This window comes from Musa acuminata, chromosome BXJ3-7, assembly GCF_036884655.1.
Source record: "Musa acuminata AAA Group cultivar baxijiao chromosome BXJ3-7, Cavendish_Baxijiao_AAA, whole genome shotgun sequence".
Lineage (NCBI taxonomy): Eukaryota > Viridiplantae > Streptophyta > Magnoliopsida > Zingiberales > Musaceae > Musa > Musa acuminata.
This window is the reverse complement of record NC_088355.1, coordinates 8,905,665-8,967,052: the sequence shown is the minus strand read 5'-3', so window position 1 is coordinate 8,967,052 and position 61,388 is coordinate 8,905,665. Positions and strand designations below refer to the sequence as shown.

At 37.2% G+C, this 61,388-nt stretch overlaps 8 protein-coding genes across 8 annotated transcripts in view; 5 read left to right on the top strand and 3 right to left on the bottom strand.

Annotated features, from left to right (window-relative positions):
• Window positions 1-2,854, bottom strand: part of LOC103991465 (mechanosensitive ion channel protein 10-like) — a 4,880-nt gene extending 2,026 nt beyond the window's left edge. Inside the window, exons 1-2 of the mRNA XM_009410940.3 lie at window positions 1,317-2,854; window positions 1,117-1,240 (exon numbers count right to left, since the gene is read on the bottom strand). Of these exons, the coding sequence (XP_009409215.2) occupies window positions 1,117-1,240; window positions 1,317-2,701 (1,509 nt within the window). The 5' untranslated portion in view covers window positions 2,702-2,854. The remainder of the gene's footprint in view (window positions 1-1,116; window positions 1,241-1,316) is intronic.
• A 3,455-nt stretch (window positions 2,855-6,309) lies between these two features.
• Window positions 6,310-7,554, top strand: LOC103991838 (F-box protein At5g07610-like). Its single transcript, XM_009411379.2, has one exon. The coding sequence runs from the start codon at window positions 6,310-6,312 to the stop codon at window positions 7,552-7,554; it is 1,245 nt and encodes a 414-aa protein (XP_009409654.2).
• An 11,215-nt stretch (window positions 7,555-18,769) lies between these two features.
• Window positions 18,770-20,023, top strand: LOC135643778 (F-box protein At5g07610-like). Its single transcript, XM_065161130.1, has one exon. The coding sequence runs from the start codon at window positions 18,770-18,772 to the stop codon at window positions 20,021-20,023; it is 1,254 nt and encodes a 417-aa protein (XP_065017202.1).
• Window positions 20,024-33,092: 13,069 nt separating this feature from the next.
• LOC135643777 (F-box protein At2g40925-like) lies at window positions 33,093-34,382 on the top strand. The gene has a single exon (XM_065161129.1). The coding sequence runs from the start codon at window positions 33,093-33,095 to the stop codon at window positions 34,380-34,382; it is 1,290 nt and encodes a 429-aa protein (XP_065017201.1).
• Window positions 34,383-37,837: 3,455 nt separating this feature from the next.
• Window positions 37,838-39,091, top strand: LOC135643776 (F-box protein At5g07610-like). The gene has a single exon (XM_065161128.1). The coding sequence runs from the start codon at window positions 37,838-37,840 to the stop codon at window positions 39,089-39,091; it is 1,254 nt and encodes a 417-aa protein (XP_065017200.1).
• Window positions 39,092-41,972: 2,881 nt separating this feature from the next.
• Window positions 41,973-49,688, bottom strand: LOC135642804 (derlin-2.2-like). The gene is made up of 6 exons (XM_065159248.1): window positions 49,412-49,688; window positions 49,071-49,170; window positions 46,580-46,794; window positions 46,374-46,457; window positions 43,705-43,758; window positions 41,973-42,398 (listed from the first exon to the last, which is right to left on the bottom strand). The coding sequence occupies exons 1-6, from the start codon at window positions 49,508-49,510 to the stop codon at window positions 42,219-42,221; spliced, it is 732 nt and encodes a 243-aa protein (XP_065015320.1). The 5' UTR covers window positions 49,511-49,688; the 3' UTR covers window positions 41,973-42,218.
• Window positions 49,689-50,927: 1,239 nt separating this feature from the next.
• Window positions 50,928-52,366, bottom strand: LOC135642803 (histone H1-like). The gene is made up of 2 exons (XM_065159247.1): window positions 51,956-52,366; window positions 50,928-51,854 (listed from the first exon to the last, which is right to left on the bottom strand). The coding sequence occupies exons 1-2, from the start codon at window positions 52,349-52,351 to the stop codon at window positions 51,177-51,179; spliced, it is 1,074 nt and encodes a 357-aa protein (XP_065015319.1). The 5' UTR covers window positions 52,352-52,366; the 3' UTR covers window positions 50,928-51,176.
• Window positions 52,367-55,145: 2,779 nt separating this feature from the next.
• On the top strand, window positions 55,146-57,496 carry LOC103991833 (uncharacterized). The gene is made up of 4 exons (XM_065161127.1): window positions 55,146-55,556; window positions 55,712-56,750; window positions 57,051-57,220; window positions 57,269-57,496. Exons 1-4 carry the CDS (start codon window positions 55,146-55,148, stop codon window positions 57,494-57,496), a joined length of 1,848 nt encoding a protein of 615 aa, XP_065017199.1.
• The last annotated feature ends 3,892 nt before the right edge of the window (window positions 57,497-61,388 follow it).

Below are 61,388 nucleotides of genomic sequence, written 5' to 3'. Positions count from 1 at the left end.
CCATCATATTCTCACTCATAGATAGTACAGTTGAGGAAGTGCACGATCATCATATGTTTGTTGGCAAAAACTATTTATTCATACTAAAATGATGTTTTACAAGTTCAATCTTGTGTTGGGTATTCATATATATGTCAGTTATTTGAATCATTAGATAGGAGAAGAGAACCAAAATATTATCAAAGGACATATTACTCTGTATTATGACTGTTATTTAAATTATTTCTAACGTTCTCAGATATATCAGCAAGTCAGTAGTTTAGTCATTGAAGTTGGAACATCTCAGGCATGTGGGTTAGTTGCTGTTTTGTAATCAAGTTTTATTATTAGTGTGGTAAAGATATTCTACAAATCAACAAAAGAATCAGCATCCTTTAAGATTAATAGTCTCTTAAAGTGAAATTAAAACAAACTAGATGGACACTGAATTAACTATTTATACAAAATTAAGCTTACTTCAGTGATACTCAAGAGATAGCATTGTAAACTAAACAATCATATACTTAATTTGCAAAGTAAGAGTGCATAAGGTTCACTGGACCTATACATGCATCCCTTCTTCCAATTGTGTTGTTCTTCTCCAGGGCAGAGGAGTAGCCCCAAAGACATCATCTATCTAAACTATATTTCTGTCTTTTTTCTCAAATATTGTCTGTAATAGAAAAAACTTTTCTTGAAAAGTATTCAGTGTCCAACTAATGAACCAAGAAATTTTGATATACATGGTGGGCAAATTTTGTTTGTTTTATGTTGTTCGACAAATCTATAATACAAAAGAAAAGAAAATTCTATCCTACTAAAAGCAACTTCCACCAGTAATGCTGCTACAACATTATCCCTATCTAAACTTACTGGTATTGTTACACAAGAAGAATCTGCCAGTAGGAGAACTTTTAGTGGTGGATGCTACTCCACTGTGTACCCAATACCTATGAACTGAGATGCCTGAAACAAATATTTCTGACTAGTGGAGGCTTTTGAAATTGTAAGTGAAGATATGACTGCCCGTAAAGGCCGTTTACATTCTAGTAACGGTATGAAGAATGTGCAGAGGTGAACAACAATTAGTGATCTCTATAAGAAATATTCTAAATGGTATGAGGATTGTGAATTTACCACCCAGTTCCTTAAGGCTGATTTTTTTATCTTTCTAGTCTCCACAGCTCCCTCAAACAATGGAAGCACATAAGTCAGTTCCTCCTTACTCAAAAACCTTAGAAGATCTTCCTCATCAATATACCTGCAATTAAAAAGCACATGATGAAGTGATAAAGAGAATAGAAAATTTGAACTTCAATGCCTCAAATTTTCCTTACTTGTACCCAGGCCTTGCAACATTCTCAAAAATTTGGAAAGCTGCAGCCTTTGCTTCCCATTCACTAGTTATCTCCTTATCTTTCTGCTTACTTTCCTCTTCACCAAAACTCTCTATACCATTGGAAATTGTCGAAAGACCTGTACCCCTGATCACATTGATTAATCCCTTCATAGTCCAAGCTGACACTTTTTTGTGTCCCATCGTTTGAAGCTTTCTCACATCAATCACCCCTATCCCCTCTCCTTCTTTGCCTTTGCCTTTCACCTTTCTGGTGCTCCTAAAACTCAAGTGTGATGTAACTCTTGCATCCCCTACCTTCTCAGCCAACTCCATTAGTGGTGGACCGGAAAGCATTTGTAGCACATATTGATGAAAGATGGACTCTTGGATTCGATCAAAAAATGTATTCATATGAAAGCTGGAAGCTAGTGTCTTCACCAAAAGGATCTTCACCAACCACAACACCGACCCAATAAGTAGTGAAGAGAGTGCACGAGACACATAATTAAGAGCTTTCATGGTCTTGGGTGATCCTGGAATTCCTTGACAGAATATCACGCTCCAAGCAACTAAAATTAGACCAAACCAAATGCAGATCCGAACGCAGTCCTTCAATCCATAGACAAAGTACAATACTTTCTTTCTCAAAAGGAAGTTTCTTTCTATCAAGAACACGACGATGGTGACGAGCCAATATGTCACCAATCGGCCGCAACAGATTACTATGACCATCAAGCACCATTTCCAGATCTCCAATCCCCAAATTACGAATTCCTGCAACCGGCTAATTGTCAAGCTCGTAGCCAGGCAGGCCATTGCGAGGATGAGTATCGCCCACTCAATCAAGACCCTAATTTTCCACTTCCTCCGCGCCGCCCCACCATCTGAGAACTGTTGTTTCTTAAAGTCATCCTCCTCCTCCTCTTCGTCCTCGGCATGTGAAGGAGTCGTAAGCAGGCCAAATGCCTTGGAATTCGGGGAGCCATGGTGCGGCGAGCCCAGCACCCGATCATAGGCCGACGAGCAACCGTCACCGACCGATATGGCAGCTGGAGGAAGGCATTGGTCGACAAATCTGGACTTGGGCTTGGAGATGGAAGACCGGCGAACGAGGGACTGGGTTTGGGGAGCTCGGCGGGGCTTCTTGGGGAGGGAAGAAGACTCGGCGATCTCAGGGGAAACGATTCCAGTTCGAGAGGGGGATTTGCGCTCACCAGCGTTTGCGTCACTGGAGAATTCTTCCGAAGGTTCCACCTTTGGGTCTCTAACAGCTTCTCCAGAAGAAGCTAAAGCTACAGCAGCAGCTGCAGCTGCTCCTTCCCCAGGTATCAACAAGACAAATGCCATTTGCGTATCCTCTGAAGAGCCCTTCTCCGGATCCATCAAAAGCTGAAAATTTTGCTCGAAGATCTCTCTAGACGCCCCAGCTTTCAGCTTCTTATGGTACCAACGATCTTGTCAGCTCAATTATTCGCTCACTCTCACCCTCTGCTCTCTCTGCGCAGAGAAGACCGCAGCGTCGCATCAGGACAGAGTTGGCCGGGAACGGGACGAACCGACGTAGCTGTTCAAAGGTTTAAAGAATATAAAGGTTCAAAGGGAACGGCGTGGGTCCAACAAATTGTTCCGCTTCCAAAGTGGGTCCACCGAGGTAGAAATCCTGCACTGGTGAAGTACTTCCGGAAAATACATTTGTTTGATGAATTTATTATTACCTCAAAATACATTATACTTTTAGGTAATAATAAATTCATCAACATTTTTCTCATCTTGTAAGAAAATTGAGTGGAACATTCGTTTACTTACAGTAGAGTATATACCTTAATTTACGGTCAATCTCCGTAGCATTCGTTGGTTCATACTGTAATACATGCAAAACCAAAGATGTGTGTGCCGAGCACCACATCATGTTGCCAAATCATATGACAATGGCTATGTTAAATGGAATTAGGAACGCATGGCATTGACGATAGTTCGTGACGAAAAATATTACTGTCACATGGGATTTCTCTTTTCGCGGCCATAATGGTACGACCGTAGGAATTGTTATATCGAAGACAATGAGGTATACGCATATCCAGCTCAGTTCATGACTCTTTGGCTAACTGATATATTGGCAATATAAGCATTTCTTATTTAAGCCGAATGAATCTATTTGTTGTCAGCGATAGTTTATTGTCACGTGTTGAGACAATTACAAGACGCTCTTTGGCTATAATTGGTGATTGGAGGCGATCGAAGAGGCAGTTCATATATGAGTTGAGTATACATCGATACCGAAAACTACGTGGAAATTAGTGAACAACTAGAATGACACATCAATGCCTATTAGTCCACCTTCAACCTCTTGCGAGAAATTCAGTATTTACATAGATTAATTGCTTTAAGACAATCTGGATTTAGTTAGCTTTGCCTACGTCATGTGACGTATCCGTCCGTAAAAAAATATTTCATAGCCAATGTAAATTACAAACAGAATTTACAAGTTCTGAACGATTGCATAACAAAGAATCCAAATGGTTCAGACCGAATATCTATCACAAGTAATCACGTGACATAATTTTTATTTATAAGCCTAAAACGATCACCAAATCCAACTAAAATAGGATGTGCAAAGCATGAACATACCAAAAGATACAGACATAATTTTTCATCATGAAAATAATCTTTTATGTGTTATTATATTTCTCCAATGCTAGAGGTATTAGAAGAAGAGTAGATATAATATTCATGAAATGTATCTTTATTTTTAATAAAATGGAGATTCAATTTCTAGGTAACAATAAGCAAATCATTAATACGAAAATAATACCTAATAAAGTAGATCAAATTGGTTTAACACAAAAACCAAAATATAAAAAAAAATATAGTAGTTATAGAGTCACGAGATATGGATCAAGTCAGAAAAAAATCATATAAAATAACACAAAATAAACATAAACAATTCAATATCGTTCTTACATCCACGAGAAAAAAAAAACACAATAAAATTGGATCATATAGTCATATGAAAACTAATTTTCCTTAAAAAACTTGAAAATTTTTGCCTAAATACAACAAAACGGGAAGTAATAATAATATCATAATTTTAAAATTACCCCTGTTGACCAAAAGATGACCGAAGTTGTTGACCACAGTCAACTTCTTCAATCGGAGTCAACGTCCTCTTTCTCTTGGGTTGCTGCAACGAGCACCCTGTGGCCGATGATGGAGATCGACGACCGGAAGTCAAAGAGAAGATGCTTCGACGTCGGAGACAAGGATGAGGCGGTCAACTTGGTCGGATTTGGCGCCGGAGCAATGGGAACTCTCTCACGTCTCACTCTCACTCTGTTCCTCGAAGCTCCATTGATAGGAGCGGGTGAAACCTTGGCCGACGGTGGGCTCGCTAGGCGTTACGCCCGCAAGTGAGGTAAGCTGGCCCGACGGCTCCTTACCTCCCTCGACCGTTCCTCGTCGCCGTGCGTTACGCTCGTGAGAGGGGAAGGGCCGTAGCCGCTCGACACCCAATCAACCGTAGTGAGAATTGGTCGAGGGAGGTGGCGCGTGGTTAGCAGTCAACATTTGGAGCCCCAATTTTGACTTCAACTTGAGTCGCATTCCACACAAATCCAACATCAACTTAGTATAAAATCAATAAAATCATTTAAACACATCAGAGTAACTCCAACGTGAATCAAAAGCATCAGTAATTGGAATAGAGTTACTGCTAAAGGAGCAATTACACTAGTAAAATGTGTGATAAATTGACACATACAACTACTATATTCATAGACAAAGTGACTTCACTTAAACCACATACAAGATTTATTTGAATAAAATTGTGTAGAGACATAACAGTAGTAAGTTAAATGATACCTCATTTGAAGAAAGTTATACGCTATAATATTTCTAAATCGATCATACTGGCATAAGTGCTGGTCTCGATGAAAGCACTGCTAATTTGAAATGAGAAAGATTAAAAAGAAATTGTTAATTTTGCCATTAACCTTACCCGTCAAGCTGCCTCTATTGTAGCTCCTCACATAATTGCTCTTTGTGTTTTGAGATTTAATTATCCATTAAATAAAATATTTATTTTGACTCAAATATAATAATTTGAATATCAGTTTTTCTCTTTTTAAATGTTGCATTTTAAAAAAAAACTATCATATGGTATGTGTTAGGAGAATTATGTAGCTACTCCATTTTCTAACAAAATATTTATCATATCTATTGATATTATATATGTGAGATGAAAAGAGGTGGATGAAAAAAAATATATTATTGATAGAAAAAGTCCGGATGACATATAATGGACTTGGCCTATAATTGAATTATCTTAACTTTTTAAGTTTGTTTGGCATCGAGTCTTATATATACTTGTCTTGATGAGACTAATTACATATTACCTATTATATTTGGACCTTATTAGTATCATGATTTCTATACTTAAAAAATTTACATTAAAATTTTTATAGTTCTAAAATTAAAAAAATAATCTCATTTATCCTAGCATCATCAATTGCATTGACAAAAAAATAACACTTGACACCACGTAATAGATCAGTACGAAAATGATAAACAAAAAAATAATTTTAACATCTCTTCCATTTTTAACATATGGAATATTAAAATTATCATTTTCTCTATTATTTTTGCACCGAACAAGTACGTAGTGTCATGTGTTTTTCGTCAATACAGTTGATGACGTTAAGATATATTAGATTATTTTATTTTATTTTTAGAATTATAAAAAAATTAATATAAATTGTTTTAAATATAAAGATTACAATACTAATATGGTCTAAATACAGGAGGTAGTCTCATAATTAGTCCTCAATCTTACGTTTACCATGGACAACAATAATTAGTTACTAATCATATGGGTTTAATTTTTCCCTTAATACGTAAGTGTTCCTAATCTTTTAACGCATACGTCACATGTCTGTTTTGACAGAATCATCTATATAATACATGCATGCTTCGTGGTTTGTACCAACATGCATGAGATGGAGAAGAAGATGAAGAGAATGGCCGCCAGGACCACCTCGTTGAAGATAGGAAAGAGGCGACTCTGCCACGGCAAGTGTAGCAGATATAGTCTTCCTGATGACCTGCTGGTTCAGATACTCTCCCAACTACCCGTGAAGTCCACCCTCCGGTTCCGCTGCGTTTCCAAAGAGTGGCTTGCCCTCCTCTCCGATCGCGGCCCGTACTCCATCAGATACCTATGTCCGACCATGTGCGGCTTCTTCTATCGACGAAGCCACCTCGCACGGTCCTGGCAGTACGCGGCCATCCACCCTTTTAAAGATCACCGCTTCGATCTCCACAAGCTCATCTCTCATCTACCTGACCATCGCAACTTGAATCTATTGGATAGCTGCCACGGTTTGCTTCTCCTCGGTTGCAGGGAAGACAGGAGTTATAAGTCGATGATCGTTTGCAACCCGTTCCGGAATGACGAGATCAACTGGGTGACCATCCATATGAATGCAGCGGTCAAACAACTACCCTTGCAACGTAAATTTATCTCAGCGAAGTTGGTCTCCCATCGAGCCTCCCGTAGCTTCAAGTGCCTCCTCTTCTTCGAGGATTACCGGTTGAATGAATTGGGTGCCGAGTCGAATTTCTGGTGTACGGTGTTGTACGGTAACAGGGGTCAGTCCCACCACATTTATCAGATACCCCCGCACGTACCACCACCGTTTGATCTTTACGACGTTGCTTCTGACAATAATTACCCAAAAGTGTGCGTCATCCAAGAGAACAAGAAAGATCATTTGATTAGTTCAGCACTGAATGAAAGAAGGAACGGACGGGTTCGGAGTCTCATGGGAGTCTCTCGTGGGCTCGCTCACTTTGCTTTTTGCGATGAGCATGAGCTACACATCTGGATCCTCGAGAGAGAGGATGGTAAAAGAGTGTGGAAGCCGACGCATAATTGCAGTAGCCAACCTCTGATCAAACAGCACAAGGAATCACTCCGACATCATAAGCATGAGGGCAACCAAAGGGTCTATTCCATCTTGCCGCTCGGATTCCACCCTGACCTCGACATTATCTTTCTACAGATTGAGTGGAGGATATACTCTCTCCATCTTGGCAGCGGTTCCATGGACGAGGTGGCTGGTGAAAGAGGTGCAAATCCCGAAAGCGAAATGTTTTTGTTCCATCCCATCACCATGGATCCTTCAACAAGCTTAGGGGAGAGAAGAGAATACCACATGGGACTCCCTGTAATGGATCCCTAAGTAACCCAAGGGGCCCCAGTATCAACTATAATTATTTTCATGTTTTTTTTCATTTATTTTATTTTTAAACTTTGATTTTATCGAATATTTATATTTTCCCTAATTTGAAAAAAAAAATCAAATTTGGTATACCACTCATCGATCATTGTTAACTTTATAATTTTTTTTTTATGAAGGTATATTATCGATCATTATTTATTTCCTACTTTAGAATTGATTAATAAAAAAAATTATTTAGTTATGATTTAAATATGAAACCAACATGGAATACATTTTCTCACATCAATTAAGATTCACCCACATCTCATCTATACACTCCACTGTGTATCTTATCATTGGCTTGAGAGGGAATAGACTCGGGAGGATTGCCAGGGTAGCATAGGCAGAGGTCATTATCACCTTTAATGACGTCGATTATGATATTAAGATTTAAAGTTAGAAACAGGATTTTTAATGTATTAATCAATATCAAATTTTTTTTATGGTTGAAAGCTTATAATTATTTTATCAAAAAATTTACATTGCATGAGTTAAAAATTGTGTATATATATTCTTACTTGTTTATTTAATTTTTATGTAAAAAAAAAAGAGATATGAGTGACATGATTGGGTCTGATGCGACTAGATATGATCAAATGCATGTAGCTCACGGGTGGTCTTATCTAACAGAGCCCAAGTTTAATGCTGGTGCTTTCAGGTTAATCCTGAAAAGTTTAGCATAGATGATCCAATTCACGAGCTAAGATAGGGTCCAATAGATGTTTTAAGGGGTTTTATGTATTTATTTCCATAGATTTTATGTCATTACTTGATATTTTGATTTATTTGAGTTTAGCCAATTATTTGAAATGAAATTGATGTTATAATAAAATGATGCAATATAATAAATAATGTTATTAATGTCATTTTACACATGTCATGTCACGTATGTGTGTTACATTATATCATCGATTGTTACGATGCATCTATTCTAGTTGATGCATGAGATCTTGCATACACACAGACAAAAAAACAATTGATGAAAATAAGTTGAAATGGGTGGTCTACTTATCTTAGTCCGATCCGGAATCTTCATGTGGTTGTACTCACATGAAAGGTGTAATACTCCAAATTTAAAATGAGAATCTATTTCTAAATAAAAGAATTGCAGGGAATAAATTGTAAAGAGGTCAAAAAATATATGATTTTACATGCCACCGCCTCCACTCTCGGAATCGCCTGTCTCACGAGAGGCTCCAAAGGAAGAAAGAGAAGCAGAGAAGGGAGAAACAAGAAGAGGAGGAGAACAGAAGAAGAAGAATAAGAAGAAGAAGAGGGAGAGAGAGAGAAGGAGAAGGAAAGAAAGAGAAAGAGAGAGGAGGAAAGGCCTCGGCTGTGGAGAAAGGAAGGAAAGAAGAGAAAGAATGAGAAGAAAGAGAAAAGGAAAGAAAACAAAAGGAAAAATAAGAGGAAAACTATAGATGACTCGATTTGATACCAAATGAATTTAGATCAAGTTTATGAAAATTATATTAGTTATGATTTTGAAATCTCTTATATTCTTATTAATTAGATTTATGTTTTGAATTATGGATTGATAAATTCTGATGTTTTTAGTTAATTTAATATGTCTATTATGAGAGAAATAAAAAAAAATTGATATTAGAAGAATAAGAAAAGGAGAGATCACAATTATATGTTGTTGAATCTCCTATTTTGATGATGAAACTACTTGATATATGTTTATGATTTAATCTGCGTTTTGAGTGACGCAGGATGAGATAATTAAAGCAGGAAAATCATGTTGTGCCAGAGGAACATGTCAGAAGATTGGACGTCGGGCCGGTGGATAAGTCGACGTATCGATAGAAGGCTTCGGGCCGTGGACTCGGGCATCGGGCCAAGAAGAGCGGGTATTATGCCAAGGATATCGGAGTTGCGGAGTCAACTGGCCGATTGGGCAATAGGCTGCAGGAGAGGACGATGCGCCGAAGAATCGGACGAAGCGTTGAGGGACCAATGACATACCGGACAACTTGGTTAATTGCTTAGGATTAATTGTCTCGATCGAAGTTTTGTTTTAAGTGTGCAGGATTAACTACGATAGAAGAAAGACATGCAGCAGGAGTTGCGCCGGAGTCAAGACAATGATCACGTTGGGAGTTCAAGAGTTCGACGGAAGTTCGGACAGTCGTCGGAGGTTCTGCGGGAACAAATCCGAGAAGTCCATGAGCTTGCCAAAGAAGCTCGTCGGAACTCGCCAAGTGGATCGTCGCAAGTCCAGGAGTTTGCCGGAAGTCCGTAGGAGCATCACCGAGGGTTCATCGGATGATCGACGGAAGTTCGCCGGAAGCTCGCCGGAAGAAGCAATTGACGCACCGGAGCAAGTTGCAGTAAATGTCTTAGGAAATATCGTAGTTAGCACAATGATTAAGTTGGAAATGGGAGGTGATCCCATTAACTTAATCTTGAGGCAATTGGGCCCTTGAAAAACCCAAATTGAGCCGAATGGATCAACCCATTTGGACCCTGATTTCTGCCAGGCGGTTGAACCACCCAAGCCAGGAGGTGGCACCGCCTGGGCTAAGTCTCCGAGCAAGACTGGGCGGTGCAACCGCCCCAGCCAAGAGGTGGCACCGCCTGGGCTCAGTCTCCGAGCGAGACTGGGCGGTGCAACCTCCCCTGACAGGAGGTGGCACCGCTTAGGCTCGGTCTCCGAGCTCTGGCTGAGCGATGCAACCGCCTCAGTCAGGAGGTGGCACCGCCTGAGCTCGGTCTTCGAGCTATGGCAGGAGGTGCAACCGCCCCTGACAGGAGGTGGCACCGCCCAGAGGCTTAGTCTTCGAGCTCTGCCAGGTGGTGCAACCGCTCCAGTCAGGAGGTGCAACCACCAGATCCCGGAATTCTGAGAATTGATAGTTTTAAGCTCCAATTTCAAACTGGGTTGGGGCCTATAAATACCCCACCCATTCAGCACTGAAAGGTAACATACACACACCGAAATCTTGATCTTATTTTGTGATTCTTAGAGCTCAAAATTGTTGTAAAGGCCAAAAGTTCTTCTCCCTCTTTTCTTCCAAGTTCTGAGCTTTAAAGAGAGGAGAGAAAATTCTGTAAGGGTTGTCTCCTAAGCCCGTCAAAAGGAGTGAAACTGTAAAAGGGTGGTTGGCCTTCGCCTATTGAAGGAAGGCCTCTAGTTGACGTCGGTGACCTCGTCGGTGGAGGAAGCCAAAAGTGGAGTAGGTCAAGATTGATCGAACCACTCTAAATCTCGGATTGCATTTACTTTGAGCATCTTATCCTTACTGCAAATCTCCTCAAAAGCTTACTGCTTTCTGCGCATATACGATCGGGTTTCAAGCTTTGCACTTTCCGAATCGGCGTTTAGACGTAAATCAGTTTTATTGTACGATCATCATATTTCAGTTTGCGCTTACATTTTGATTTCTATCATAACTGCAAACTGCCTTTATATCCTTGCTTTAACTGCATCTCGCTTAGTCAAGTGATTTACGAATCAGCATTTAGACATAAATCAGTTTCTTCGTACGAATATCATATTTCAGTTTGCGCCTACTATCTGATTTAAACCATAACTGCAAACTGCACTTATATCTTTGCTGCATCTCGCTTAATCAAAAGTTAAAGTGGTTTACGAATCGGCTTTCCTACCGAAATCACTTTTATCGAACGAACACGATTTTTATCGTAGAAGGTTTTCCGCTGCACTAATTCACCCCCCCCTCTTAGTGCTCTTGATCCTAACATATATTTGTATCGAAGATATACAATTAGGGTAAGTATCCAATGACTCTGTTTAGTCTGTTTTTAAAAGTATCAATGTATGTGTTTGATATTTGTAAATACATATAATTTACATAATTTAAAAATTATTTTATTATTTAAAAGTATTAATTAAATATCGATTGCTTGAACTACTGTTTACTGTTTTATAAGTATTTTTAAGTTATCTGATCAGAGTTTATATGAAAATATTTATCTAATATTATATTTAAAAATAATTGGAAAAATAATATATGAGTGCATTTGTTTTGAAAAGATAGGCAAAATTAATTTGTTTAAACTCTAAATTTGGGAAGAAACTAATTTATATATAATTTTTCATCATATGATAGTTGTCTAGTTAGTATAACTATAATATAAACCCTACTAATGAGGTTATTGTTATGATTATAAAGACACTAAGAGGGGGTGAATTAATACTTTCGAAATAACGTTCTAATTTTTAAAAATTTTGATCGATGAAACTTTTATAAAAAATGCGTTTAATTTAGAATGCGAGTCAGAGTAACGAACAACTAAATCAATTAGTAATAGCAAGGAAAATCATAAAGAGAAATGCAAACTAAATTTATAGTGGTTCGGTTATCCCGACCTACATTCACTCCCGATTCATCTTCCTTTGAGACCACTGGTTTTTACTACCGATCTACTTTTAATCAGTGAATATCAACTACTCATATTATAACTCTTTTTCATTTTCATAGGCTGACGAGAGAACACTTATATCCCTCTTTTATAAAAGATCTCACACCTCCCTTATAATAACTTTTAAACTCAAAGAGGAAGAGACTCAATACTTTTCATGAGTTTACAATACTTTAAAATTACAAGTTTTTTATCCTTTTTTAAGCAAGTATGAGTGGGGTATTTATAGGCTCAAATGATTTAAAAAATGGAGCCAAAAATTCAAATCCTCGGGTTTTTGAGGTACTAGCGGTACCACTGTTTGCACTGGGTGGTACTATCGCTTGACACAGCCTAAGAGATTGTATTCTAATGATATCACCACTAGTTTGGGCAATACTACTACTGACCTTGGCGGTATTACCATCGAGTTTCTCGAAAAAGTACAATATGTACTTTTCAGCTCACAAGCGGTATCACCGCTTGGCCCAACATTAGGGCACTAAATTGACATTCTAACAAGTCCAATTCAACCATGATTCAGGCTCAATGGGCTCCTAATTAAGTTATCACGGTTACACCCAAAACCAACTCAATTAGATTCTAAACTACTTCGATTAAGATACAACAATTACAATATTGAAGCCTATGTTGTTTGGCGTATCATTAGCTCATCCGACATTTCATCCGAACTTCCGGCGTATTGTCTTTTCCTTTAGCGTATTGTCCGATCCATCGGCATGTTGACCTCTCGTAACATTTGATCTTCTTGATGTAATGTCCGATCATTCCGATCGAATGCCCGATCTCTAATATGATGATCTTCAACCCAACGTCTGATTATCTTTTCATGATCGAAGTTTGTCCTACGTTAATTTTCTCAAACGTTCATTAATTCATAAATTTATCAATTGATTTCATAATCAAAATCTGAAATTTAACAATTTTCTCATTTTTTATGATGATGACGAGGTTTTAACTAAACTCTTAATGTCTATATGTTATTTTAAAATATAACAAATTTGAATTCAAAAAAAATGATAACCTTTCTGTCTTTCAATTTAAGTCAAAATAAATTTGTTAAAATATCAATGCATGTTGTCCGGGGTCAGTCCCACTACATTTATCATCTTCCCAACATGTATCAACACCGTTTGATCTTTATAACGTTGCTGTTGACAATAATTACCCAAAACAATGCAATCATCCGAGAGGACGAGAAATATCTTTTGGATTAGTTCCGCACTGAATAAAAGAAGGAACAGACAGGTTCGGAGTCTCATGGGAGTATCTCGTGGACTCGCTCACTTTGCTTTTTGCGATGACCACGAGCTACACATCTGAGGGAGGATGGTAAAAGAGTATGGAAACTGAAGCATAATTGCAGTAGCCAATCTCTGATCAAACCGCACAAAGAATCGCACCGACGTCATAAGCAACGAAAGGGTCTATTCTATATTGCCGCTCGGATTCCACCCGGGCCACAACATTATCTTTCTACCGATTGAGTGGAGGATGTACTCTCTCCATCTTGGCGGCGGTTCCATCGATGAGGTGACTGGTGAAAGAGATGCAAATCCCGACGGCAAAATGTTTTTGTTCCATCCCTTCACCATGGATCCTTAAGTGTTGAGGGAGAATACCACATGCGACTTCCTTAAATGGATCCCTAAGCAACACATGGGACCCTATTATCAACCATAATTATTTTCTTATTTTTTATTTACTTTTATTTTTAAACTTTGATTTTATCGAATATATAGTTTTTATAAGGTATGATCCAATAGATGTTTCAAAAGGTTTTATGTATTTTGTCATGAATTTTATGTCATTACTTGAAATTTTGATTTATTTTATTTGAGTTTAGCCAATTATTTTGAAATGAAATTTTTGTTATAATAAACGATGTAATATAATAAATAATATAATTTTGCACATGTATGTGTGTTACATGCATATCACCGATTGTTGGCATGCATGTTTTCGAGTTGATGCATGTAATCTTGCATACTCACGTACAAAAACACGTTGATGAAAATAAGTTGAAATGGGTGAACTACTTATCTTATTACGATCCGAAATCTTCATGTAGTTGTACTCACATGAAAGGTCCCAATTTAAATTGAGAACGACAAGGAGAAGGAAAGAAAGAGAGAGAAAGAGAGAGAGGAAACGTTGCGGCTGTGGAGAAAGGAAGGAAATAATAGAAAGAAAGAGAAAAAGAAAAAGAAAAAGAAAAGGGAAGAAAATAAAAGGAAAAATAAGAGGAAAACTATGGATGACTTGATTTGATACCGAATGAATTTAGATCAAGTTCAAGAAAATTATATTAGATATGATTTTAAAATCTCTTATGTTCTTATTAATTAGATTTATATTTTGGATTATAGATTAATAAATCCTGATATTTTTAGTTAATTTAATATTTATATTGTGAAAGAAATAAAACATAAAAAAATAATGATATTGGAAGAATATGAAAAAGAAAGATGTTTCGAGGATAAAATTAGGGTGAGTATCCAATGACTCAATTTAGTCTGTTTTTAAAAATATTAATATATGTGTTTGATATTTATAAATATATATAAGTTACATAATTTGAAAGTTATTTTATTATTTGAAAGTATTAAAAAGATTTAAATATTGATGGTTTGAAAGAGCATATGGTTTGAACTATGGTTTATTGTTTTATAAGTATTTTTAAGTGATCTTATCAAAATTTATATAGAAATATTAATCTAATATTATATTTGAAAAGGATTAGAAAATTAATATATAACTGCATTTATCTTGAAAAGATATGAAAAATAATTTTCTTAAACTCTAAGTTTTGTAAGAAAATAATTGATGTATAATTTTTTGTGACATGATAGTTGTCTGGTCAATATAACCTTATGAATAGGGTTAAACATTAGTATTTATTCATAAACTAATTTCTTCATGCCTAGACATAGAAAGATATGTGTTATCTATAGTATAATATTTAAACATAATTCTGAAACTTATCATTAGGATATAATGTGGTCGTAGTCATTAATATCATTACGGTAAGTAAATCTTAACTATATTTATCGTTAGAAGTGTTAGTTATATTTATGCTTATTTGTGAAAAGTTAATAATAGTCTTTGCACTACAATATTATATTTTCGGCTCTTGTTAAGAAAATATATTTAAAAGTATTATTAGTTAGCTACAATTTGAAATATACATGAAATTAATGTTTTATAAACTAAGCATGATGAAAGATTTGGTATTTAAATATTTTATGTTAATAAATCATGATTTTGAAATACATGTAAATTTTAGGTTTTTGTATGAGCATAAAGAAGATATTTGATATCCATGCATATTTAGAAAGCATGTTTTGAATGTATAAAGATTTTATGTATTAAAAAATTATTTATGATAAATCTTATGTGAGTCACGGTGTTTTTTTTATTTGTGATATGATTATCTTTAAATTTTTTAGAGTTTCATAATGAAAACATGATGGATCGATTATAGACTAAATTATATAATCAGTCTATTGAATAATTACGAACATCTTGTGCTTTAATTGATTATTGTTTCAATCGTATCAATATGTCCTATAAGTTAGTTAATTAATTATGATTGAAATATATAATAATTAAACTGTGAAATTTATTTTATTTTGATTTTGATCTTACATTCAAACAAATAAGATTATGACTTTGTATTGTTCCTGACTTTCCATTGAACTGACGTGTTACAAAAGGAGTTTTCAGAATGATTTGACTAACATCCACTAGATTGACTTCTCCATATTATTCATGATTTATTATGATAACCAGATATGAATTCTTTTGGAATGATAAAGTTATATAAAAAACTAATGATATACTAATAAATATTGTTCCCAACTAAAAGAATATACGTATCCACATCCACATGATGAACAAATAGTGAGACTTGATGACATATCTCCATTTTGATGGATAAGATTCTCTCTCTATCAAAGAACTTATCATATAAAATAATATATCTTTACTTATTATTGTGAGAATATATCATTGGAACCATTAATTTGAGTTAAGCAATTTAGATCGATTGAGCATCGAGAAAGATCGAATAAGATGGCATTAGACACTGCAAAACCACTGCTTGCGAATTGATCGAGTGACACGGGAGTGTCTAATTTACTACAATCTGATCATATGAACCTTGATTATGATATGATATTTTTTCAGCCAATAATTATGCCTCATAATCTTTAACTCAGCCCACTCAAATATGATAGCTCATCAGCATATTTCGTGCACAATGTTAAAGCTATTCTAAGGTGCTTTTCTTCATAACAAAGGAATGTATTAAAGGAGTTGGTTAGCAGTTGTGAACATGTCTTCATGACCAAAGAATGCATTAAAGGAGTTGGTTAGCAGCTAAACACTTAATTTCGAAATTCCCTATGAAAGGTTGTTTCATACACTAGTATTTATTTTGGTGTTTAGGACTTAGAAAGAACTTTAGAAACTTATAATATCTTGGCAGAAGCTCTCTTGGAGAACTCTCTTAAACTCTGTATCCTCATTTATAATCCTTGGGGTGGTGAATTTTTGTATCCCTTTATGATTTTAACTTGGTGGTGAACTATTTTTTGATCTTCTTTAAATTTTATCGTGAGTTTATATCTTTTTTATTCAAAACACTCATTCCAGCAAATACAACTGTACTGTGACTTTTCTTCAAGAGTTTGTTCTTTGTTTACTGTGACATTTTCTATCTGAGAAACTGTTGCATCAATTTCCTTTCAAAATCCATTCTGTATTTTACCCTCTCCGGTATTATCGAGGACACCCATTGCATGTCTTTAGCATGACTAAAACTTCATATTCTTCCATGTTATATGGACTCTTTCTTATACCACGCATGCCAATAGGTTTCCATCACACAAACAATATTTCTTTCCTTGAGCTATGTGGAGTGAGGCCTACGTTATAATAAAAACAGGCTAACTTTCCATTTTAGTGAGTAGTCATAGCTCGTTTCAATCCTCGTGAAAGAAATGGTTCCATGCATGTCACATTGATCCGATTCTTTTACCGGGGAATGTCGACTCCAAACATACAGCCTTCATATCCATCATGTTTGGGAAAGTTGACGTAAAATTGAATTAAAATCTATCAAACGCATAGCCTTCAAATCCATCAGAAAACTCATCTATGCACGATCTTTAATTGTGACATCAACCATAACATAATTGGTCTTTGTATTTTGAGATTTAAATATATAATTTGAGTAAATCATAATGACACTGATATCAGTATTTCTCTTTTCAAAAAATACGATCCGATGGTATGTGTTTGTAGAAATATATAACTATTCCTTTTTTCAGAAAATATTTTTCATGTCTAATGATATTATTGAAAATATTCATCTTTATGAGAATAAAAAAAGGTGGATTAAGAAAATAGTTCCGGATAGAAAAGGTCGAAAGATATAAAATGAGCTTCGCCTATAATTGAACAACCTTAACCTTTTGACATTCCAATGATATCCAGTCTTATTTATGTTAGTCTAATGTGTACGACGGATCACAATAAAATAATTATTAATAAAATGGATTTATTTTTTTTCTTTTTCCTTAATATGCAAGTGTTCCTAATCTTTGGCACATACGCCACGCATGTCTACTTTGGGAGGAGAAGATGCCAAAGCATACACAAACACACGCTCGTGCGAAGTTGATGACCCATCGAGATCAATGGCGCACTCAAACGACTATCCCCTCTACGTCATTTTGTCTCAGCGAAGTTGATGACCCATCGAGTCTCCCCTCATTTCAAGTGCGCCCTCCTCTTTGGGGACTACCATTTTAATGAATGGGATATTTTGGTGTTTTGAGATTTGATTATCCATTAAATAAAATATTTATTTTGACTCAAATATAATAATTTGAATATCAGTTTTTCTCTTTTTAAATGTTGCATTTAAAAAAAACTATCATATGGTATGTTTTAGGAGAATTATGTAGCTACTCCATTTTCTAACAAAATATTTATCATATCTATTGATATTATATATGTGAGATGAAAAGAGGTGGATGAAAAAAAATATATTATTGATAGAAAAAGTTTGGATGACATATAATGGACTTGGCCTATAATTAAATTATCTTAACCTTTTAAATTTATCTGTAATAACATTGAAAAAGTCTGATTTATACCGGTCTTGATCAATCCTAGGACTAATTACATATTACCTATTATATTCGGACCTTATTAGTATTATGATTTCTATACTTAAAAATTTTATATTCGGATCTTCTAAAAAATTTTATATTTCTATACTTAAAAAATAATCTTATTTGTCCTAGCGTTATCGGCTACATTTAATGAAAAATATAATAAAAATATGTGATACCACATATTGGATCAATACGAAAAGGATGAATAAAAAGATAATTTTAATATTTTCTATTTTTAACATGTGGAATATTAAAATTATTTTTTTTTCTCATTATTTTCACATCAAACAAGCATGTACTGTTATGAAGCTTACGACAATAGGATATATTAGGTTATTTATTTTATTTTTAGAACTATAGAGATTTTAATATAATTTTTTAAATATAAATATTATGATACTAATATGGTATAAATATAATCTATAATTAATCCTCAATCTTACGTTTACTATGAACAACAATTAGTTACTAATCATATGGGTTTAATTTTTCCCTTAATACGAAGTGTTCCTAATCTTTTAACACATACGTCACATGTCTGTTTTGAGAGAATCATCTATATAATACATGCATGATTCGTGGTTTGTACCAACATGCATGAGATGGAGAAGAAGATGAAGAAGAAGAGAATGGCTGCCAGGACCACCTCGTTGAAGATAGGAAAGAGGCAACTCTGCCACGGCAAGTGTAGCAGATATAGTCTTCCTGATGACCTGCTGGTTCAGATACTCTCCCGACTACCCGTGAAGTCCACCCTCCGGTTCCGCTGCGTTTCCAAAGAGTGGCTTGCCCTCCTCTCCGATCGCGGCCCGTACTCCATCAGATACCTATGTCCGACCATGTGCGGCTTCTTCTATCGACGAAGCCACCTCGCACGGTCCTGGCAGTACGCGGCCATCCACCCTTTTAAAGATCACCGCTTCGATCTCGACAAGCTCATCTCTCATCTACCTGACCATCGCAACTTGAATCTATTGGATAGCTGCCACGGTTTGCTTCTCCTCGGTTGCAGGGAAGACAGGAGTTATAAGTCGATGATCGTTTGCAACCCGTTCCGGAATGACGAGATCAACTGGGTGACCATCCATATGAATACAGCGGTCAAACAACTACCCTTGCAACGTAAATTTATCTCAGCGAAGTTGGTCTCCCATCGAGCCTCCCATAGCTTCAAGTGCCTCCTCTTCTTCGAGGATTACAGGTTGAATGAATTGGGTGCCGAGTCGAATTTCTGGTGTACGGTGTTGTACAGTAACAGGGGTCAGTCCCACCACATTTATCAGATACCCCCGCACGTACCACCACCGTTTGATCTTTACGACGTTGCTTTCGACAATAATTACCTAAAAGGGTGCATCATCCAAGAGGACAAGAAAGATCATTTGATTAGTTCAGCACTGAATGAAAGAAGGAACGGACGGGTTCGGAGTCTCGTGGGAGTATCTCGTGGGCTCGCTCACTTTGCTTTTTGCGATGAGCATGAGCTACACATCTGGATCCTCGAGAGAGAGGATGGTAAAAGAGTGTGGAAGCCGAAGCATAATTGCAGTTGCCAACCTCTGATCAAACAGCACAAGGAATCACACCGACATCATAAGCATGAGGACAACGAAAGGGTCTATTCCATCTTGCCGCTCGGATACCACCCCGACCTCGACATTATCTTTCTACAGATTGAGTGGAGGATATACTCTCTCCATCTTGGCAGCGGTTCCATGGACGAGGTGGCTGGTGAAAGAGGTGCAAATCCCGAAAGCGAAATGTTTTTGTTCCATCCCTTCACCATGGATCCTTCAACAGGCTTAGGGGAGAGAAGAGAATACCACATGGGACTCATCCCTGTAATGGATCCCTAAGCAATCCAAGGGGCCCCATTATCAACTATAATTATTTTCATGTTTTTTTTTCATTTATTTGATTTTTAAAATTTGATTTTATCGAATATATATTTTTTCCCTAATTTGAAAAAAAAAACAAATTTGGTATACAACTCATCGATCATTGTTAACTTTATAAAAAATTTTTATGAAGGTATATTATCGATCATTATTTATTTCCTACTTTAGAATAGACTAATAAAAAAATTTATTTAGTTGTAATTTAAATATGAAACCAACATGGAATACATTTTCTCACATCAATTAAGATTCACCCACATCTCATCTATACACTGCACTTTGTATTCTAGCTTGAGAAGGAATAGACTCGGGAGGATTGCCAGGGTAGCATAGGCAGAGGTCATTATCACCTTTAATGACGTCGATTATGATATTAAGATTTAAAGTTAGAAATAGGATGTTTAATGTATTAATCAATATCAAAAAAAAATTTATGATTGAAAGTTTATCATTATTTTATCAAAAAATTGACATTGCATGAGTTAAAAATTGTGTATATCTATTCTTATTTGTTTATTCAATTCTTATGTCAAAAAATAAAAGAGAGATGACTGACATGGTTGGGTCTGATGCGGCTTGTGGCCTGACATGTATATTAAACATGAAATATGATGTTTAATATATTAATCAATATTAATTTTTTTTATGGTTGAAAGTTTATCATTATTTTATCAAAAATTTATATTGCATGACTTAAAAATTATGTATATCTATTCTTATTTGTTTATTTAATTTTTATGTCAAAAAAAAAAAGATTGAGAGATGACTGACATGGTTGAGTCTGATGCGACTAGATATGATCCAAATTAATTTACTGGTGACCTTATCTAACAGAGCCAAGTTAATCCAGTTTAATGCTGATAGTTTCATGTTAATCCTGAAAAGTTTAGCATAGATGATCCAATTCACAAGTTACGAAAGGGCCCAATAGATGTTTTAAGGGGTTTTATGTATTTTGCCATAGATTTTATGTCGTTACTTGAAATTTTGATTTATTTGAGTTTAGCCAGTTATTTGAAATGAAATTGATGTTATAATAAAATGATGCAATATAATAAATAACGTTATTAATGTCATTTTACACATATCATGTCATGTACGTGTGTTACATGCATATCATCGATTGTTAACATGCATCTATTATAGTTGATGCATGAAATCTTGCATACACACAGACAAAAAAACAATTGATGAAAATAAGTGGAAATGGGTGAACTACTTATCTTAGTCCGATCCGAAATCTTCATGTGGTTGTACTCATATGAAAGGTGTAATACTCCAAATTCAAAACGAGATTCTATTTGTAAATAAAAGAATTGCAGGGACTAAATTGTAAAGAGGTCAAAAAAATATATGATTTTACATACCACTTCCTCCATTCTCGGAATCGTCTGTCTCGCGAGAGGCTCCAAACTTAAGAAGAAGAAGGAGAGAGAGAGAGAGAGAGAGAGAGAGAGAGAGAGAGAGAGAGAGAGAGAAGGAAAGAAAGAGAAAAGGAAAAATAAGAGGAAAGCGATAGATGACTCGATTTGATACCAAATGAATTTAGATCATGTTTATATATTAGGTATGATTTTGAAATCTCTTATACTCTTATTAATTGGATTTATGTTTTGAATTATGGATTGATACATTATGATATTTTTAGTTAATTTAATATGTATATTGTGAAAGAAAAAAATTAAAAAACAATTAAAAAACAATGATAATGGAAGAACAAGAAAACGAGAGATCATAATTATATGTTTGTATCGAAGATATACAATTAGGGTTATCCAATGACTCTGTTTAGTCTGTTTTTAAAAGTATTAATGTATGTGTTTGATATTTGTAAATATATAATTTACATAATTTAACAATTATTTTATTATTTAAAAGTATTAAAAAGTTTTAAATATTGATGGTTTGGACAAGCATGTGGTTTGAACTATGGTTTTCTGTTTTATAAGTATTTTTATGTGTTTTATCAGAATTTATACGAAAATATATTATATTTGAAAATAATTAGAAAAATAATATATGATTGCATTGGTTTTGAAAAGATATGCAAAATTAATTTGTTTAAACTCTAAATTTTGTAAGAAACTAACCGATATATAATTTTTGATAATTGTATGGTTAGTGTAACTATGATATAGACCTATTAATGAGATTATTGTTAGGATCATAAAGATACTAAAAGGGATGAATTAGTATTTTTGAAACAATATTTTAATTTTTAAAAATTTCTTAGTAAGGAAAAGCATAAAGAGAAATGCAAACCAAATTTATAATGGTTCGATCGTCTTGACCTATATCCATTCCTGATTCTTTTCCTTCGAGATCATCAGTTTTCACTATTAATCTACTTTCAATTAGTGAAGATCAACTATCCATAGTACAACTCTTTCTCCTTTTCATAGGCTTATGAGAGAATCTTTATACCCCTCTTTTATAAAAGACCTTACACCTCTCCTATAATAACCTCTAAACTGAAAGAGAAAGAGACTTAATACTTTTTAAGTGTTTATAATACTTTAAAATCATAAACTTTTCATCCTTTTTCAAGCAAGCATGAGTGAGGCATTTATAGGCCTCAAATGACTTAAAAAATAAAGTCAAAAATTTAAATCCTTTGGTTTTCAAGATACTAGTGATACCATCATTGGGTGGTACCACCGTCTGACACAGCTTGGGAGACTATATTCTAATAATATCACCATTAGTTTGGATAGTACTACCTCTTACCTTAGCGGTACTATCGTCGAATTTCTTAAAAAAGTACAATCCATACTTTTTAGCTCACAAGCGGTACCATCGCTTGGCCCAACCTCAAATCATTGAATTGACCTTCTAACAAGCCCAATTCAATCTTGATTAATGCCCAATGAGCTTCTAATTAAGTTGTTATGGTTACACCTAAAACTAACTTAATTAGATTCTAAACTACTTAAATTAAGACACAATAATTACAATCTTGAAGCCTATGTTGTTTGGCATATCATTAGCTCATCCGACACTTCGTCCAAACATCCTACGCATCATCCTTTCCTTTAGCATATTGTCCGATCCATCGGCATGTCGACCTCCCGTAACATCCGATCTTCTTGGCGCAATGTCCGATCCTTCCGGCCCATTGCCCGATCTCTAATATGATGTTCTCCGACCCAACGTTTGATTACCTTTCCATGATCAAAATTTATCCTACGTTACTTTTCTCAAACACTCGTTAGTTCATAAACTTATTAATTGATTTCATCATCAAAATCTGGGATTCAATAATCTTCTCATTTTTTATGATGATAATCAATTGATGACGAAGTTTTAACTAAACTTGAATTCAAAAAAGAATAATAACCTTTCGATATTAATCTTTGAATTTAAGTCAAAATAATTTTAATCATAATGATTTTTTTTTTTTTTTGCAAACATCATAACCACATCATTGTTAAAATATCAATGCATGTTGTCCAATAACAGCGGTCAGTCCCACTACATTTATCTTCCCAACATGTATCAACACCGTTTGATCTTTATAACGTTGCTGTTGACAATAATTACCCAAAACTATGCAATCATCCGAGAGGACGAGAAAGATCTTTTGGATTAGTTCCGCACTGAATAAAAGAAGGAACAGACAGGTTCGGAGTCTCGGGAAAGTATCTCGTGGGCTCGCTCACTTTGCTTTTTGCGATGAGCACGAGCTACACATCTGAGGGATGATGGTAAAAGAGCATGGAAACTGAAGCATAATTGCAGCAGCCAATCTCTGATCAAACCGCACAAAGAATCGCACCGACGTCATAAGCAAGAGGGCAACGAAAGGGTCTCTTCTATCTTGCCGCTCGGATTCCACCCCGGCCACAACAGCATCTTTCTACAGATTGAGTGGCGGATGTACGCTCTCCATCTTGGCTGAGGTGACTGGTGAAAGAGATGCAAATCCCGACGGCAAAATGTTTTTGTTCCATCCCTTCACCATGGATCCTTAAGTGTTGAGGGAGAATACCACATGCGACTTCCTTAAATGGATCCCTAAGCAACACAAGGGGCCCTATTATCAACCATAAATATTTTCTTATTTTTTATTTACTTTTATTTTTAAACTTTGATTTTATCGAATATATAATTTTTTGCCCAATTTGAAAAAAAATAAAAACAAATTTGGTATACCACTCATCGATCATTGTTAACTTTATAATTTTTTTTATGAAGGTATATTATCGATCATTATTTATTTCCTACTTTAGAATAGGTCAATAAAGAATAAATTTATTTAGTTATGATTTAAATATGAAACCAACATGGAATAGATTTTCTCACATCAATTAAGATTCACCCACATCTCATTACACACTCCACTTTTCATCTTATCATTGGCTTGGGAGGGGTTATACTCCAAGAGAGGATTCGAGGGTAGAGTAGGCAGAGGTCATCACCTTTAATGATGTCGAGATTCATAATAAACGGTGTAATATAATAAATAATGTCATTTTGCACATGTATGTGTGTTACATGCATATCATCGATTGTTGGCATGCATGTATTCGAGTTGATGCATGTAATCTTGCATACTCACATACAAAAATACGTTGATGAAAATAAGTTGAAATGGGTGAACTACTTATCGTATTACGATCCGAAATCTTCATGTAGTTGTACTCACATGAAAGGTCCCAATTTAAATTGAGAACGAGAAGGAGAAGGAAAGAAAGAGAGAGAGGAAACGCTTCGGCTGTGGAGAAAGGAAGAAAAGAATAGAAAGAAAGAGAAAAAGAAAAAGAAAAGGGAAGAAAATAAAAGGAAAAATAAGAGGAAAACTATGGATGACTTGATTTGATACCGAATGAATTTAGATCGAGGTCACGAAAATTATATTAGATATGATTTTAAAATCTCTTATGTTCTTATTAATTAGATTTATATTTTGGATTATAGATTAATAAATCCTGATATTTTTAGTTAATTTAATATTTATATTGTGAAAGAAATAAAACATAAAAAATAATGATATTGGAAGAATATGAAAAATAAAGATGTTTCGAGGATAAAATTAGGGTGAGTATCCAATGACTCAGTTTAGTCTGTTTTTAAAAATATTAATATATGTGTTTGATATTTATAAATATATATAAGTTACATAATTTGAAATTTATTTTATTATTTGAAAGTATTAAAAAGATTTAAATATTGATGATTTGAAATATCATATGGTTTGAACTATGGTTTATTGTTTTATAAGTATTTTTAAGTGATCTTATCAAAATTTATATAAAAATATTAATCTAATATTATATTTGAAAATGATTAGAAAATTAATATATAACTTCATTTATCTTGAAAAGATATTAAAAATAATTTGCTTAAACTCTAAGTTTTATAAGAAAATAATTGATATATAATTTTTTGTGACATGATAGTTGTCTGGTCAATATAATTATAATATGGACCTTACGAATAAGGTTAAACATTAGTATTTATTCATAAACTAATTTCTTCATGCCTAGACATAGAAAGATATGTGTTATCTATAGTATAAGATTTAAACATAATTCTGAAACTTATCGTTAGGATATAATGTGGTCGTAGTCATTAATATCATTACGGCAAGTAAATATCATAACTATATTTATCGTTAGAAGTGTTAGTTATATTTATGCTTATTTGTGAAAAGTTAATAATAGTCTTTGCACTACAATGTTATATTTTTGCTCTTATTATGAAAATATATTTAAAAGTATCGTGCTTTTAAAAGTATTATTAGCGAGCTACTATTTGAAATATATATGAAATTAATGTTTTATAAACTAAGCATGATGAAAATTTTGGTATTTAAATATTTTATGTTAATAAATCATGATTTTGAAATACATGTAAAGTCTAAGTTTTTGTATGAGCATAAAGAAAATATTTGATATCCATGCATATTTAGAAAGCATGTTTTGAATGTATAAAGATTTTATGTATTAAAAAATTATTTATGATAAATCTTATGTGAGTCATGGTGTGTTTTTGAGTTGTGATATGATTATCTTTAGATTTTTTAGAGTTTCATAATGAAAACATGATGGATCGATTATAGATTAAATTATATAATCAGTCTATTGAATAATTACGAACATCTTGTGCTTCAATTGATTATTGTTTGAATTGTATCAATATGTCCCATAAGTTAGTTAATTAATTATGATTGAAATATATAATAATTAAACTGTGAAATTTATTTTATTTTGATTTTGATCTTACATTCAAACAAATAAGATTATGACTTTGTATTGTCCCTGACTTTTCATTGAACTGAGGTGTTACAAAAGGAGTTTTCAGAACTATCATGATTTGACTAACATCCATTAGATTGACTTCTCCATATTATGATAACCGGATATGAATTCTTTTGGAATTATGATAAAGTTATATAAAAAACTAATGATATACTAATAAATATTGTTCCCAACCAAAAGAATATCCATATCCACATCCACATGATGAACAAATAGTGAGACTTGATGACATATCTCCATTTCGATGGATAAGAATATCACTTCATTCATTCATCGTAAAGAGTATAAAATTGATTCTCTCTCTTTCAAAGAACTTATCATATAAAATAATATATCATTGGTTGTGGAACCATTAATTTAGATCAATTGAGCATCTAGAAAAATCGAATAAGCCGGCATTAGACATTGCGAATTGATCAAGCACCGACACCCATTGCGTGTCTTTAGCATGACTAAAACTTCCTATTCTCCCATGTTGTATGGACTCTTTCTTATACCACGCATGCCAATAGGTTTCCATCACACAAACAATAATTTGAGTAAATCATAATGATACGGATATCGGTATTTCTCTTTTCAAAAAATACGATCCGATGGTATGTGTTTGTCGAAATATATAACTATTCTTTTTTTCAGAAAATATTTTTCATGTCTAATGATATTATTGAAAATATTCATCTTTATAGGAATAAAAAAAGGTGGATTAAGAAAATAGTTCCCGATAGAAAAAGTCGAAAGATATAAAATGAACTTCGCCTATAATTGAATAACCTTAACCTTTTGAAATTCCAATGATATCCAATCTTATTTATGTTAATCTTTATGTGTACGACGGATCACAATAAAATAATTATTAATCAAATGGATTTATTTTTTTTCTTTTCCTTAATATGCAAGTGTTCCTAATCTTTGGCACATACGCCACGCATGCCTACTTTGGGAGGAGAAGATGCCAAAGCATACACAAACACACGCTCGTGCAGACTCATCTATATGATGCATGAGTGCTTCCTGGTTTCTACCAACATGCATGAGATGAAGAAGACGAAGAAGCCGAGAATGGCTGCCACGGCCAACTCGTTGAAGATAAGAAGGCGACGACTCTGCCACAGCCAGTGTAGCAGATGTAGTCTTCCTGATGACCTGTTGGTTCAGATACTCTCCCGGCTACCCGTGAAGTCCACCCTCCGGTTCCGCTGCGTTTCCAAAGAGTGGCTTGCCCTCCTCTCCGATCCCGGCCCTTACTCCGTCAGATACCTATGTCCGACCATATGCGGCTTCTTCTATCGACGACCCCACCTTGCAGGGTCTTGGCAGTACGCGCCGATCCACCCTTATAAGGATCACCACTTGGATCTCAACAATCTCACATCTCATCTACCTGACCATTGCAACCTGAATCTATTGGATAGCTGCAACGGTTTGCTTCTCCTCGGCTGCAGAGAAAACAGGAGCTATAAGTCGATGATTATTTGCAACCCGTTCCGCAATGACGAGACAAATTGGGTGACCATCCATATCAATGGCGCACTCAAACGACTATCCCCACTACGTCATTTTGTCTCAGCGAAGTTGATGACCCATCGAGTCTCCCCTCATTTCAAGTGCGCCCTCCTCTTTGGGGACTACCATTTTAATGAATGGGGTATTGAGACGATCATATGGTATACGATGTTGTCCTGCGACAGGGGTCAGTCCCACAACATTAATCATCTATCCCAAGATGTATCGCCGATGTTTGACATTTACGACATTGCTTTTGGCGATGATTACCCAAAACTATGCATCGTCCGCGAGGATGAGATAGATAATGTGATGTGTTTCGCGCTGAATAAAAGCTGGACCGGACGGGTTCGGACTCTCCTGGGAGTATCTCGTGGGCTTGCGCACTTTGCTTTTTGTGATGACCACGAGCTGCACATCTATATACTTGTGAAGGAGGATGGAGAAAGAGTATGGAAGCTGAAGCATACTTGTAGTAGCCAACCTCTGATCAAACAGCACAAAGAATTGCATCGATATCGTGAGGATGAGGACAGCGAAAGGGTCTATTCCATCTTGCCGCTTGGATTCCACCCCGACCTCGACGTCATATTTCTACAGATTGAGTGGAGGATATACTCTTTCCATCTTAGCAGTGGTTCCTTGGATGAGGTGGCTGGCGAAAGAGGTGCAAATCCCGCCGGCGAAAAGTTTCTGTTCCATTCCTTCACCATGGATCCTTCAGCAAGCTTGGGGGAGAGAAGAGAATACCACATGGGACTTCCTGAAATGGATCCTTAAGCAAGCCAAGGGACCCAGTATCAACCATAACTATTTTTCATTTATTTTATTTCTAAAACTTGATTTTATTGAATACATAACCATTTTTCCCTTATATATATATATATATATATATATATATATCCTGAGGCAAGATACATTCACCTCTATAATATTCAAACCTTTATCTAAAATTATTTTAGATAGAATGTGATGGTGTTTTTTTTTATTTGATCATTTTAATTGACTTTAATTTTTATTAAAAAATATGCATCAAAATATAATCAATCAAATATAGAGTGTAAATAATATTTGTAAATAATATGAATAATCATGAGTAAACTCATATGCAAGAGAAGTGATATAAACTGATTTATAGTTATTCAGTCATCCTAACCTATATATATTCTCGATTTCCGTTGAAGTTATTTGGATCTTAATGATGCTAAGAGGAGGGGTGCAATAGCATTTTTAATCAATTTTAAAACTTATTCAATAAATCAACATATTTTGAAAACTCGATTGATCAAGTTATAGTAGAATAATACTAAGTCACAAGTAAAAAGCAAGTAAAGAGAGACAAACTAATTTATAGTGATTCGATCTTTTCGATCTACATTCACTCTCAAGTTATCGGCTTTTACTATCGATCTTATTTCCAATGAATTAAGATCAACTACCCTTATTACAACTTTATTTTTTGAAGGGTGTAAGAGATAACCATTATACTCTCTTTTTACAAGATATCTCTCACCTTATACAACTTAGAATTGTAACTAAAATCAAGAGGAAAAGGAAACTCAAACTATACTCAAAATGAGAGCTTATAAAACTTCACTAGCTCAAGAATATATGTCCTATCAACGAAGCTTGAATGGAGTATTTATAGGCCCTTAAGGTTTTAAAATAAAACTAAAAATTTTAATTCTCAAAATTTTGGGGTGCAAGAGATATTATCATTGACATTGGGTAGTATTATCGTCGACACTATACAGTACTACCATCATAACTTTTGATACAACCACGAGTCTAGACTCTAGTGATAGTATTTTCATAATTTTGAATTTTAAGTCGTACTACCATCACCCTAAGTACTACTATGTAGGTGGTATCACTATTGAAAAAACTAATAAAGCACAAACAATACTTGTTAACTGACTTAAGTAGTATTGCCACCTAGGCCTGATAGTACCATTGCTCATGCCTAGTTTAGGCCATTGATTTGGCCTTCTAATAGGCCCAATTTGGCCTGACTTCAAGTCAAATGACTTTCTACATAAGTTGGCTTTGTTTCAACCCAATATAAATTAAATTAGCTTAAAATAATATCGATAAAGACATTGACAAATCAACTACTCATCTAACGCATTTTTGAAGCTTTCAGTACATTATTCACTCTATCGGCATGTCATCCGATCTTTTGGCACTTTGTCTAACCTTCCAATACATAACCCTTTTCTTTGGTATATCATAGATTTTACTGACATATCAATTTTTCTATAATATCCTATCTTTCGACACAATATATGAACATTCTGACATGATGTCTGAACCTTTAGTGTGAAGTCTGATTTGTGGCATATCAACCAATCCTCCGACTTGATGTCCAATTTTCGACACGATAATTTCTCGGTACAATGTTCGACTCTCCTACTCAATAATTGACCCTTCGATTATTCGATTCTATGATAGAAGTATTTTTTATATCACTTATCTCAAAAATATATTAGTCTCATAAACTCATTGATTGATTTTATTATCAAAATCTAGGATTTAACAAAAGCCATCAACTTTTGCTAATGATCTTTCTTCCGATGGGTAAAGATCAACTACTCTTATTAAAATATTCTTCTTTTTTAAACTTAGGAGAGAATCTTCATACTAACACCTTTACAAGAAGCCTCTCACATCTTACAACTTAGTATCACATCTTAAGAAAAAAAAGTGAGTCAAACAAAACTCAAAGAGAGAAATACAAAACTTCACAAACTCAAGATGCTACATCAACTAAGTTGGAGTGGGCTATCACTGATATTAAGTAGTACTACCATCATAACTTTTGAAATAAGTTATAATTATAGACTCGGATAATCCTATCACTATAATCTTAGACTTTTAGGTGGTACTACCACTACCCATACTGTTGCAATTATTGATAATTATATCGATTGACTAAGGTAGTACCACCACCTAGTCCTGGTGTTATAACCACTAATAGGCAAATTAAGTCGTGTGTTTGATTTTCTGGGCCCAATTATTTAAACTTGGGCTCTGATTCAGCTTGATACCAGATCAAATTGGCCCAAAAATAACCTCGATCAAGACCTTGACTTATTAACCACTTATCTGACACATCTTTAAACATTTTGGTAAATTGTCCACTTTTTTAACATGTTGGATCCTGCGATATTTCGTCTGAACCTTTGTCATCTCGTCTTATCCTTCGATATATTAAATGATTCTTCTGTATATTTTGTCATAACATATGATCTTCTAATGTGATATTTGAACCTCTAACACAAAGTTTATCCTTAGGCATGTCTACCAATCCTCTAGCTCGATATTCAATTTTCGACACGATAATCTTCTAAAATAATATTTGACTTTTTTGCTTGATATTTGATCATTCAATGGTCCGATTGATGGTTGAAGTATTTCATGTGTCATTCATCTTAAAACTATATTAATTCATCATATTCATTAATTAATTTAACATCAAAATATGAGATTAAACGATTACAGAGTTATCTTTATACATCCCAACGACAACGTGATCCTCTCCTATAGCTCCAATTGTCCTACTTTTCTCTCGATGCTAAAGGGATTGCAATCCGGGAAGGAATAATCAAAGCTTGCTCCATGCATTTTCTAAAAATTTGTTAGGTATTAACTTTCTAATCAATACAAATTTTGTTCACAATGCCTACATGGTACCTAGGCACCTTTTTTTTCTGAAAATTTTACTTAATTCAGATGATCAAAATAGATTGTTTTCATTATACATATGTATATATATTTATCTCTATTGGTCTTAGTTCGGTGTTTGAAATCTCTCAGGGTAATATTTCAAATCGGTTTAACTTTCTACCATTGACATGTTATCTTTTGAGTAATAAGTAATTTTATTCCCAAAACATATATGTTTATTGAAGCTACCCTCCGTTATTGCGACTAATGTAAGCATTCCTTCAGAAAGTTCAGCAAAGACACTATTAGGCACTACATAATCACTAATAGCATGATTGAAATTTTCTAGTTCTCCCATAATGTATCGACAATTCCTTATACCATGTATCGACACCTGATATTTCTCTCCTTGGTTGAAAGATTGGGGTGGGGTGCCTTCCATTTTAACTATCACAGGTAGTTCTAGAGGGAGAATGTGACTCTTTAAGTATACAACATTCATCATAAAAATCTCGATTCGATAAGAAATATGAATTTTTTTATAATTAAATAGGGCCACATAATCTAATATTTTATGCAATCTCAAATAATTTTTTACTCAATCATTTCTAGATCCACTATAGAAAATCTTACATTTGTCCAAAATAATTTACACTATTTCATATAGATATATCCTAATTTAATAAAGATCCCTTCATATTTAAATTCCTAATCCTTCAAATAATTTTAATTTGAATATAAATCTAAAAATACTTACCAACCTAACAGATCAGTATTTTCAATCTTATATTTCAAGCTAAATCTTCAATTATATTTATGGAGTCGATTGTCTGTGCTTTAATACAACATATATATATATATATATATATATATATATATATATATATATATATATATATATATAATTCACATAATATACGTTGTAGTATAATTTGTTATTATTCTTTGTAATATAATGATCCCAGTGGTTTGTATTTTCTAAGATAGAATTTTTCTTTTTTTAGTTCACCTATTTCTCGCATTACAATCTTCATATTATCTTGGATTGATTGAGACAAAGCATTTAACTCGTTCATTCACTAAAATTAGTGCTTTTTGACGGGCAACATAATGACATGGAATCATACCAATGTATGAATGAATGCATAGGAAAAGAATTGATAAGATGATATCAACAAGCTTAGATGTTAAAAGTCATGACTATTAATAGCAATATCTTGAGATCAAATCTCATCTTCATCATCTACTTTTTTCCTTTTACAAGTTCTCGATTTAAGTTATTATGATGAATAAGAGCTTTCAACCATTAATGTCGGGCTTACTTATTGGAAATGGTAGACACGCGAAAATATAAGACAATTCTTGCACACAGAGAAACATATACAGACTTCTATTTGGGGAGATGCCAAAGACAAACACACGCCTTGGAAGACGAAGATGCCCTAACCTCTTGTTTCTCTCTATCAGACCACAACCAAACTTATAGACCGATACCAAGTCTGACACACCCCCCACAAAGAAAGGACTCCAAATACACCACAGTATAAAAGCCCTAACCCATGTAGACAATGCATGTATGCGGCGTGGTATATACCAACATGCACGAGATTGAGAAGAAGAAGAAGAAGAAGAAGAAGAAGAAGAAGGAGAAGAAGAAACAGTCGAGCATGGCTGCCATGGGCAACTCGTCGAAGACAAAAAGGCGACGAGCCAGCCACAGCAAGGATAGCAAATATAGTCTTCCCGACGAACTGTTGGTTCAGATACTCTCCCTGCTACCCGTGAAGTCCGCCCTCCGATTCCGCTGCGTGTCCAGAAAGTGGCTTGCCCTCCTCTCCGATCGCGGCCCTTACTCCGTCAGATACCTATGTCCGACAATGTGCGGCTTCTTCTATCGACGCCAACAGCCCGGACAGCCTTGGCGGTATGCGCCCATCCACCCTTATAGAGACCACCACTTCGATCTCAACATGCTCACCGCTCATCTACCTGACCATCGCAACTTGACTCTATTGGATAGCTGCAATGGTTTGCTTCTCCTCGGTTGCAGAGAAGAGAGAAGCTACAAGTCGATGATTATTTGTAACCCGTTCCGGAATGAGGAGACCGATTGGGTGACCCTCCATATGAATGGCTCATTCAAACTACTCCCGCTACGTGAATTTGTCTCATCGAAGTTGGTTTCCCATCGAGCATCCCCTCATTTCAAGTGCTTCTTCTTCTTTGAGGATTTCAATTTGAATGAATTGGGTGTTAGGTCAGTCTTTTGGTATACGAAGTTGTCCAGCGACATTGGTCAGTCCCACTACATTGATAATCTACCCCTGCACTCACCACCACAGTTTGACATTTACGATGTCGCTTTTGTCGATCATTGCCCGCAACTATGCATCATCAGCGAGGACGAGACAGATCATGTGATTTGTGTATCGCTGAATAAAAGCTGGGAAGGACGGGTTCGAAGTCTCATGGGAGTATCTCGAGGGCTCGCTCACTTCGCATTTTGCGATGAGCACGAGCTACACATCTGGGTCCTCGTGAAGGAGGATGGTAAAAGAGTATGGAAGCCGAAGCATATTTGCAGTAGCCATCCTCTGATCAAACAGCACAAAGAATCGCACCGACGTCGTAAGCATGAGGGCAACGAAAGGGTCTATTCCATCTTCCCGCTCGGATTCCACCCCGACCTCGACGTTATCTTTCTCCAGATTGAGTGGAGGATATACTCTCTCCATCTTGGCAGCGGTTCCCTGGATGAGGTGGCCGGTGAAAGAGGTGCAAACCCTGAAGGCCAAATGTTTTTGTTCCATCCCTTCACCATGGATCCTTCGGCAAGCTTAGGGGAGAGAAGAGAATACCACATGGAACTTCCTGACATGAATACCTAAGCAAGCCATAATTATTTTCATGCTTCTTTTTTTTCATTTGTTTTATTTTTATACTTTGATTTTATGTAATATATAATCTTCTTTTCCCTAATTTGAGAAAAGAAATTATATATGGCATACACCTCATCATTGTTATTTTTATCATACCAATATATGAGAGGTCTCTTATCGATCATTATATATTTTCTACTTAAGAATACGTTAATAAAGAATAAATTTATTCAATTATTATTTAAATATGAAACCAATAAGAAATAGATTTTCTCATGTATAAACCACAATAAAGACCTCACTTTACATCTTATCTTTGGCTTGGGAGGGATTAGACTCCAATAGAGGTCTACTAGGGTGGATCATCACCTTTTAATAATTTCGAAATTCATATTATGATATCAAAATTTAAAGTTATAAATAGGGTGTTTAATATATTAATCGACATCAACTTGTTTTCTTATGGACGTAAGCTAATCATTGTTTTATCAAAGTTCTAGATTGCATGACTTATAGATTTTCTGTGTATCTATTTTTATTTATTTATTTAACTCTTAAGTCTAAAAAAAAAGAGAACGGATGGATGATCGATTAGGTTCGGCATGATCGATGCTCGCGACCTTATGCTTGTGGCTCGACATGAGCGACTCAGCATTGGTCCAATGCATGTGGCTCGACATGTGTAGCTTAACGTGGTCTAATATATATATCAAATACATAATCATCTTTTTTTTCTAATTTAAAAAATCAGATATGGTATAAGACTCAGTAATCATTATTAACTTTATTTTTATTTTCATACCATCATATGATGTATCTTACAATTATTATTTATTGTCTAATTTAATATACCCTAGCTAGGAATAAATTTATTATATTATCATTAAATGCAAAATAAATACGAAATAGATTTTCCCCATGTTAATTAAGACTCTCCCTCATTTTGTTTATAAATCTAGAAAAACACCCCATTCTTCTCTTTAATACTTACTATAGGGATACAAATTCCTATAATAAATTTTTGCACAAAATAAAAACCCTTTCAAAGGATTGGTTTAAAATCCTATATCAATTTTGTGAATTTCTTCTTGAATTGGACAATACAAATTTATTTTGTTCCTAATAGAATCCATGATAGTTAACAAAAATAACAAATAAAATGCTAATATCAAGGGGAGAAATTCTCATCAAAAGAATATTAGATCATCAATTATGCCCTTTAAAACTTATGGTGTATAATTTGATAAAGCTAAGCTTGGATTGTTCATGTTCAATAATACAGGAGAATATTAATTAAAAATAATAATATATTGGGCACCATGCCACCAACTATTAAGAATATGATATTGGTCTGTAAGATTGGGCACATTTGATCTTCCATAACCATGATAATTTCAGAGAAGAATTATAAAATGAGATAATTGTATATTTATCTCGAGTATTTACCAACTTAACTATTAGAGAAATCTTAACGGGTACATTGTTAATGCTTTTGGCAAGGATCATAGCCTCTGCACCATGTCATGTCCTTCCTCACCTTGAGTTCGCAATTTGAGACAAAATGGATCCAATCAGTTCAACACTCAGCAATTATAATATTTTTTTATTGATCATTATTGGCATAAGTGTTGACCTCGATGCAAGCACTTCTAATTGAAAAAAAAAATTTAAAAAAAATTATTAATTGTGGCATCAACCTTACCCATCAAGCTGCCTCTATTTTAGCTTTGTATTTTGAGATTTAATTATCCAATTACTAAAATATTTATTTTTACTCAAATATAATTATTTAAATATAAATTTTGCCCCTTTAATATGTTGCTTTTTTTAAAAAAATTACTATCATATGGTATGTGTTTGGAGAATTATATAACTACTTCTTTTTCTAATAAATTATTTTTAATATGTATGTATGTATGTATGTATGTATGTATGTATGTATGTATGTATGTATGTATGTGTGAGAGAGAGAGATGAAAAGAGATGGATTAAAAAAAAAAAATCAGATTGAAAAGTCAGATGACATATAATGAATTTGGCTTATAATTGAATAACCTTAACCTATTAAATTGCAGTGGCATTGATCACACTATAATTTATGAGAGACCACAATAAAATAATTAGTAATAAGAAGGGTTTAATATTTTTCCTCAACATCAAATTGGTCCTAATCTTTTAATGCATACACCACACATACCAATTTTGGGAGAAGAAGATGCCAAAACACACACAAACACACGCTTGTGCAGACTCATCTATATAATGCATGCATGCTTCCTGGTTTATACCAACGTGCATGAGGTGGAGAAGAAGACGAAGAAGCCGAGAATGGCTGCCACAGCCAACTCGTTAAAGATAATAAGGCGACGACTTTGTCACAGCAACTGTAGCAAATCTAGTCTTCCTGATGACCTGTTGGTTCAGACACTCTCCCGGCTACCCGTGAAGTCCACCCTCCTCCGGTTCCGCTGCGTTTCCAAACAGCGGCTTGCCCTCCTCTCTGATCGCGGCCCTTACTCCACCGGATACCTATGTCCGACCACATGCGGCTTCTTCTATCGACGACACCACCTCGCACCGTCCCGGCGGCAGTACGCGCCCATCCACCCTTACAGAGACCACCACCACTTCGATCTCAACAAGCTCACCTCTCTCATCTACCTGACCGCCGCAACTTGACCCTATTGGATGACAGAAAAGACAGGAGCTATAAGTCGATGATTATTTGCAACCCCCCGTTCCAGAATGGCGAGATCAATTGGGTTACCGTCCATAAGAATGCCGTACCCAAACAACATGAATTTATCTCATCGAAGTTGGTTTGCTGTCGAAGCATACAACCTTCGGATACGTCATCTTATTCTACAGGAAGAAGTCTTCGAAACAAAGAGAAACATGTCAAAGATCCAATCAAAACCAACCAAAAAGTCAAAACACAAAAATTACATGTCAAAGATCCAATCAAATCTACCCTCTCATATAAATATGAAAAAAATTATTTTATCTACCCTCTCATATAAATATGAAAAAAATTATTTTCTCAATCCTTTTTAGAAAACCTTACTAAGCACCCAAAATATTATACATAAAATCGTATTCGTAGAGATGAATCCTAACTAACAAACAACCCTTCTAATCATTCAAACTATAACCTGATCATTCCAAACATATACAAACACGCGTTAGGAGAAGAAGATGCCAAGCAATGCTAACCTCTTGTTTCTCTCTCAATCAAACCACAACCAAACTTATCTTTATAATGCATGCATGCTTCCTAACTCATCTAGATAATGGATGTATGAAGAAAGGACTCCATTTGGCAAATCCGACGCCCCCCATTTATCGACCGATGCCAAATCCAACTCACCCCACAAAGAAATCAAGGACTCCGGCATTGGCATAGAATAAAAGCCCTAAATCATCTATATAATGCATACATGCTTGTACGAATATGCACGCACGAGATGGAGAAGAAGAAGAAGACGAAACAGTCGAGCATGGCTTCCATGGCCAACTCGTTGAAGGCAAAAAGGCGACGACTCAGCCACAGCAAGTGTAGCAAATCTAGTCTCCCTAATGACCTGTTGATTCCGATACTCTCCCGGTTGCCCGTGAAGTCCGCCCTCCGGTTCCGCTGCGTTTCCAAAGAGTGGCTTGCCCTCCTCTCCGACCGCGGCCCTTACTCCATCAGATACCTACGTCCCACCATGTACGGCTTCTTCTACCGACGCCGCCTCGTACGGTCCTTGCAGTACGCGCCCATTCACCCTTACAGAGATCAGCACTTGGATATCAAGAGACTCACCTCTCATCTACCTGACCATGACAACTTGTTTCTGCTGGATAGCTGCAATGGTTTGCTTCTCTTCCTTTGCGTAGTAGGAGACAATAGCTTTAAGTCGATGATCGTCTGCAACCCTTTCGGGGATGAGAAGACCAATTGGGTGATCATCCACTTGAATGTCGCACTCACACATCTACCCGTGGGACGTCGATTTATCTCGGCGAGGTTGGATTTCCATCGACATGACTCCCCTCAGTTCAAGTGCCTCCTCTTCTTCGAGGACCAGCAAGCGAATCAGCAGTCGCTTCCTTGGTTTACGATTTTGTCCACCAACACTGATCAGCAGCAAAACGTCTATGTTTTACCCCAGCGTGGATTGCCGCCATTAGACTTTTACGACGGTACCGCCGATGATGATTACCCGAAGCTGTGCATCATCCACGACGACGATACAGATTACGCGATATGCCCATCGCCGGCGACAAGCTTAGAAGGAGGGGTTAGGAGTCTCATGGGACTATCCGGTGGAGTCCCTCACTATGCTTTATGCAATCCGTACGATCTGCAAATTTGGGTCCTTGCGAGCGAGAATGGCCACAGAACATGGAACTTGAAGCACACTCATAGCAATCAGCCTCTCATCAATCTACACAATGAATCCTACCGACGCCACAGGCATGACGACGACAGAAGCGCCTATTCCATCGCGCCATTGGGATTCCACCCCGACCTCGATGTTATCTTTATGCAGATTGAGTGGAGGATATACGCTCTCCATCTTACCAGCGGTTCCTTGGAAGAGGTGGCCGGGGAAAGAGGTGCAAATCCCTATGGGGAAAGGTTTTTGTTCTATCCCTTCACCATGGATCCTTCTGTAAGCTTGGGGGACAAACGAGAATACCATATGGAAATTCCTGATATGAACCAAGCATAAGCATTTTTCAGGTTTTTTTTTTCTTCTATTTATTGTATTTTATTAGAATCTTGATTTTGTTGAATATGTATTACTACTCTTCATTTTTCCTATTTTGGAAAAGAAATAATATACCGATTAAATTATTAGCCTGATAAATTATTTTTGTGAATACATCTTATCGTTCATTATTTGTTACGGACTTTGGAAAACCGAATAAATTTATTCGATTATTATATAATAAAAAAAACCAATAAGGAGTATGGAATAAGTCTTCCCACGTCAATTTAAGATTCTGCCTTTTATCTCCTATTATACGTGCCCTTTTGAACGCTCCTTCCTTTTGGAATGGGATTCGATTCGATTGTGAGGGGGGGGAGGCTTAGAAGGAGTATGTGGAGGATACCACTTTTAATTTTCATTAAAATTAGGATTACGATATATAGATTAAAATTAGAAATAGGGTATTAAATGCATTAATCAATATCAAATAGTAATATGCTTTTGGGTCATTACTTGGAAAACTGATTTATTTTTGTTTGGCCATATATTGAGTACGAATTGATGTTATAGTAATTTGATGCAATGTCATGTTGATGTTATTAGTGTCATTTTACACTTGCCATATCATGTTTTTTTTTTTTTGTACGTTTGACCATATCATGTTATGTTACTATTATATTACCATGAGATCTAAGAGGTTGTACTCGTCGTGCTACGGCTTTCTCATGGATTGAAGATTTAGATGTGATGTTTTGTAAACATAAAAAAATTATAATATACTATTATTATATGAAAAATTTTAATATCAAAATTAAAATAAAATAATAATATATCGGATTTGTGATAGGTAGGTTTGGATATTAAATAAAAAATCTTTATTTGATCCGTAGGTGTATTATCATTGGATTAAAAAATTATAGTGATATTGATCTAGAACTAGTTTAATTTTCTTCTCTCTTCTTATCATTCACAAGACTACCATGATTGATGGATTAATGACAAGGAGATGAAAAAATATTAATACTGTAAGGTTCTGTCTATTGAATGCAAAAGAGCCTATAAGTAATTAGTAGAATCTCATATCATTTTCTACGGAATCTTTTTATAATTGGACTTCTCTCTATTGACTTATAATCGTCATCAGAATTCAATCAGATTTATAAAATAACTTACCTAATTCAATAGAACCATCTAATCTAACATTATTATCCCATTTAGCCTATTAATTAGTAAGATATAAAAAATAAAAATAAAAATAATTTGTTTTTAGACTCTTTTTCTAATCATCAAATAATTTATCATGCTTAGAATCATTAAAGTATTTATTATTTTTAAAGAAAAAAATTATTGTGGTGTTATCATAAAATATTTTTAATAGCTTAGCAATTTAGTCGACCACATAGGTTTTAAGATGAAATTTCATAATAATAAAATTTAATTTGTAGCATTAAAGCATATTAAAAATTCAGTTTTCATTGTTGATGATGTAATAAGGGATTGTTCACTTATTTTATATTTTTTTAATAAATTGTCCCTCCAACTAACATAAATATAAATTCTGGAGTGGATTTCTTATTATCGAGAACTAGTAAAATTAGCATCTAAATATTCTCTCACATATGATTTTGTATATATGCATATAATCTTTTATCCTATGTAGATATCTTATTACTTTGTTTGTAACTTTTCAATATTTTATTTCTAGGTTATTTTGGTATTTACCCAATATTATAATTATAAAACGGATATCTGATTTTGTATAAGTTTAAATAAATAATAGACTTATAATTGAATACTAAATTATTTTTCGGATATTGATTTTAACTAAATCTTTCATATCTAGTAATAAATATATTATTGGCTAAATAAAGCTGAATACCAAATCTATTGAAGACTTAGTTAATATATCTTTTGTCAAATAGTCTTAGTAATCTTTGTGATTCATCCCTAAATATCTCAATACTAATAATATAGGTTGTCTCGTTTATATTAATAATCTTAAATTTTTACTAAGAAACATCTTAGTTTTATATAATAAACCAAGATCACTATTAACAAGCAAAATATTATTTATATATAAGACCTATATATTAAACTTACACCTATTAACTTTGCATTGATCAATAGTATTTTATTTAAATCCTAAAAAAGTAATAGTTTTATTTTTTCATCGATTGAAGAATCTTTATCTCTACACAACACCCTCACCTCAAATATGTAAATATTTCAAACTAAATTTTTTATCAATCAATAACTCAAATTGAGTTGATGATATTCTAAGAACTTTATCTTACATGTTTATAAGAATATGATTTCATATTTTAATTGTGTTATTATGTTGTGACATACTTGATAAGACATAAACATAAATATCTCTTTTTTTTCTTAAGAATTCATTCTTATCTAATCTAATAATTTTAATTTTTTATTCAATCTAATCATTTTAATTTTTCTATATAATTATCTCTCGACTTCATTTATATACATTTCAAGAATATCAATAACTTAAAATAAGTTATTGATGAAATTTTTTTTCATTAAAACAAAAATAAATTTTTTATATATATTTAATCTGTTTTTTCTTAATTCAATCTATATAAACATCAAAATTAATAAATTTTAAAATTTTAAAATATTATCATTCACTAATCTAATTAAAAGATAGCTCAACGTATTCAGCCTTTGATATCATTTCGTCCGAGGAAGCGATGATATAGCTCAACATATTGATCCTTTGATATCATTTCTTCCGAGGAAGCTGACCCTTTGATATCAGACTGCCAATCGAGCCAAATGTAACCTTGATTCAAATCGGTAAATGCAACAGATCGTCGTTACAATACCGGATCTTATAACAAGCATCTCAGCATGCATGTGCATATCATTTTCATTTTAGGACTCGGTGAAATTTTACAGATTAGGTTTGTCATATTTACTACAATTAACACCAAGAAATTACATTTTTTTTTTCAAACAAACAATGCAGCTATCATAATAAGGAACCAAGAACCATGCTGCCAAGAGTCCAATATTTCTGCAAACCAAAATCAGTTTTAGAACATGCTTCTTATCTGCTATCAGTTTAACTTGCATTATTGCTTGTGGCTGGAGCAGCAACAGAAGCAGACCTCCAAGTTTCTGTTCATTAATCCTGATGAACATCTTGTGCCGGAGGTGCAAATCTTGCATTTCGTGGTTCGGCCACCACCACAGTCTCATGTGCAAATAATGCTGTGATGAAGGAAGGAGTCTTTAAGGGTCGGCGTCCTGTCATCCGTGGATAGACATCCTCAAGGAAAAAATATGCATGACCTGCTATCATACCCTAAAGACGAGGCAATAAAATCAGTCCAGGACAATATGATGTGAGAACATTAAAAGATTGAAAGGCCTCATGTCACTGGAGTTACCTATTTCATGGTACAAACAAAGAGCATAGTAGTGTAAATTCATCACGCACTTTAGTTTAAAAATAGTAATGAGAGTATACTGATAGTCAAAATCAAAAGCAATGAAGAAACACAATCAGAAGTGAACAGACAGCCTGAAATTCTCAGGACCTTTTTGGACAAGGCAGTCACAGTAGACCATGATGATATAATCTACTAAGAACTAAGGGAAATTTGTTTTTCCTACTGTCCTTGAGCAATTTAATACACAGGTCAACACACTTCTTGGTACAACAAAGAGCTTTCTAAAATTTTATTGCCCCACTAGCTTACTTAAGAAATTAGAACATAAATGTTACGCTTTAGTAGTTAACATGATTGTGTAAACTCAAGAATCTCTGTTATGCTGAAGCCTTCTACTAGCTTCTAGTTACAAAAAGCTTCGACCTAAGGTTCTTAGGTAAGATCCTAAGCAATGAAAAATATGAGGTAACAAAATACAAGATACCTAGAGTTATGGAAAATGAATAAACTAAATTGATCTTTTAGCAAAAATATTGGACTATCAGCAAAAATATACACATGCAAATAATCTAATTAAGGATTTTCTATAGCAAAAAAAAATTGTTACAATACCCTCCTAGATTTTGCAGATTGCCCAGTGTTCCTTTGCACTAACAGTAAAACCCCTCGAATTGTGCTAAATGTTTTACTTCATATAAGCAATTGACCTATGGATATGCCTAAATTTGGCATTCTAAAATATATTGGGTGGACATTATTTTAAAGACAAGATTCTGTGAGCAGCATTTACATATAAGTTGGGATAGTACACTAACGATCTAGTTGCTTTTACATTAGAAACAATGAGAAGTGGTTATTTATGTCTTTTGCCACATCAAGTTACTAGTTACACTAGACAAACCAGGTCACAAACCTAACAACTAATGCCCCATCATTGTAGATCATGTGTCCAAAGAATCTATGTTTTTACAGAGATTTTGTTGTTACATATGCCAAAAAAAATAAAGAAAAACACTAAAACTTTAGTAGCCAATTTGCTCATTTACTAGGACAGAACCTGGAGAAGACACCTTAGTATTGATACAGACAAAAGCCAATTGCAAGGAAAATCATGCAGAAACGCCAAAAATTTCTTTTTGTTTAACAATTATGCCTTTTCACCAATAATATTAGCATTGTAATCTTTTTAGTATCTTATAAACTCTCTATGTAGCATACCAAGAGGTCCACCCACGTGCTGCTGCCAACAAGAATAGAGAACCCCAGTAGAACCTGTCACAAAGAAATGTTAACAGTAAGATCACTACTAACTGGTAATTTTTTGAACTATCTCATGAAGCACAATTAGTAAATGATAACAATCATTTGTAAGTCGGCAAAAATAATGGCATTCTACAATGAATTTTTTAACACTGAAAGAAAGAAAAGCAAGGCACATATTAAGCTAGAAATTTTTTGCACATGTCCAACATTGAAGGATATGATATAATCCAAAGATAGCTTAATGGTTGTGAAAATATTCAGAAAACTAGCTTAATATATAACAAATTGTTTCACAGCCTGTTTCTATCGTGCTACAGACACTTAATATTATATGTAAATAGTCTCTGCTTAGATATATAGTGGCTAGTGACTGTTGCATGATTGATAGGTCTCATATTCATACGAGAGTGCCTTATACGTCATTAATATAAATGGAAAGAAAAATAATTTAAAAAATATTAGATGCCAACAGTATCATGCGGGCCTTGAACTGCCATGTCATCATACAAAATCTGAACATGGACTACCACTAAGAATGTGAAATCGATACTGCAGTTCAGACCATGCAAGTGACCCAGTTACCATGGACAATTCATAAACCAACTATGTTTGAATCTGGTTCGTTTAAAGGTTATATCCATTTAAGGTTAATAGTTTGTTATAATCAACAAAGGAGTAAGCCTTGGCTCAATAGTAAGGTTGCTCTACAGCAAAGTCACCAAACGAGCATCTCAGCTCGATGGATATGCCTACCAACTCCAATGACCATTCTCAGAAGTCGTATTGGCAGAACCTTTTGCACTAGGTTATCCATTTTACTTGGTAATTATTAAGAATAAATAAGAACCATTTGAAAAGCAATGACTAGGCCTCTAATCCAAATAACATGTGCTTCTACCATGTCCCTTGGAGTTCTAAAGTAATATACCTCCTTTTCATTTGCAGGAAATATACCTCCTTTTTTCTTTCCAACTACCCCTTTAAACTATCACTGCAACAGAAGCAGAATGCATTAAAGAATCTTCTACTTAAAAAGATCCACTCATACTTCTTCAACTATGAAATTGTGATCACCTCCCTTCAAAATTACATTAAACTGATCTTATAAGAACAACCCTGATTCAGAAAAAAAAATAATTGTTTCAAATTTGGAAGTCTACAAAGAAGACAATATATGACCAATCAAGTTCTCGCATATCCCATGGTAAACCCTGACCTATGTTGTTATCCTTTTTTTCATGGTTTTTGGAGAAAAGGGGCTTGCACAAAGTTCTCACCAACTTGAGGTCTCGAGTTAATATACAGAGTGTTGTCCCTGCAAGCACAAAGGCTATTTTTGACTCGCTCGATTTGTGAAAATCAAAATTAACATGGTCATCAGATTTGATCAGTTATTCAGTTGTATGCAAAAATATGATGGGTGAATATTATACTAGCATAATCCTCTACTAGAAGGGTTATGTAAAGGATGAAACGGCAATGCACAACTGTGTGTGGACTCTATAAGAACCCAGTTGATGATGCACTTTGCACAAGAGGTAATGTAGGCATTAGAGGAGAAACATACCAAGCAAAAAAGGATGGCTCAGTGTACATGGCTCCTACTAGTGCAAGGTGTGACGAGGGTCATGTATGTAAACTTACTTTACTAGTAATGAGGCTATTTTTATGTTTCAACCTTGATCACCAAAGTGTTTGTCTCTATGGAAAAATAACAAAGTCAAATAAAATTTCAACTCTAAAAAAACTAGAAATGTACAAACACATATCTTTGGGTATGTGTCACATAAGCCATTAAAAATTTGTGCTTGATTCCAGCATCATTTAAGTGAAACAAATCATGCAATGCACAATCCAGTTTAAAAGATTTAGTACTATTGAACATGATCTAAACTCTAGACGTGCTTCATAACTATAAACAAGTTGTCAGAATCCAACTAGCTAACATCTAATATCAACTACAAATTGTCAGAAGCACACTATCAGGTACATGCATGCAAAACACTGTAAATCAACAGCCAAAAAATTCATGTTCTTATGGAGATAGATAATTACGACTCCTTGATTGGAGAAACTATCATGTCATGGTATATTGGAACCCTTTCTAGGAAGGACCTCTGGCAAAAAAAACTCTCTGCACTGACTTCTGCTCTGAGTACTCTTATATACATGATATGCTTGGCCATAAGGACCATGACTGTGAGCTGAGGCAAAGATGAATGTGTCTTGTAAAGTGTCACTTTGGAGACTAGCTTGGTGGTTTCTCCTACAAGATAATCGCCACATGCCAGACATTCTAATCTCCAACAAGCAATGAAAATTTCAAGACAGATCGATCATGGGAGAATATTTCTGCAATTGCTTCTCTGGAAGGTTATGGTACAGTGAAGCCAGGCAAGCTAAGCAAGATGATCATGCATTCACATATGCTTCACCAGTTAGGAAGTGGGACCTGTGTTCCTGATGCAGTTACTTACAAAATATTTTCACAGCTCAAATTTTAATCGAGAAAATTGTGGTGGACACCCCTCACACATGCTGATTTCAATAATTTGTTTGTGCATTGTAAAATTGTAAATCATTAGATAAGGATCATGTTTGATAGAAATAACAGCTTCACTCACCCATGGTAGATAAGCAGCCGTGAAAGTGAAAAGACCCAAGAAACTCATGTGAATAAAAGGATTATGTTTGCTCCATACATAGACCTGCAGATGTGTACATAATGGAGTATTTAATGTCAGCAAAGAAACAGAGAAAACATTTTTAAAAAATCAAATAGCTAACTAACGTTATAAATACAACCAAAAACTAATTACTAATTACTGACCATCATGAATGTCAACGAATTACTCAGGAACACAATATTTGCAAAGGTCTCAGAAAAATATGGTATCATCCCTCCAATGAGAACAATCCCAGTTAAAACAGTTGCACCAAATAAAAGCATGAAGAAGAAATCTGCTGTCCTGCCCCTAAAGGAGTTCTCCTCAAGCAACTTGCAGTACCGAGCAAGGAAAAACATGTGGAATAGGAAGTCCAAATCTAGCAATATCAACAAGTAATACCAATAAGATAAGAAGTTCTTCTTGGAAAAGATAATATTCAGTTACAAAGGATTAATTTAACGGCCAAACAAACTTCAAGGACCAGTAACAAACAGAACTGAACTATTGACTTCAAGCCAAAAGCCCTTGCTTCGATTCATATTTAAAATAAATACATGAAAAAGGATACTAGGATAACACAAAAAATTGTTGTGTTCAAAAATTTATTTCTCAAGACTATCATATATGATATGAGATCAGTTTACCATGAAAAAATAAGCTTCAAAAATTGGAAGTTATATTGAGAACTAGTAAAATGGCTTTAAGAACTAGTTTAAGAAAGATATGTTTTTTATTCTAATTGAGAAATAAACCTACACATGAAAGTATGGATTCTGAAGAACCAGTATCTCCTTAAGATGATTTTCATAAAGTCATGGTCTAAAATTTTATTTGTACCAGTCTATACCAATGGGTATTTCACAAGTCTGAGCATGGCCAACAGCCAATTCATTAGAAACTATGTAGTAGGGTTACAGACACTGGGCAACGGATTTTATTGGCCAGTTTGCTAAATGCACCAAACATAATAATCAGATATAAACCAGTACATCAAGCGAACCAGGCAATAAGTCTATCACCCAGTACCCGAATCTATACCGCTCCTCTTTCACCAAATCTCACCCACCTGCAGCCCCTATGTTTTTCAAATTCTTCACTCAAACTTATGCAATCTCACACTCCTTGAGCAAGTTCTCTTCAGTATTTTCAAGATCTCATTCAAATTTCAATCAATTTTCTCAAGAAAGCATCACTCCTACCTCCAAACCAAGGTAAATCTTGCCTATTTTTCTAGCATTTCTTATTTTTATTTTCAATGACTTAATTCATGCTTATGATTTCACACTTAGATATATAAATATATTTCTAGATCTACACATCATTTGAGTTCAATTACTTGATTTATTGTCCAACTAAGACTGGGTAAATATCCATCTGATATGGAACTACTTGGATTCAAGCCAGGCCTACAAACCATGGTAGAATTTTATGTGGATCCAACCTAGTTCTAGGCTAAGCTTTGTACCTTGAATTTGCAAGGATCAACCTAAATATGCATAGATATATCCTAGATCTGCCAGAATCAAGACTATAATTGTAATATTATGTCAAAGGATGCTGTTAACAAGACATATAGGTGGCCTAGTTTTGTGTCATCATGATCCCATCAATACTACCATAAGAGATCCTACAACATCAAAATATGCAGGAAGCAAATGTCATTTGCATCCTTTAGATGTGAGTGCAAGGTATGACGATTATAAGACTACGTCCAAAGTATCTAGTACTTAAACAATCTATAACCATACACCAAATAGTTTCACATTAATGTTGGGACCAAGTAAAATAAGTGAAACCCTTTGTTTATATCTCTAGAAAGAACCAAGTGAAACAACATTATGATTGGCTGTTAAAGAAAAATCTTATTTAACATCAGGATACCATTACCATAATAAAAGCACCTATTCAGCCTTCTTGCTATTCCTGATAGCCATAGGTCAAAATAGTTCATGATCATTAAAAGACATTAAAGAGACTTGTGCAATTTCAGATTTGATTAAAGAAAATAATAAATGCTTCCTTCTATCCTGTGCACCAATTTCCTTCTATAAACCATTCAATTCTATTTATTTTACCTTTACCATTATTATTTATCTCTTCTCTGCAAAATCTTCTCTATTTTGTGTGTCATAATGCTGATATAAGCATTCTTACCACTAATGCAATGAAAACAACTTGATTTAAGTCCTTCTTTCTCTTTTCAATTAGTTTAGTACCAGCCCATGATCGTCATGGCACTTCAGCTATGACAGTGGCTGATAGATACTACAGATTGGGCAATAGGTGTAATGTATAACCACATCCATGATCATGCCATCCACCAGAAACCATCATCAGAGTCAAATACAGGAGACCAGTACACAATATATCGCATGTCGTTCTCCAGAAAAAGAACCACTGACATGTGTACATACACCAAAAATAGACACCACCAATACTTAAAATCCTAAGTATCCACACCAAAAATGGATCGATCTAGAACGGGCATGGAATACTTATTTGTAGGGCAACACCTTATAAACCCCAAAACAAACAGACAAATGAAAAACTGATAGCAAGTCGTCGATTTCAGCAACAAAAATATATGTTACAACAATGAAACGGCTATTACTCTGACACAATTTACAGAAATGGAACGCTCGCACCACCTACCCATTTTCCGGAAGTAGAGGAAGTTTGTTACGAGGCGCCATATCTCATACTGCTGAACTATGAGCTTCGGATTCAGATACAAATTGTGAGGCGATATGATCTGAAATCACAAAACGATAACATTGTTACAAATCCAAAACAAAGTACCACAGCAACGTTTCTTGAAAGAAACTGAAATCTGAAACTCGATGGCCAGCAGGTCAAAAGATAGAGACCCTAACAAGAAATTATAGCACTAGCATGTGGACAACCTAATCAAATTGGAACCCCTAACCTAGATCTAGTTCAAGAACGCTATTAGAATCCAGCAGGAAAATAGAAGGAAGAGAAAAAATTCGCACTTCGAGAGAGCATCCGACGGTAGTAACGACCGCGGCCGTGAGGTACGACCGCGTGATGATGGGCATCTGCTTGTACCACTCCTCCACCGCTTGCGCCATTTTGGAGACCGCGGATTCTCCGCCACCACCTAACCCCACAAATCCGAGGCGACGAAGCCCAAGCTCTAACCCTAACTGTCGCGGATGGCGAAGACGAAACCCAGGGAAGAAACCGATCGACGGAGCTCTGGAGCTCGGCGACGATTCTTGATTCGTTCCGACTCCCTAATTATCCCTCATCGCATCGATGCGAGCCACGAGCATTTTGTGGGACGGAGCTCCACGTCGTGGAGGCCGTGTGACGTGTTAAACGCCAATGGTTAATTGACAGGTATGAATCCTTTGTTGGGTCAGCATTGGATGTTTTTCTCCCTTCACACCCACCAAACGAATATTTTCGTCGTGATTAAATTAAATTTAAATTTAAAAAAAATTAAATACTCATTAATTCATGAACTGATTATAATTTGATGTGTAAGTGAAGATTTTATAGAAACTTCTATATTGATATAAAGTTTAATAACAACAACAACAACAACAACAACAACAATAATAATACGATTGAATCAAGTGAGCTCGATACAAATGAGTTGAATCATTTGGTATATAATTCATCCATAATTATTATATATGGTTCAACAGGTGATGTTTTTCTAAATTTTAAATTTACAGAGGCTTAACTCCTGGCTTGATCAATCCTATTTAAGGATACTTGCTAATTCTATTGACCAATCGCATATATGAACTATTTTGAGATTTCATGAAAATTGAGTTGTGAATTTTCACCAATCACTTACAACTATTTTGAAGTCTTTTGGAAATTATGTTGGAAACTTAGGAATCACGATTTGATCGATGAAATAATTGATTTTTTAATTTAATTGAGATTGAATTATTGACTGTTTAACCTCAAATTAATAATAAGACACTAAATGGAAAAGTTACATCACCATTTAATAGCAATACTGACTCTGTAATTACTTCATGGTTACTTTCCTCCATCCCCCCTCCACGCTACTTTACCAATAGTGCCAACATGCAGTACCCAAATCAGCCGAGACAAAGCATCTTTATACTGGACAATTGTCTGCAAGTATTGAGGGTAGACATATAGAACCTGCCATGCTAAAATACTAATCCCTTCCAAAGCGCCTAACAGAAAAGCCATTTTTTAATCTTAATTTGCATGCGTTTCTTAACAAGTCTTCATAGTTGTCCGTTTGAGATTCATCGTCCCAAAGGCCTCTTAATTATAGGGTTACGCACCCGACAAACCCAATAGTTTACGCTGCTCCAGTAACTGAACGAAATGGACTGCCTGGGAACTTTTTAGTGACCTCCCACACCCTCCTCGATACCGAGAGGCGGGTCCCGCCGTGAGCGTGTAGAAGGGCAATTTCGCCAGCGTACCACATGCTTCCACCAGTGCCCGGACAGCCACATCAATCCTCGTTCCAGGAGATGTCAAAACCCTCGAGACTGCAATCACCTACGACCAACTACACGTTATCCATTAACATACACCAGCAGCCGAAAGAGGCCGTGAGCTCTTTCCTCCCACTCGCTAAGGATATCTGATGATATTTCCCTCTTTTCTCGGCGCTAAAAACCACAAAATACACGCAATCCCCCAAACACCCGTAAACAAATCCCTAATCTTACAACTAAACCACCGGTCCACAGGAAGTTGAGAAATTAAAAAAAAAAAGTAAAACAAATAGAACTGTTACTTCCTCGTCGCCCTCTTCGCCGCCGCCTTCCTCGTCGTCGGTGCCGCCGCCCTCCTCGTCTTTAACGCTGCCGCCGCCGCCGCCTTCTTCTTCGCCGCCGCCGCTGACGCCTTTTTAACGGGCGAACCCTTGGCGGAGGTCTTCGCTACCTTAGCTGGCCGCGTGGGCGCCTTGGGCTTCGGCCTGGTTGCAGCGGCCTTGGGCTTCACAGCCGCCGGCTTCGGCTTCGCGGGCGCCGGAGCTTTTCGTTTCGCCCTGGTCTTCCCCGCCGCTGCGGCGGGTTTAGCCTTCGGCTTGGCGGGAGCGGCAGCCTTGGCCTTCGGCTTCGGTTTGGGCTTCGGCTTTGCGGCAGCTGCGGGCTTTGCCTTGGGCTTCGTTTTGGCAGAGGTGGGCGGTTTCTTGGCGGGTGGCTTTGGCTTGGCCTTCGGCTTTAGCTTGGCCGGGGCAGCGGTGGAGGAGGATGACGACGACGCCGGGGCCGCGGCCGCAAGCTTGTAAGAGTTCTTCAATTTCTTGAGCTTCCCGGAGTCGGTGAGCCTCTTCAGGTGGCCGAGGAGAATCTTCCGAAAGTTTCCGGGGAGGCGACCCTTGTGCTCGTCCTCGATGAACTTCTGGATCGCGTACTGGCTCGACCCAGTGCGCTCCTTCAGCGTCACGATCGCCTCCGTGATCATCTGGATTCCAAACCAAACACAACCCAAAGACCAGATATTGAGACCCAGTTCAAACGAGAATCACCGGCAGAGATCAGAAAAGGGTTCCATCGAAGTCTTACATCAGCGTAGGGCGGGTGGGCGGGTGGTTTTCGAGGGGCAGCGGGCTTCTTCTTGGCCTTGGTCTCCCTGGGGGCCTTGGCCTTCCTCTTCTTGGCCTGCTTGGCACCTTCCGCGGCGGCGTCCGCGTCATCCTCCATCGGAGGGTCGGAGGGGGCGGAATCGGCCACGGGCTCCTCGGCCGCAGCAGCAGTGGCCTCATCCTGCGCCATTACAAGGATTATATTACGGGACCTCGAGGGCTGAGAGAAGAGAGATTGGAGGCGGGGGGATAGCAATTGAGGAGGGGCGACGACGGGAAGCGAATGTAGCGGCGACGCATTTAAATACAAGGCGGAAGTGAGGAGGCTGAAAGCTGATTGGACCACGGCTACAAGCCTCGGATCGATACTCCGCATGGCTTCCAACGTGGGCCTTCGGATGTGCCGTTATCGACGGTTGGGAAAAGGGGTTAAGCCACAAAAGCCAGCATAAGCCATTGGGATGGTAACGGGGGTGTTTAGGGTGGCACCGGGGTGTGCTTCTTCTCTCACTTCGGATGGCAATATCTTCGGATCTGCTCCATGGATTTCCACCATTACTCGACCTGCATGCGGCTCTCGACCATAGCTTTCGAACGAGCATTGTCTCAATTGAATTGGGTTTGTGGTTAGCGAGAAATTTAATGTTGAGTATGCAAAGGTCGAATAGAGACTTCCACATGAGTTTGAAAGAATTGAAGAGATGAGGCCACAAGCTAAGACGAATTCCACCAAAGCTTATGATTTAAGGCGGATGTAGTTTAGAAGACTGATCGATAGAATTTGGAATCACGTAAATTGACCAAGGATTGAATGGGTTAATGCCCGTTCAAACTTCATCTAACTCACACAACTCTTTTACCTATTTTGACTGTTATAAAACTATGAATTAGATTGAGTTTGACATGTATAAATAATTAATAACATAGTTGTGATTGAATAGTGATCATCAATGATGCAAGATGGTGGCATTGGCTTCATCTAATGAAAGATGTACGCTGGATTTTTTTTGAAAACAAATATATGTGTGTGTTCATTGAGTAAACACAAACTAAATGATATTAAATAATCTAACTCATCAAGTTATATTTGTTGGTTCAACACTGCAAAATTCATGTAATACCATAATATAATGATAATGTCAAACTATTCAGAATGTCACTGAACATGGCAGCACTAATTTCTTAACATCCAATCCCTGATCCCAAGAGTTCAGTAATGTGTTGGGAAGCTATATATAGTTGCTCTACTGTGGTAGAAGAAAGTTCATCAAAATAAGTGATTTTGTTTATCTCGTAGTCATATTATTATTCGGGGTATTAGAAATAAATATTTAGTTCATCTAACGAAAGACATTGAGTTAACATGAAAAGTGAATCTCTTATAAGATCCTTTGACGTTATCATACAACTTAGACTCATGACATTCTCTTCATATTAATGGAAACTTTTTAAAGAAAAAAAATTATTATAAGAGTCTCGAAGCACAAAATAGATCACAATCCTGAAGATAAATCCTGTTTTCAGGTACTAAAACTTTTAGAAGATATAGTTTGATTAGTTAGGCACAATTTGGTAGCACGCTCCCAAGGAACTGACTACAGCCACATCAGCGCCAACGAAGAGCTTCAAAGTTGATATGGTGAACCACATCAACACAATGCCCTGAACTCTGACGACATGTATATCCTCCGTACAAAGTCATGCAAGGGGTATTGTTAGGGTACGACGTCACCTTGTAAAGATCGGGACGACGCCCCACAAAGATCAGGACGGTACTGTTCGATTATGATGCCACCCTACAAAGATCAAGATAGCGTCGCTTGGGTACGATGTCGCCCCGCAAAGATCGAGACGACGCCACTTAGGTACGACATTGCCCTAATGAGATCGAGACAACGCTGCTTGACGCTGATTATCGCAGGACGATCGAAATCAGCATGAAGGGTATGGGTTCGCCGCTTAAGGGGTCGATGACCATTAAGAGGCTAGATACGGTTGACCCTCATGTGTAGGCAGAAAAACCCATCGCCTAGCCAACACAAAGGAGGTTTTTTTCAGCCTAAGGACTCAACTCTCTCTCTCTCTCTCTCATTCAACTAAAAAACTAACTTGAGCTTCAGAGGGGTCAAGTTGAAAAATCCCCCTCTTGACCTCGGTGTGTGTGCAGGAGTCCAATGACGGAGGAGCAGGCCGCCTGCCAAGAGAGAAGATAGCCCTCGAGGACGAGGCTGCAGCTCGATCCGCCCCGACGCTCGAGCGTGAACGTGGGAGATCCTACGCATCGAGGATTTAGAGACAGAAGGCTACACCAGACCCGGGAAGGCCATCACCCGCCCCTGAAGTCTGAGTGTCAGACTGGGCAACCTTACGCGTTTGGAGTCGAACCTAGCCATGCTGACTCCCCGGTCAAGGTGTAAAGAGACACTAACATTTTGGCGCTAAAAGGAAGGCACAATGTCCCAAGATCATCCCCAGCCAGGCGACCTGGGGGAGCGCCTGGGCAACAAGCACCGCTCGACCCACTCAGCTCTTGGGTTCGGAGAACAACTCCTGCCTCTCCCGAGGCAAGAGGTGAACGGCTCTACAGCAACCCCGAGCCACTATTGGCGGTTGTTCGCTGATCCCAGGTTATCGCCTCTCGGGATCATCGCTGCTCAACCTCCCATCTCCATCGAGGTGTTCCTTAGCCTGATGCACCAAGTCCAAGCTTTGTCAGGGATGATGTAAACCATCGTTCCCCTTATTCATCACCTTGCCTAATTCTCGATGCTCCCACAAATGTCACAACAGAAGTCATCGTCGCCTGCTCCTACACAGCCTCCGCCCTCTCCTGTGCCGCCCCTGGCCCCTAACGGTCAGAGAATATGAGGCTGATGTCCGCACATAGCACACCAAACCTCTGACACCCCTATTCCAACAACCTCGAGCCTAACACGCTGCCATTTGATTCAGCAGAGAACCTTCGGGCTTACTTACACTCGGTGCCTATACGAGGTTCAATGAGAGTTTCACAAGTCCAAGGAGGAGCTCGATGAGGCCCCTTCAGGAGGATCACCCTTCATACTAGAGATTTAGGACAAGCCCGTCCCTCTTAGCTTTCGCCTCCCCATGCTCGAAGCCTATGACAGCGGCTCTGACCCGACGGAGCATGTCGTTGCCTTCGGGCCCAAATGGCCCTATACAACACCTCGGACGCCCTCATGTGTAGGGTATTCCACACCACACTTCGAGACCCAGCTCGGATGTGGTACAGTCGACTTAGACCGACCTCCATTGCCTCCTTCAACCAGTTGGCCAAGGAGTTTGTGCTCAACTTTTTAGCCAGCGTGCGACCGAAGCCATCTGCGGCCCTGCTCCTCAATCCCAGCCAGAAGGATGACGAACCACTTTCTCATTTCTTGACTCATTTTGCTACTAAAGTCTGGGGGCTACCTGACGCTCACCCCTTTTTGATAATGCAAGCATTCTTAATGGGACTTCAGCCTTCCATATTCTTCTGGTCGCTGGTCGAGCGGTCATCGATGGCTATCCCTGAGATGCTTCAACGTGTGAACCAGTATGTAGCGACCGAGGCACTAATGGTGGGAAAGCGCTAGGAACACAAAAGGCCCGGGCGGAACCACTCCGAGGGCAAGCCTCAGTCCCACCAAGGAGAAGGATCGATCGACCCAACTCGCTGCTCCCGAAGCCCCCTCTCTTACCTCTAAATTCCTCTAGGATAAAGATATTTATGTAGATCAAGAAGAAGGGACTCTTGAAGGCACCTAACCCAATGAAGGCCCCACATGAGCTCAGAGATCACTCCAAGTACTATCGATTTCATTGCGACTACGGGCATGACACTGAGGAGTGTCACGACTTGAAGAACCAGATCAAGGAGCTCATCAATCGGGGACACCTGGGTCACTATATTAGAAGACCACGAGAATTATCACCATGCCCCTCGGGTCCGATTGAGAAGCAGATTGATGTGATTAGTGGCGGCTTAGCATCGGGTGGGGATAGCATGGTGGGACGAAAGGCTTACGCCCGAGCAGTAGTGGAAAAGCGTCCGAGGCAACCGCAAGCACCAGAAATCACATTCTCGACAAGGGAAACCAAGTACCCTGAACATGATGATGCATTGGTAATCTCGACTAGTATTGCCAATGCTCAGGTTAAAAGGATCATGGTGGACACCGGGAGTTTCATCGACATCCTATACTTCGCCGCCTTTCGGAAGCTTAGCCTGACCAAGGAAGACCTTACGCCAATGTTGTCGGCGCTTACCAGATTTACAAGTGATTCCATTTCACCTCTCGACACTACCATCCTACCAGTCACCCTAGCGGAAGAGTCGAAGTCCAAGACGATCATGGTGACCTTCATGGTGGTGGAGCTCCTTAACAAGTTCAAAGCTATCATCTCCATGTACCACCGGGCAATAAAATTCCCGACCCAAGCTAAGATCGGGGAAGCAAGGAGTGACCCTCGGGAATCCCGACAATGTTACATGGCAGCCATTGCGTTGCCCAAGATGCTAAAGCACAAACAATCTATCGTCGACCCTCGAGACGTCACCAAGCCGTTGCTGTGCCCTGAGCCAACCGAGCACACTCAAGAGGTCCCGCTACACAGCAACCGACTAGACATGGTCGTCAAGGTCGAGTCGGAGCTCCCAGAGGAGCGAGAGAAGCTTATCAACCTACTAATTGAAAATGCCAATGTCTTCGCTTGGTCGCTAGTGGAAATGCCCATGATTGACCGGGGGGTTGCACAACACCACTTGAATGTCGGTCCCCAAGCGCGACTGGTAAAGTAGCGGCCGCGGAAGCTGGTGCTCGATCGATAGAGGGTAGTGGATGATGAGGTAGAATGACTTCTTGCAATAGGATTTATCACCGAAGCAAAATACCCCAGATGGCTGTCAAATGTAGTTCTCGTTAAAAAGCCCAATGGAAGCTGGAGAATGTATGTTGACTACATCGATCTTAATCGAGCATGCACAAAGGACTGTTATCCACTCCCAAGGATCGACTAGCCGGTCGACGCGACTTCAGGGCATGAGCTTCTCTCATTCTTAGATGCTTTCTCAGGATACAACCAAATCAAGATGACACTAGAGGATCAGGAACATACTACTTTCATCACAAATCGAGGTGTCTACTTCTACAAGGTTATGCCATTCGGGCTGAAAAATATCAAGACAGCCTACCAAAGAATGATGAACAAGATGTTCGCCCACCAGATCGGGAGGAACATGGAGGTGCATGTCAACGACATGATCATAAAAAGCAAGTTCACCTAAACACAGCTCGCGGACCTCGTCGAAAGATTCAGGATGTTACGAAAGTTTGGCATGCGCCTCAACCCTACCAAGTGCACCTTCAGAGTCAACTCGGGGAATTTCCTTGACTTTATCATCCATAGGAGGGGAATAGATGCAAACCTGGAGAAAGTTCAAGCCATCATCAACATGCAACCTCCCCGCTCGGTGAAGGAGATGCAGTGCTTGACCGAGAGGCTCATCGCCCTGGCTTAGTTCCTATCCTGATCGGGGGACAAGAGCCTCCCTTTTTTCAGAATCCTGAAGAATCCAAGGGACTTCGGATGGACATCGGAATGTGAAGAGGCCTTTAAGCTGCTCAAGGAGCACTTGACCCAACTACTCCGATTCACTTTGATCTCCTCGGGTGAGCCACTTAGTCTCCACCTCGCAGCCTCTAAGCACATAGTCAAATTTGTCTTAACTCGGGAAGATTCTGGAATGCAACAACCGATCTACTATGTGAGCCACATCCTGAGCGGCACTGAGAAGTGATACCAACCGGTGGAGAAGCTAGCTCTAGTGCTTGTCCAAATGGCCAAGAAGCTACGACCTTATTTCTAGGCCCATCCGATCAAAGTAGTGATCGACCAGCCACTACGATAGATCTTGTCCAAATTCGACATATCCGGACGAATGCTCAAATGGTCGGTCGAGTTGGGAGAATTTGACATACAGTATGTCCCGAGGACCACCATCAAAGCTCAGGCAGTCGTCGACTTCATCTTAGAGTTAACTCCTCTCAAAGGCAGTACCTATGGGCATACCGAGCAACGATGGAGCCTACATGTTGACGGTTCGGCGAACGTCAAAATGGGCAGGGCCAACCTTATTCTAGAAGGTCTCAATGGTCATTCGTTCAGACATGCACTCCGCTTTGGATTCAAACCTACCAACAATGAAGCTGAATATAAAGCACTCCTATCCGGGCTTAAGTTGGCCCTCAAACTCCAAATCAAAAGCATCAAGGTTTTCACTATTTCCCAATTGGTGGTCGGTTATATCAACGGAGATTATGAGGCTCGAGATGCTGCCATGACAAAATACTTGTCTGAGGTGAAGAGGCTCGCTAGCTGCTTCCAGCACTTTGCTATAACAAGGTTGTCGCAAGCACAGAACACACAAGCTGATGCCTTGGCAAAACTCAATTCAGGTGCAAACACCGAACTGCTCCCGGATGTCGAGCAGCTTCCTTGCTGGACCATCATGACCGAAGAGGTGGTCGTAATCAACTCAACCCCATCTTGGGTAGAGGAGATCCTCTGCTACAAAAGGGATGGAACGTTGCTAACCGACAAAGCAGCCTCCCGATGACTCTGATGTATACAAGCATGGTATTGTGAGGTGAACATATGACTCTATCGAAGGTTGTTCACCTAGCCACTCCTGTATTGCCTAGATCCCATGGAGGCTCAAACAGTTTTAGATGAGGTCCACAAGGGGATCTGTGGGGAGTATATCGGCAAGCGAACCTTAGCCTTCAAAGTCCTCTAACAAGGTTATTACTGGCTGACCATGCATCGAGACGCCGCGACGTATGTACAATGATGCTAGCAGTGTCAAAAGCATTCCTAAGCGCATCATCAACTCGTAATTCCGTTAACCCTCCTAGACAACGCATGGCCCTTCGTGCAGTGGGGGATGGACCTCCTCGACCTATTCCCACCAGCCTCGGGATAACAAAAATTTCTCATCATCAGAGTAGATTACTTCACCAAATGGGTGGAGGTCAAGCCATTAGCGTCTATTACCGAGAAGCAGGTTGAAGGATTTGTCTGGAAGAGCATCATTACCCATTTTGGCATCCCTAGAGTCATCATCACTGACAATGGCACACAGTTCAATAACAAAAAGTTTAAAAGATTTTGCTCGAGCTATGGGATACAATTGAGGTTCAGCTTGGTAGCCCACCCCCAAACCAACAGCTTGACCGAAGTGACCAACTAAGCGATATTGGAGGGCCTGAAGAGAAGAGTCACGAGAGTTTATAGCACATGGGTCGATGAACTCTTGAGCATATTGTGGGCCTCCCAAACAATGCCAAAGACCACCACGGGGGAATCTGCTAGTCATAGGTGCCCAGCAAGCCAATCACGTGAGTGATGGCATGTGTGACTTGACACGAAATTTTTTTGCTTATTATATTTTATCATTTATCACTTTATATTGACTATTGCATATATGCATGTATATATTGTGATGTCCTTGGATCTGTGCAATAGGAATCAGATCGTGATGAGATCACGATAATGAGACCGATTCACTTTTAAACAAAGATTCTAAATAATCCCGGTTATAGGTTACTCGAGAGGGACATCGAGATAAATGGACAGACTGATGTGTTGTTTACCCGTCCATATGATGGATACAGCTGGTCTAATAGTTGCTCGTGTAGGGACACTAGAGATATAGTACAGGTGCTTATTGGAGAATGAATTCATTGATGAGCTGCTTACGGAATGCTGGATGGTTGATGATGCCTTATTGTTAAACAGCGATTTCGTAGTCTCAATGGTGTCTCTGGTCCTTAGACTTGAGACACCAAGGATGTCCTATATGAGTGCTTCATTCTTTGATACCGGACTTATAGGTTTAAATGTTCCAAATCTAGTACAACCGGCCATTAGGAGTGGCAGTCGACCTTACGAGGGCTATTGAGTATCGATAGAGGATCATCCACTCTCGGCATCATGAGAGGAATATCCTATGTGTTCTTGCTCTGACAAATCCCTAGCCAGAGTCATTCGGATTGAGAGAGAAAAAGTTCTCCGGGAGAATCTGATTAGAGCGAGACTCGAGTAGAAACCATATGAGTCTGACAGCACCATGCCAAGTATATGGTCTTTGGGATATTAGATGGATGAGGGACTATAGATACACGGTAACTAAGGATAGATAGGTCTAATGGATTTGATTCCCCTGTATCATCTGGGAATTGCGGCGTAGTGGCCTAATACGTCCGCGGTCGATGAGTCGAGTGAATTATTATGGAGATAATAATTCACTAAGCCAGAAGGAGTTATGACATATATGACTCACGACCAACTCGATATTGGGCCTAGAGAGTCACACACATATGGTAGGCACTGCGATGAGTAGAGGTATAAATATGAGATATCCGTCGGAGCCCTTGTCTTATTGGATATCCAATAAGCTACTGAATTATTGGATCCTATGGATGAGATCCAATAAGAGCCCATGAGAGATTATTGGATAGAGATCCACTAATTTAATAGGCTTGGGTAGTTAGATGTAGATCCAATACCCAATAGGGGAGGATCCATTAGGGTTTGACAAGGGGACCTCTATAAATATGAGGGATTCAATGGTTCATAGGATAGAGTCTTTGCTTGCCTCTCCTATTCTCCTCCTCCTTTCCACCTCAGAGTAGGTCTGGAGTTTTGAGAAGCATTGTCGCAACCCTATTGTGTGGATCACCGCTAGAGAGGAGGACGCTTAACCTCTTTCACCCTCTCCTAGAGATCTATAAGGAAACATGGATATACGATCTCCCTAGGTAACATAATATATTCTATATGCAGTTTGTTTCACGAATTTTTACGCCCCAACTTTTGCACGATGACGAACATCTTTTTGGGAAATTAGGGATTTTGTTTTCTTGTTCTTCCGCTGCACATGTGATGTCGCCCCCAAGATTTCCCAACATAACCACCCTTCAGCTTGGCGTTTGGTACCGAGGTGGTGCTCCCACCCGAGGTAGTATTTCCGACACCTCGAGTTGAAAACTTCGATGATAGTGCGTTGAAAAGCAGACTCCGAGCCAACTTAGATCTCATCGAGGAACGAAGAGTTGACGTGTACCTCTGAGCACTGTCTTATAGAAGGGTCATCACAAGACTCTATAATCAAAGCGTACGTCCTTGACCAATCAAGCTAGGTGATTTAGTCCTACGAAAGGCCAAGGTCAGTGACCCAACTCACTCCCGAGGCAAGTTGGCCCCAAGTTGGCAAGGCCCCTATCGGGTGACGACGATAGTTTAAGATGGTATTTACCGCTTAGCGACGCAGGAAAGATAGCAATTGCCGAGGACATGACATATATCGAACTTGAAGAAGTTATATGTCTTAAAAGTCTATCGGATCGGAT

Excerpts from the sequence above, each read along its gene's own strand:
- LOC135642804 (XM_065159248.1), bottom strand. The coding sequence starts at position 49,510 with ATGGCGCAAGCGGTGGAGGAGTGGTACAAGCAGATGCCCATCATCACG. Across the intron at positions 46,458-46,579 it reads ATTCGTTGACATTCATGATG|GTCTATGTATGGAGCAAACA; the intron begins GTCAGTAATTAG and ends ACACATCTGCAG. Across the intron at positions 42,399-43,704 it reads GCACGTGGGTGGACCTCTTG|GGTATGATAGCAGGTCATGC; the intron begins GTATGCTACATA and ends CCTCGTCTTTAG.
- LOC135643778 (XM_065161130.1), top strand. The coding sequence starts at position 18,770 with ATGGAGAAGAAGATGAAGAAGAAGAGAATGGCTGCCAGGACCACCTCG.
- LOC103991838 (XM_009411379.2), top strand. The coding sequence starts at position 6,310 with ATGGAGAAGAAGATGAAGAGAATGGCCGCCAGGACCACCTCGTTGAAG.
- LOC135643776 (XM_065161128.1), top strand. The coding sequence starts at position 37,838 with ATGGAGAAGAAGAAGAAGACGAAACAGTCGAGCATGGCTTCCATGGCC.
- LOC103991833 (XM_065161127.1), top strand. The coding sequence starts at position 55,146 with ATGGCCCTATACAACACCTCGGACGCCCTCATGTGTAGGGTATTCCAC. Across the intron at positions 56,751-57,050 it reads ACAACACCACTTGAATGTCG|GATACAACCAAATCAAGATG; the intron begins GTCCCCAAGCGC and ends ATGCTTTCTCAG. Across the intron at positions 57,221-57,268 it reads AGATCGGGAGGAACATGGAG|CTCGCGGACCTCGTCGAAAG; the intron begins GTGCATGTCAAC and ends ACCTAAACACAG.
- LOC135642803 (XM_065159247.1), bottom strand. The coding sequence starts at position 52,351 with ATGCGGAGTATCGATCCGAGGCTTGTAGCCGTGGTCCAATCAGCTTTC. Across the intron at positions 51,855-51,955 it reads CCCACCCGCCCTACGCTGAT|ATGATCACGGAGGCGATCGT; the intron begins GTAAGACTTCGA and ends TTTGGAATCCAG.
- LOC135643777 (XM_065161129.1), top strand. The coding sequence starts at position 33,093 with ATGCACGAGATTGAGAAGAAGAAGAAGAAGAAGAAGAAGAAGAAGAAG.